This window comes from Corvus kubaryi, unplaced genomic scaffold (genome assembly GCF_017639235.1).
Source record: "Corvus kubaryi isolate FWS band 111438036 unplaced genomic scaffold, C.kubaryi_AGA036_p1.0 37249, whole genome shotgun sequence".
Taxonomy (NCBI): domain Eukaryota; kingdom Metazoa; phylum Chordata; class Aves; order Passeriformes; family Corvidae; genus Corvus; species Corvus kubaryi.
The window spans coordinates 172,571-244,659 of NW_024581072.1; the positions used below are offsets into that span (position 1 = coordinate 172,571).

The following is a 72,089-nucleotide window of genomic DNA, read 5'->3' on the forward strand; positions in this document are numbered from 1 at the left end:
TTGTTGTATAACATCAATGTAAATAAGATTAAAATCAAGGTAATTTCTGCTTTCTGTTTCAAAACTGTGAGATCTCAAACAGTTTCAGTTCACAAGGAGCTAGAAATGCTTTTATGTGTGCTCTTGGGTCAACTTTGACAGAAATTTGGTTGAGATTATTTTTCCCATGTTCTTATTCAAGGAAGATAAAAGAGGTCTTTCAGCTTCCCAGACTCATGATTCGTTCTAAGTATTTTTTAAGCCTCAGTTTTATAAAAAGCTGATGTTGCTCCTGTCTTGTCCCCTAGAGCTCAAAAGCTTTTGTATGGCCATGTGATGCTTCCATTCTTGCACAGAGAACCTGAACCTTTTCTCTGGTGTAACAATGGGAAAAAAGAAAAAAGCAATTATTGTGTTGATTTAATTCTTTCTGATGGCTCTGCATAATTCTATAGGTAAGTGTATTTTAAAAGTAATGCTTGAGTTCAAACTGATCTAGTCCAAGATAAAATATCAGAGACTGTTTAAAGACATTTAAAATGTGTGCATGTGTGTGTATTTGTTGACCCACAGGTAAAAAAATGTCATTAAACAAATGCTGTATCTTCTTATCATCTGGACTAAAAAACTAGAAAACCAGCCTAAAATTTGAGGCTTAGTAAACTCTAATTGTAAAATCCTTCTGCTTTTTGGCAGAAAATCTGTCTTCTTGATGACATGCATTATTGTATCTCTTAGAAGTACAGCTTCTTTCTGGTAAAATTCTTTTGTATGCTCAAAATTAGGTAGCAAGTACCAGTACAAATGGCATATTGATTTAAATAGCCAAACTTCTGCTCCTCGTGCACATTGAAAGGAATGTTAATACACTTGCAATCCAAGGATTCCCAAATCAATTTCATCATGGGTAAGACAGGGGTGTTCGAAGTACTTGGAAGAGTTCAGATTATTTTTTTTTACACACTTTACTGTAGTTTTTATTCAGAGTCAGGCTGTGGAAAAGTTAAGTCACTTCTAAATCAAGTCTCAGAAAATAAAATGCAATGGAAGGCTGAAAAATGCCATTTGTGCATCTTCAAGATATTCCTTAGACTACATCATCTCAGCTATACTGTTTCAGCGTGAAGACCCCAGATATCTTGCAGCAGCAAACAAATTAAAACAAAATTATTCATGACAACTCTAATATTAACTAAACACTTATTCTGACAGTAAAGAAGAAATTTGGGTCATGTGAACACATAGTTAATATTTTGCATTATAATTTTGTAGTATTTTGTAGCCTGATTCATTTGACAGTGAATCCTGGATTGGAGGTGCCCACGCTGTTTGGCTGAAAGAATATTTATGACTGGCATGCAAGGTCAGCTCAGATCTGGCAGGACTCATTATTTCAGGTGCAGTGATGTGGAAATGCTTCATAGCTCTTCCAGAGTTAGTACAATCCAGAAATAGTAGATCTGCCTTTTATGCATCAATCAGATACTGAGACCATTATAAACTGGCTTCATAGAAAAACATACTGTGTTTCTCCACAACTTGTTCTCACAAAAAGGAGTATTTCTTGCTATTTGGTATACTCTTTCTGCTTCTTCAGAAAGCAGTGTGGGTCCATCTCAGATTACCAGTTCTAAGCACTGTGGGTGACAGCTAATTCATTTTTTAGAAGGGTTTAATAGATTAAATAAATGCATAAATGCACAGATGCAGCCTGTGCCAGCACTGCATTTAATCAAATACAAGATCCTTGACTACAGCGCAAAGAACGAGTGACTGGCTCTGTAGGAAACAGGTGACAAATGTTACACGCAGAATAAAACTACAGCTGCATCCAACCTGATTCTTGCAGTGTCTCTTTCATGTCTCCTCACTGTTTCTTCAGATTAGAGAGGGGCTCATTGACAAAGGCATGACAGGAGAATTTAGGAGAAGTAGTATAGAAAAGTCCCATAAGAGAGTTTATACTGAACTGGCTTCTATTTGTAAGTATGTATATATATATATATACAAAAAATATAGATAGATATATAGATATGTATAAAAATATTAATGAAGTATTTTGTAGTATTTACAGGTTATACTTAGTCCAACATAATTTCAGTTGAAAATAAAAAAATCAGGAGTTTTGTGTACCACTGGTAGGCTTACAGTGGGAACATTTTTTAATATTTTCATTTCTAAATCTCTTAAGGACCTGAAAATCTTGTCCATTTGTCTCTATTTACTTATGTCCTTGATTCAGCATAAATGTGGCTGCTTTATTATCCATATGAATATATAATAGCCTTAGAATGAAATTGGACATGCTTAAATGCCAATGCATATGACCAGGAGGCATGACAGTTAATAATACCACACATCTCACCCAATGCAGTGTGCTAAAACATGATTATGTAACCCCCTCTTTTATATTTTTTTTATCTTTATGGTGATTTTCATTCAAAGCAGAGATTACTAATGCTAATAAATTCTTCTCAAGAATTTTGCTCAAATCTTCTTAAAAGTCAGTTTATCATCTCCTTGTTGTCCACTGCCATGGCTATTTTCTGTGCTACAATTAGGTAATTATTTTACAGAAACATTTACTTTTTAAAAAGCCCTGGTTTTTGTCCAATCATAACTTACTATAGTATGTGCTTTTCCTTCTTTCAGCCATTGTTTTCATGCAATGCACCATTCTTTAATGTTCATTTAAAGACTCATCATTTCTATAAAACCAAAAGCTAGAACCAATAATTAGTCATAGGCATGCAGTGCAGGAAGTCATAAAGACCACACTGGCCCAAATCTTCATTTCCATGTAAGCATGTGTTTTGTAAAGCCATCTAGGCTCAGAACACAGCTTTTCTCAACTAATCTACAATCTTAGCCTGCATTGTGCCACACAAAATTTTAAATTTAGACATCATGCCTCCTCATATCGCACTCTTTAATGTGTAAAATGTACATTCTATAACTATTCTTAATCACTGGCGAGGAAAACTATCAACACTTTTATAACAGACATGTCTAATAAGCATGACATATTTCTTGTTTAAAGGTAAAAATAGAGGGGAAAGGTGATAAATGTGGCTATTGCATGCAAAAAAATACAGTATTAAAATAGCTATATTTATATAGACATAAAATAACACAGATATAATTATAATTACTGTGAACTGATAAAGAAAATACCTTCACAGCCCTGATTGTCACTCTTGATTTCATATAGCAAAGAGTATTGCTACTGACATTTCTGTTCAAAGCAGTAAATTAGTATGTAACCGAAAGAGTCATGATTTATAGATTCTTACAATGAGCAGGCAATTCAATTAATTTGTTCGACATCTCCCCCAGTTTACTTCTGTTTAATTGTACTCAGTTTCCCCTAGGGATTGCCACTAGTGTTTTCCACTTAAATTGAGATATAAGTAAGTGAAATTCTTATGGAACACATATACCTGGTATTTAAAATCTATGAAACATCTTCAGGCCTGGTTCTTATATAAAATAGGGGTCTTTGCAACTCCTTGGATAACAGAAGGAGGCCAAAGGATGTGAGATTATGGTCCTTATTTTTTGAAGCTTCTGGTTCAGTTCAGGACATCTCTAGTGAAAGGTGTCTCTGCCTGTGGCAGAGGGTTGAAATGATCTTTAAGGTCACTTCCAATCCAAACCATTCTATGATTCTATGATTCTATGACATTTGCTCTTGTGTCACAACATTGCTTTCAGGCTATTGACTATTGATTTTCTCTAAATGTTGTTTACTGCTATTGTGGTAACATGGAATCACTGCTTCCATCAAAATTAAAATGAAGTAGATAATAAATACATCCCAAAGAGCACATATTTTTGTTCAAACAGTGACTGAATTCAATGAGATGTGCAGAAATTTTATATGCCTTAAGAAAAATTATTCACTTCTGCATTCTTTTTGTAGAGATACAGTCCCATCTTACTGACACTTACTTCTTCTATCATAAAGACCTTTTACTTTTGGCTGTAGGTATGGTCACATGAGAATTTGAACCTCAAATAAAATTGTCAGTGGCATTGTATCTCTTGTTGCTATGCGTTTTACAGAATTTCACATTCAATCAGACAACAAAGCATCAGTTTGACTTCAGCATTCCCTACTACAGAAATGGAGATGGCACTTGAGAAAACACTCAGTTTCAGCCTGTAATTACCTAAAGGATAAGCCACAGTAGTACCCCTTGTGCTCGAGCAGAAATCTAGCAGGGCAAACAGCATCTACAAAAGTTGCACTACACTTGTAGGACAGAAACCAACCTAAAAATTCCCTCTTGGAGAATTAAATAAAAAATAATGCCTCAGTATGGCAGCTTCACTGAAAAAAGTCTTACTTCAACATACCTACTTGTATTTTCTCCAAAACACCTAGTCCCTGTAACAATGAAGACAGAAGGAAGGCAACAGAACAGACACTTTATAACTCCAAATTTGCAAATTTTGGAGAGCTCAATTGCATAATTCATCTTTATAAATGTTACTGATCCTACAGTCAGTATAGTAATTAGATTTGGGAATATTCTATTAAATCATTTTAGCAAATGATCATGACTGCTGAAGGCAGAGGTCTTCAAATTATATTGCAATATATATATAGCAATGAAAACATTGAAACTGCCTCAGATACTCCCAAAAAGTATGCAGTATTACACAGTGAATTGTTGCAGTTATTATACTGCACAACTAGTTGGAAACCATGTACAAATTATTAATTTCTACCGTATATATTCACGTTAGGTAGAAAAATCCACAGATTTACTGAATCTTTCCAGAAAATCCAGATTTACACTTATCAAATGTCTCCAGAAAAAAGGAGGAATTATTTCACTTTACTGATTACTGGCCTTAAATAGAGCTGGCCACACATCACAGGAAAGCTTCAGAATGATAATATGTATGTTAGGATATGCTAATATACAACCTTACATGTGACACATTAAATAAGATACTCCACTGTTGTGGGGCACCTTACCAAAAATCAGTATCACAGAACTCAGCTATTTGTATTAAATCTCATATGAAATGAAAGAAAAAGTAAACTGGACAGCCTAAAGAGTATTTACTTCACTTACTGGAATTCCCCTCTACTGGTGCCATAAGCTGACCCAGGCCAGCTGCCTAGCACCCACACAGCGAGTGCTCAGTTCCCCCTGCCCAGAGGGACTGAGGACAGAACAGGGAGATCAAAAAAAGCCATGTGTCAAGATAAACGTAATTTAAGAGGTGAAGGAAAAAGAGCACAACTACACCAAATAATGCAGAGCTGGTCACTCACTACCTCCCACAAGCACAGTGACAACCAGCAAATCTCAGATTGGTGGCCACCTTGGAAGAAGACCATATCCTTCCACCCTTCTTCATCTGTCCCCAGTTCTGAGTGCCAGTCATGGTAAGGGCTATCCCTCTGCTCAGTTGCAGCCAACTATCCCAGCTCTGTTCCTTCCCAACTTCCTGTGCACCTCTAGCTTACACAATGGGGACAGGGGCAGAGTGAAAAATGGAGAAAGCCTCAACATTGTGCAAGTAGCGGTACAGGAATAGACAAATTATTAGTGTGGTATCAATACTCTTCTAGCCAAAATCAAAGATATACCACCATATTGGCTGCTGTAATGAAAGCTAATTCCTTCCCAGCTAGGTCCAGTACAATTGCTTATGCAGTACTGGTGATTTTTCCACCAATTTGAGACTTCCCCTTAAAAAACAGTTCATAGTCCAATAATGACTTTTCAAAAGCTTTTTCCTGCAGATCTGTTCACACTTGGGTTTTGACAGGAAAACAAAAATACCATGAAAACAGGTGCAAGAATCAGGTTTTCTAAGTTATTATCTTTTTTCTAACATAGTTGCAGTAAGAAATGCACCACCATTACAGCAATTAACAAAAGTCTCATTGAAATGAACCAAAAGCAGAGACCTTTTTAACTGGCATGAAATAGGAGAGATTTGAACTTTGGCAGCTCACCTGAATATCAGGTGGGTGTACAGCTCATTTTCCAATAAGGAAAGAGGGACAGTGTTTTGATTGAAAATAATGCCTGTATCCCTCATTATGGGGAATGCCTGTATCCCCATTTATTATGGGGAAGAAGGAAGTGAATTTTCCTGCTGCAAGCACTGCCCATCACGGGACGCCACACTGTGTCACGCAGCACAGTCACCGCTGAAGGGGACCTGCCCACTCAGGCCTCACCCAAGGCGCTTTGTGCCACTCATCAGTCCTGTATAACCCACACCAGCAACACTTTGTCCCTGAGCAGTCCCGGGAAAAAGATAGTGGCACTTTTAGGCTGTGTAGTATCATCTGCCAATAGGAATTAATTCCATCACACAGGGTGCTGAGGAGGCCTTGAAGAAGGACCTTCCTTCAAGCTAAGTGTCTGGGATACTGGAATCTCCTTCACACCTGGAGTTGCTACAAATGTTTGATCAAAATATGGGAGAATTTTTTTTTTTGTACGAAATGTAACAGCAGTGATACCGTGCTATGGCCGGCCCCCGTGCTGCTCCAAAAGGAAACCGTCTGAATCTTTTTCTCGGCGTAGTACACACAAAGCACCAAAGAACACAGAACTTCAATATTCCAGAATTCACCAGTTCGCAACTGGTGTGTGCACCAATACGCACACACTGGCTTTTCCCTTCCGAGAAGCCCGCAATTGACACACTTCGATTCTCTGTCCCCAGCCTGGTGCTGAGCAACGGCACGTCCATCTTCCAAAGCCAGATGCCCGGGAGGCAACGCCGCCGCTACAAGGAGCCCAAACCAAGGGTCCCAAGGAGACCCGGCACCGCGGGGTCCCGAGGACAGCCCCGTCACGCGGCACCAAGGCACCCACGTCACGCAGTCCGTGCCGCGGGGTGCGGACGGGACGGACGGTCCCTCGCCCGCGGGAGCCGGTGCCTGGCCCTGTCGCCGAGGCCGCCGCCCGAAAGAGGGGTCTGGGGGCACGGCGGCCGCGCCCGCTGAAGAGGAGGGAGCGCTCGCCCACACCGCGCTGAGGAAGTGGCCGCAGCTGCGAGCGAAAACGAGGAAGCGGTGGATCCGGCGGGGCTGAGGGAGGGTTCAGCCCCGCTCCCAGCCGCACCCCGGCACGGCTCGGCGCGGCTCGGCACGCCAAAGCCGCCCGCCCGACGGCTGCCTCCCAGGAGGAGGCGGCGACGCGGAGCCGAGTGACCCGGAGGGAGCGGTGAGTAGCGGCCCCGGGCCGCCAGCACAGGGAGCTCGGGGTGTCGAGGCTGGGCGCCGGCAGAGACGAGCGACGGAGCGCTCAGCAGCAGGTGGGAGGAAGGGTGTAGCGCTTGGAACACAAGAGAGTCCCAAGGAGCGGCGGCAGAGAGGGGCACTCGTGTCGGGGTAGGAGCGGGCCGCTGGAAACGCACCACCAGCCTGAAACCTTCCTGTATTGCAATGCTTCGAGAAATAAATACCACTAGCCCAGCGTCTCAGAAATTTAAATCTAAAACTTAGGTGCGAAAGAAAATTGATTTTTCTTTATCTCGAGACGTTATTTTGGTGGCAGGTTTTAAACAAAGCCGAGTATACACAAAAGTAGGGCTACTGTCTGAATGGTGCATAGCCTGTGAAAGCTTTATGCCTGAAAAAATGTCTTTAAAATGCGGGGTTTCTTACCGAACTTCCCTATTTTGTTTCCAAGAAAACAACCGGTTATTGTATCAGTAGAAGTGCTGAAAGTGACCGATTCGACAAGTCTGGTGCCAGAGAAACTTCTCTTAGTTTTGTGTTCTGCCAGCATTATTCAGTTATCTTTGTTAGCACTATGCTGCATACACTTTATGCTGTAGCTGTCTGGATTAGTTTGAGGTGATGTTATTTTGGACAAGGTTAAACAATATTTTTGTTAGATGAAATGATCTATTAGAAGAGTGGCAAGTGGAGTCCTAGTCTGGCCAAATTACATGATATATTGTAAAACAATTATTTAAAACAACTTTAAAATGAATTTATTCTTCTTTAGGGCATTAACAGTTTATAGGTTTTTTAATGTTCTTTTCCATTGGGTTTCTTCCATGCTCTTTTCATCCACAGAAGCTTAGATCTCCTGAGTCCTTGGGTTGAATTCACAGAGTAATCCATGGACACAGCCATCTGGTACAGATGCATCCGGTTTCAGCATGAAAGCTCTGTATTCGTACAGGCTTGGGGGCCATACGGTGTAGCAGTGTAGATTGAGACAGTCCACTTAGAGGAACTGTGGCTTTTTTTTTTTCCCCCTTCATCCCACTGTTGAGCATTGAGACATAAATAAGGAAGTTTGAATGTTCTTTATATTGTGACAGTTATAAGGGAGAAAGATTATAGTCATAGATATATATATTTGAACTAAAGAGTTTGAATTCAGCTGTGATTCTTAAAAAATGGCTGAAATAGATAAAAGTATATAGTTCTTTCGGCTATAAAATACCATGAGAAATACTGTTGACATGTTCTGGTTTTTCTTCAGTTAAAAAATATTCACACTCTGTCAAAGCAAGGGTGAATTGTGCAGCTTTTCCTTTTGCATATTGTTGCAATTCTGATACAAGAGCAGAATTAGATCCGAAGTCACAGGAAGACAACAAATTTATTTTTAGAAATAGCTACTGGTTTATGTTGAGCACAGAATAACAGTTTAGAAGACTGACAGTGAAATTATAAGCTTGTCTTAAGCACTTTGAAGATACCAATGACCAAAAAAAAAAAAAAATCTAGAGTATTTTCCTTAGTTTCCCATCCTTTCTTCTGGATCTGTTAGGGCAGAAGTATTGGAAGTGGGTGAAATCACTTCTGAAATGCATATTGTGATCAGAAGTCATGGTCTCTCAATAATTTTCTCTTTTTTTTGCAAATTACCCTTTTTTCCTTCCTAATCCTTTTCAAAATGCAATATTTAGGAGAAAACAATGAGTCCGTTGCCATTGCTGGTTTGAATACTGCAACTGTAAGAAATTCTGTTTGCATCTGAATCTACTGAAGATTCTAGGTAGTGTCATCCTTTTTCCAGATTTATAAACTTTTGGATCAGTGCCCCTGTTGTGTACACATTGAACAGACTGCCCCAGAATCTGTCTTCAGTTTCATGTGTTTAGCTCCAGAATTGCACAGCTGAAAAGGGGAACTTGTCAGGGTTTATATCATAATTACAAGGAATACAAGAGTTATCTATGAATGTGAGTAATAGTTACAGAAAAATCGTTCCAAATGTTTTCTAATCTGTTATTTTGTGCTCAACATAAACCACTAGCTACTTCTAAAAACTGCTTCTTTTTTGCTTAAATGTAAACACGTGCTTAAGTGAGATGCTCCACTGGGGCAAGAGTACTTGTACTACTCAAGGTATCTGTTAAAAAGCTGAAGATGCACTTGCAGGTGTTTGTGAGTGTCAGTAGTAAGGTTCAGTCATAAGAATGAAAACTTCTCATCTTGCAAGGATTTACAGTATCATCTTCTTAATTTCGAATTTAAGAAAAAGTGAAATACCACTTCATTTTAGGGAAACAATTTTGTAGTTCAGTTTAACAGTAGTTTTGCTTGCATTTGACAAAAGAAGAAAATTTTGGTGGAGGAGGAGAGGGCAGGTCACCTGATGACTCAGCTGGCATTTCTAGATATGCTTTTACAAAAAAGGTTCTTATTATCTGTGCTACTCTTACAGAAAAACATCATTAATTTCTGCAGTTGGTTTTAAGCCTTTCAGCCACTCTCATGAGAAGAAGAAAGCTTGGGCTATGTAGTATCCTTCCCTAATCTTTTGTACAGTATAGGATAGTACAGTACACAGTTAATAATATTTATTTGAGGTGTGGTAAAATAATTTGATCACAAAGCTCTTGCTTAGTATTTGCATTTTATTTTAAGGTTCCAGCAGTAAGAGTACATAGCTAATACTGTTTACCTTTTAATTTCGTGACCCAGGATAATGTGGAGGCATACAGTTAAGCAGAAGAAAACAATTCCCACTGACTTCTTTATTGCTTGTTGGGGTGATTGGAAAACATCAGCATTGCAAATGCAAGAAGTGTGAAGGAGCCTGTATGCCTCTGAACCAAAAAGAAACAATTCTAGGATTTGCTGTAGGAAATTATAATTAATAAATAAACATCATGTTTGACACAAAAATATCGCCTGCCTCGAAGAAATAAAAGACAGTTTTGTAGTTTGTCTTTACATTCCAAATTTGAAACTAGATTTTCACTTCCTGTGCCTTTACATACAATGATTAGTGATACTTCTTAAGAGTGGCTCTTCTAAAAAGGAAAGAAAAGGTAAATATACTTTTGAGACTCACAGGGATTCTAATGTTATAAAGAGACTTCAGTATATCTGTATTGGGACCAGTGTTATTCAGTATCTTCATTAATGACACAGACAAAGGGATCAAGTGCATGCTCAGGAAATTTTTAGATGACATCGAGCTGAGAGGTGTAGGTGGGACACCCGAAGGATGAGATGCCGTCCAGAGGGACCTGGACAAGCTTGAGAAGTGAGGCCGTGGGAACCTTAGGAGATACAACAAGTCAAGTGCAAGGTGCTACACCCGGGTCAGGGCCAACCCCAGTACCAGCACAGGCTGGGGATGAACAGATGGAGAGCAGCCCTGGGGAGAAGGACTTGGGGGTGCTGGTGGGTGAGAGGCTGGACGTGACCCAGCCATGGGCACTCACAGCCCAGAGAGCCAAACGTGTCCTGGGCTGCATCCAAAGCAGCGTGGGCAGCAGGGGAGGGAGGGGATTCTGCCCCTCTGCTCTGCTCTGCCCTGGTGAGACCCCACCTGGAACGCTGCATCCAGCTCTGGGGTCCCAGCACAGGAAGGACAGGGACCTGTTGGAGTGAGTCCAGAGAAGGTCACCAAGTTGATCAGAGGGATGGAGCACCTCTCCTATGAGCAAAGGCTAAGAGAATTGGGAGTGCTGAGCCTGGAAAAGAGAAAGGTTCAGGATGACCTAATTGCAGCCTTCCAGTACCTGAAAGAAAGATAGAGACTTTTTTTAAGAGCATGTAGTGACAGGACAAGGTAGAATGTCTTAAAACTGAGTAGGTTTCAATTACATTACAGGAAGAAATTCTTTGCTCTGAGGGTGGTGAGGCACTGCAACAGTTTGCCCAGGGAAGCTGTGGATGCCCCGCCCCTGGAAGTGTTCAAGGGCAGGCTGGGGCTGGCCCCCCTCTGAGAAAACCTGGTCTAGTGAAAGTTGTTTCTGCCCATGACAGGGGGGTTGAATCTAGATGATTTTTAAGGTCCCTCCAAACCAAGCTACTCTATGATTCTGTGATAGGCAAAATGCTGCAAGCTTTCCCTTTGTACCAGGTACCAGAGCAGCTAATGAAAAATTAACATGTATTAGAACATAAATAACCGTACATAAATAACAGCATACAGGAGTATGACTACACATAGTTTGTCCAATTTCACTATCACTCAGTGTGTAATTAACTGATGTTGGAATGTATTGGTTTACCAGCAAGAACTATTCCGTCATTTCTCCAGTTTTGTCCTCATTCACTTTGAGATAGTGTTCCTCCAAACAGATATGAACTTCCAGGTGTCTTGAGTGGGCAAACTGTCCTGTAAAAATTACAACAACTTCTCTTCTTTTAAAAATGGAAAGAGGCAGCAGAAGGAATCTTCCAGCACTGACACGGAGCAGAAGTAAGATGTGAGGTGCTAAAAGCTTTGATAAAGCAGGACTTTTGGCATGGTGGTACGTAAGTCCAGCCATGTAAATCCCTGAGACAGTGTCTAGGCTAGGGGTGGAGTTCAAACTGACAGGAAACACAATTGTGATTGGAGGCAACTAGAAAAGACACATTCAGGAAGTGTTAGAGTAGGATATTTACTAAGGAAATAGGCGGTTGTTTAAATATTTTAATAGCACAAATCCTTATCTTAAACAACAGATTCAGCAAAATGAGTAAGGTGTCCCATTAAACGCATCAGCCTCAGCCTATCCCTGCCTTTGTGGATAGATTTTCTTGTATTTTTTCGCCCCTGTTTGTATAAAATAAGTAAATGAGTGGAGGGAAAAAAAAAAGAGGAAGAAACCACGAAATTTCTAAGACCAGAGCCTATAGAACAAGTAGAATCCAGAACATACAGAGAGACAGTATGTGTCTTAGCTAAAGCCAGTGTGACTGAGACCATGTGTGGGATGTTGGATCTAAAATGCTACAATCTGTGTTGCTGCTGACCGCTGAACGTGTAGTTCTGCTTTTAAAAATTCTAGTATCCATTTCAAAGTTGGCTCAGTTCAAAACAATGTCTACAATGTTTTTTACAAAATTGATTTCTTGATTTTTTTTGGTAGGGGTCTGAAAAGTTTATTTCTTAGTCTAGATTCAAAAACAGGTTAGAAATCTGCTATAAAGACAATCATTTCCCCCTAAATTTCTTGCAAAGTGCATTACAGAAAAGCTTCAACTGAAAAAAAAGTCTTCTCAGCATTTTGTTTGCAGAGTACATAGAAAAGGAAGCTGGTACGTGTGTAATATGTAATTGCTTATGGGTAAGTTCCTACTTTGGGAAACTCAGGCCAAATTTGATAATTTGAATGAAGAAGTTCACTTTACGCAAAAAAACCTCAAACCTAAAACTTTGTCAAGATGATAATCTTTGATATCATAGAATCACAGAAAGGTTTGAATTGGAAGGGACCTTAAAGATCATTCAGCTCCAACTGCACTACCACGGGCAAGAACACTTTTTATCAGACCAAGTTGCTCAATATCTGAAATATGGGGAATGTTGAGCAAAGGAAGCAGCATTAATATTGTCAACTTTGACATAAAATGATAGATTTCATTGCTGCATTTCATAGAATTTGTATGAATTCAACAGGGTTTTGCTCAAGAGTTAGCAAAGCAAGCAGGATGTTTAAGTAAAGATTAGTTTTGCAAATCGAGTAATGGGATTAACAGTCTTTTAAATCAGTGGAGCATCTTGATGCTATGAAGTGAAAATGATGACTTACTTAAAATAAATGTTAAGTGGAAGAGCACTGCTCTGAACACTTCTGACACCCCAGAATTGAAGTGGTCATTGAGGGAGGCTTTGAGTAACCTTTCTGTTCTCAGTTATCAGGTGCAGTTGGCCAGAAATCTCATGCTGCCTCAGGTGCCCTGAACAACTGTGTGACAGTCATCATCCAATAAATGTGTCAAAGATCTGGTCTGCAGTTAATTCTATGCAGAGAAGTGCAGGAAAAACATCCCAGTAAGGGATAAGTGAACTCAAACCCACTGGAACATGCTTTCTGAAAAGGATGCAGAGCTGTGTGAAAGCAGTGGTGTGTTGAGGCCATGATGTTGCTAGTGTGAAATCTAGTTGCCTCCAACTCTCAAGGGAGAAGTTTCATCAAAGGGAGGTGGGCTTTTGTTATCATGACATAGCAGCTATCCATAGTGACAATTATCAGTGGACCATTTAGCCGTGTAGCCATTGATGCTGCACAGAGAACATCACACCATGAAACAAGAGGCCTCACTACGAGCTGTTCTTTCCAGCCTGGCAGTTTGTCCTGCAAGATAGGGAAATACTGCCTATTGGCCCAGAACACGCTGAGGCCAGGTGCATCCTCTGTCTGCCCAGAGTGATAAATGGGCCTTGTCAAGAGTATTTATTTGGTCCAGGTGTTACAAATGGGCTTACTTTGCAGGAGGGGAGGAGAGGGCTCATGCCTCTCTTCTCTCTCTGTGTAGTGTTCCTGGAACATTCTATGTTTTATGTCAGAGGAGAGGTTAAGTTTCAGTTTGCTGGCTAAAATGGGTTCCTGCCTGCTAAGAGACTCTTTAATTCTCTCTTTATACCAAAGATAAGTAAGTTTTATCTGTGCTTCTTGTTCTGATGATAAAGGCTGATATGGAGGGAGGTGCAGACTTAGGACTTAGTCTTTTCTGGATTGCTGATGGGCTGATGCACTAATTGTTATGAAGAGTCTCTTTTGCAATGCAGTCTGTCTTTTATGATGTGCATGTCCCCATAAAATCTAGGCAGGAAGAGCTGGTGCAATTGTTGGACGATAGTATTTTTTAAAAGAAACATTCCTTTCCTAACAAAAGGGCTTTTAAATTAAAAATTCTTTACTGTGAGGATTATGAGGCGCTTGAACGGGTTGCCCAGAGAAGTTGTGGATGCCCCATCCCTGACAGAGTTCAAGGCCAGGCTGGATGGGCCTCTGAGCAACTTGGTCTGGTGAAAGGTGTTTCTGCCCATAACAGGGGAGTTGGAACTATGTGGTCTTTAAGGTCCCTTCTAACCTGAACAATGCTATGTTTCTGTAATTCTCATTGTTAGATAGATTTTAGGAAACTGACCCTTAGTGCTGGCAGTCTGGCTGTGTGAGCTAGTAGCACATCTTCCTTTCAAAAAACAAAAGTGCCTGGCCTTTCTTCCATACCTCTGTGGGTGTGAATTCTTTCTGAGTGTAATTGCCAGTAGGAGATGAGCCATTGGTGCTTAGCGTGTCTATAGCAGAACATTTACCTGGTCTGTGCTCCGGGCAGAAGATTTTCGAAAAATAAAGTAACATGGTATGGTTTTATAGACTCCAAAAAATGGCACTGAGAAGGCTTGGCCAGTTTTGTAGAAGCTTGCCTGTTCTAGGAGTATGAAAGGCAAGTTATTTTTGTTTCTGCAATAATTTCTGTACTTTATACATAAAGCAGGATACTGCAGACTGTTTCAGATGACAAAATAACCTTGATCTGAAAGAGGAACCTGCCTAATTTTGCCAGTCTGACTCATGGCACCAGTCCATTGAGGCATCTATTCAGCAAAGATTTTAGCTATTCTAAAGATAGACCAATAAATTTCTGAAAAAGGAATGGAGTATAATGGGGTCCGAGTGTTCTTGGCTTGTTTGCTTAACAATAAGTGAAGGCTAATATTCATGACTGAGATACTGAGATAATTTCTACATCTGTAGCCTCTAGACTTGGGACTAAGTAGAGACAGACCTGCAAAAAAGAAGGGGAGGTCATACCTTAATAATAGCTTTGGAAATGCCAGCCTGCAACCATTAGTGGTTTTAAAAAAGTTAAAAGAAGATACTGGAATGTAAGGTAAAACTATCTTTCAGGTCTGCCAACTAGTAAAACCACAGTGAACTTTATCTGAACTTTTAAATGAAATGTGGCATTTTGATTTAGTCCTGTAAGGCTATAAAACTTTGAGACTGTTGTAATAATGCTGAATTCCTCCTGTGGTTTGTTTTCTTTTGTTTTGTTTTTTGTTTTTTTTTTCTTTATGGTTGAAGCTTTTCTTGCACCTTCTGTTTGATTGTAGAACTTCCTTTTAGAACTCATGACAATTTAACTCTGAGATGTCTTGTTTACCAGCAAATTTGCTAAAAATGTCACAAGGAGGGAAAAACAAAGTTATGGATTCTGGATCCATCCACACTTGGACCCTGATCCTTCTGACTGAAGCCAGCCTTTCTCAGTTCTCATGGTAATGAAAATTCACAGTATAATTGGCCCTGTGCCGAAGACACTTTTTTTGTGTCTGTTTGGAAATTGGACAGATATTCCAGGTTTTGTCTTCCTGGAAAAAGAGGAATATTTTGAATCACCATTGTTGATACAACACTGATAGATCTCCTTTGTCTGGCAACTTCTTTCCGAGTTGTGAAAAACAATAGGCAGTTGTGAACCTTGAAAGAAGATTTTGGAGTTATTTGGGGGCAGGGGGAAATTTAGTGATGGTTAGATGTGTCTTTGTTTTGCTGTGCTGTCACTGTCTTGTCCATAACTGTTTTGTTCATGCTGGCTCTGTAAAAACTCTTCTGCAAAAATGAAAATATATTCCACTTGGAAACATGCTGTGCTGTCATATTTAATGGCACTGTAACTTTGAACCAATATGCAGGCCATTCACTAGGCAGTTCAAGCTCTTTTTAGTAATTTTAGTGATTTCTTTCAGGAAGGGTGATAATTTTTTTTTTTGCTCTTCACATATTTTCACTGACTTTATAAGTTCATTTCACAGCTCCCTCTGTGCAGTCGTAGTAGGGTCTGTGGTATGTGAAGGAGTTTTATTTTTTACTGTAGTTGTGGAAAGGAAATATATATTTGAAACAAAATCGGTAACATGCATATATATGTATATAAGTATACATATATGCAAGGCTTTTGTAACTGCACCCCAGCACAGGTTGGGTTTTTTTGGGTTTTGTTTGTTTTTTATTTTGCCAGCATTGGGAAGAAACAATTATACCTGTACTATTCTGCAGTCACTACAGAGCCACAGCTGATCTTGGCGAAGGTCTGTCTGTGCTCAAAGCAGTTAAAAAGTTTGTTCACATCTTGTTACAGCAGGAAAATGGGAGATTAGACAGGAGTCTGCCTGCAGTATCTTGAATGATTTCCTTCAGAGGTAGCTCATCCCAGTGGTTCCATTATTTATAGGGTAGTTTAATAGGGACTAATCACAGTTGAGTACTTTGTCCAAAAGGGAGCAGGTTTCCCCATACAAGTGATGCCACCCATTTTAAGTCTGAAATTCCTGCTTTGATAAGAGACATGGTTAGCGAGAGGCAGTGTTTGCATGTGTGACAGTGTAAGAATGGAAAAGGAGGTAAGGGAATGACTAATAGAGCATGATGGATGATGTAGGAAAACTAACAGAGCATGATTAAGGATGTAGAAAAAAATGTTCATGTTTTTGTGTAAGTGGTTTTGGTTTTTCTTCTTCTAAAAGAAAAAAGAAAGATTGTTTTGTTTTAGGTTGTTTGGTTGTTTGTTTTTGTTTTTAATATGTGTGAAAATCATAGGGTTTGTACTTCCAGGGAAAGAATTATTGTAACCCATAAACACCTGCCTTTTCTTTTTTCTTTCGCGGTAGCATTCTGAGCTTTTTAAAAGATCAAGGCAGAAAAACCTTATTAGAAGAAAGCTATGACATGTGAAAAGATTACCAAAGTCATGACAGTCCTAAAAGAAAGGTACTGTATAAGAGAGACAATAGATTCCTAGCATCAGTGAGGAAAGCTTTTTTAGTGATGAATGCTCCTCCATGAGCTCAGTAGAGAAGCTTATACAGAAAAGCCCTGAATAGAACAGAAATGCTGTGGTGCTTTTTCTAAGCATCTGTTTGCCTTGTAATAGGGCAGTAATTGTGTTGACAGGTCAAGTAGTTTTTCCTCAGGAAATATTTCAATAGCTAGAGTGCCTGGAGTAGTCTGATGATACCAGGATGTCAGATGCAATTTAGAGTAAATGAGGGCATTTCTGGCATGTTTCAGTGGAGAAAAAAACATCTGTCTATCTGTCCTCAGTATTGATTAAGATGACTCCAGAAAGTAAATCTGTAGGAAAATATTTTTCAAATCACAGTTTTTTGAAGCTAGTAATAATTTTAGGTGTGTTTGTGATATTTCTTTTCATTTCTTTTTATGAATGACTCCTTGATACAGGAGGGGAAATAAATGGTGTTTTCCCTAAACCTAGTAGATGAAATACCAGTGCCACCTGTTTAGTAGGCAATTTTTTACTTATAAATGCTGAGGATTTACGTGAACAAGGGCAAACACTGTTTTCTCTTAAGTTCAGAAAGATGCTACCTAGGCCACTAACTTTCGTAATAATGATAAAACAGGAACCTATTACAGATTGGACTATCCCAAAGCTCACTGATCATATTGTTAGATCCAGGTTTTGAATTCCCCATCAGAAAAATATTGTGGGCCCAAAGCTAACACATTCCCTATTTATCCCAGACAGATTTTAATTAAGCTATGTTTATGGTACAGAATATATCTCAGTGTTTAAAAACCCTAGCTGGAACACTATTGTCATCCTAAAAGCATCACATTAAATCAAAACTATGTGAAAGAAAGAAAATGCTTCTGAAACTGAACTGTAACAAAGTAAAATATGGAACTTGGTGCCCAAGACAAGTATTTTTACTAGATAGACGCGCTAAGGAAAGAGCCCAGTGTTGAAGAGATAGTAAAAATGAAACTTGCTAAGAACTAACACATGCTTCGTGTGTCTGTCATCACTGGCCAGGAGCATAATAGGAAAGTCTTTAGAGATGAAAGAAGGCATGCTTTTGGAGTTCGAAGTACAAGGCAAAAAACAGTGCAGCATAGCTTAGATCGTAGGTGAAAGGTTGCAGAATTCAGAGATAAGTTTTTGATGGCATGAGGAAAACTTTCTATGGAGAAGCTGGAGAAAACACGTGGAGGAGGCCCAAGCATGAGTGATGGAAATGTTGCTGTAGGCTGTAAGCTGATTAGAGACACCGTAGGTGCAGGCTGAGATGCAGTGCCCTAAGCATCAGTACTCAACAAAGGCAGTTCCCTGAGGAAGGTCAGCAACTCAAAGAAATATAAGTGTCACTTTTCCCTTTTAGACAGTACTACACTACATCTCCTTCTGTGTGATGAATGGAACATTGTTTGGACATGTCTGCAAAAGTTGAAAAAATCACCAGTATTACCATTTGAATTACACAGGCTTTTAAATGTTTTTCAGTAGGTCAGAAAGTTCACTCTAGTGTCCTGATCAAACTCTACTTTGTTATAATTACTAGATAAAATTATATTCTGCTTCATTTCCTGCCCTAATGACTTACTTTTAGACACTTGCTGTGTTCTTCCTTTGTTTCTGCATAATTTGCTCATAAAAACTCCTAAGGTCTGGATAGAAATTAAATCTTCATGTTTATGCAGAAGGGTAAAGGAGGCATTTAAAGGTAATCTGATGTTCCAATTAAGACCACCATTCCGCTGCCTACACACATTGGAAGGTGATTTTAAATGTGCAAAAATGAGAATAGAACAGTAATTCAAATCCATTTTCTTCGTTAAACTTCTTCAAATTTGGTTTCTTTAAAAGTGACGCAGTAACAATGGATTTATAATACTTTGATGGTAATTATGTCAAAGTGTACATCGGTTTGGAGTATATCTTTAAGATTCTCCTTAAACTCTGAAACCACTAAAATATTTGATATAGTACATCAAGTCGCCATCAAATGTGTATTTCTAATTCTATGCATGCTGAATTCCTCTTAGCTTTCAGGTGTGTTACATAAGTTGAAAATGTAGAGAAGAACCTTAAAAAAACTTGTGCTGCTTTTCTCAGAGGCACGCATCTTTATTTCAAGAATCCTAATTAAATAGGAACTTAAGAGAAATGCAGATTCATATTATTCTTTTATTATTAATGTTTTTCTGTGTATAACTAGAAAACTGTTGATGTTCTGTGGGTTCTTAAACTATTACCCTGTTCTAGAACTAATTGTTTTAGTAAGCATATTTTCATCATTTGTATCTGTCTAGTGAGTCTTATACATATGTAGGCACACAAAAGACATTTGCTTTAAACCTTACTTCTTTACTTTCATACCCTGCTCACAGAATTCTGCTTTGAAAAACAAGAAGAGATAAAAAAATAACTGTTCAAATAAGGAACATTTTTTGTAACACTGCTTCACCACTACATGGCTTTTGATCTGTCATATTTCAGTCATTTTACCCATGGAGGAGTAAATTAATCAATCATAAATCCCTAAGTCTCCCTCCACATTGCTGTTTGGTCTTTTTAGAAAGATTCATACTCCTATTTGTATTTTTTTTTATTAGAGTGGAGATCAGTACCTCACTAATATTATACTCTTTGGTAGGCAAACTTTCAATACAGCAATTACTCTCCCTTTATCCTTGTCTAAATGTGAGATTAAATAGAATTAAGCTGAGGGTAGTAGTATGGCTAGCACAGGTTTTTTCTAACACCTTCCAGGTGAGTTTTCCTGAGTTTTGCTCATCTGTTTTGAGAGAATGCTTCGCTTCCTACTATGCATGAATCGTGTGAGAAACTAAACGCTCATGGTATGTCTGGAGTACCCTGCTGAGGTGATGAGGAAGCTGCCTGAGGGGAAGTGGGTACCTAATTTTCTTATGTATTTGCGTAATATTTTTTCTTTCATGTAGGATCAGCCTAATATTTGCATGTTTTTGTAGCTTCCTTAAAAGTCAAATTAACGACTAGGGGGAGAGTTGCACTTATGACCCTCTTTTGCTGTTATGCTCAAGCTCCTCTCTTGGGTAGCCAGCCGCACTTCCTTCAGCACTCTTAAGTGTAAAGCCTTAAATTCAGCCCTTAGGGGGCCTAATCTCCGTTTTACAGCTTTATGTTTGTAACTCCACTGGCTGGAAAAACACAGCACTACCTGTGCACCTGGAAAAACTTAGAGGAGGAGAAGACTCTGAATTCAAACATTTTCTTCTGGTCCATTACTGATCCTAGAAGGGTATTACACTCCCAGAAAGAAGGCAAGATTTTGAAATTCAGACCAAAGAGAGCAGCCATCTAAAATTCAGAAAGAAGATTTTAACCATTATATAAAGTTTGTGTGTTTATTTGGCTCTGTTCATGGCCAGATGTTGCATCAGTCTAAACATTTCCTGCCGTTGCTAAACACTGAATATTCTTCACATATAAGAGCGTGGGGTAGAGAAACTTTGCTTGAAATCTACCAGCTGTAACCTGTTTTGCCTGTTGGCAATGTAGGTCATTGTTTGCTGAAACAGTTATAAATAATTCATGAAATCTAAGAGATCATAAGAATCCTGCTGCTGTTCTTTCCATAATTGAGAAATATTCTTCTATTTTAGAAACTTCCTGTATAGCAGGCCCTCTCATTCTGAAGATTTAAGACAGTCCCTCACTAATTCTATCACTGACATTTGATCTAAATTGCAATCAGTGGATTTTTTTTCCCCTTCTCTTTTAAGAACTTTTTCTGGGCAAATCATCCTGAAGCTTCTGTAGGAAATACTGAGATTAATCTGACACAAAACAATACTCTGAGGAGTAGCCTGATCTGAAATACATGGTAGACAAAGCAAATTTAAATTTTGGTAGCCATAAAGGTTTTTGTAGCCAGGGATGATGAGTTTATCCCCTCTAACGCTGTCCCCCACCCCACTTTTATTTTATTAGCTGTTATTTTCATTCTTAAGTTCTTTATCTTTTTTAGATCCTAACATTATTTTAAGTCTGAAACTAGAAGTATGGCAAAAATGAACTTTAATGGAATACATTCATGAAAATAAATTTCTACAGATGAAGAGTGTGGTGGTATTTTTCAGTTTGATATTTGTTCACTACATTACTGAGGTGTTTTGAGCAGGCACTGCAGTGCAGTACCATTCTTGGCATGAGACGCATTATGGTATTATTTTGTCCTTCTCTCCAAGTGGTACAGTGCTGGTGAAGAGCCAGTGTCGATCAGTCATGCATCCAAATTCTTGCCTTACTAAAAACTTAGTAGTAAATAAGTTTTGTTCCATCTTTCCTGAAAGTAGTGTTTAAGACTTGGTGCCTGCCTTCAGGACCACTTTGCTAGAGGTGGGTGATGTATGTTCATCTCCTAACCAGCAGTATATGTGATGCATAGTGGAGTGAAAAAAAATTACATGGGAGCATGTGAGGGAAACAAGCAAGCAGGAGTGAAGGAAACAGGAACTAGAGCATTCAAAACATACATATTTGTAAAGACTTTCAGAGTAATAGAATCAAAGAGTCATAGAAACATTTAAGTTGGAGAAGAACTTTTGAGATCGAGTCCAACTGTAAACCTAACACTTCCCAACCAACTACAAAACCATGTCCCTAACCACCAGTCTGTAGGTCTTTAAATTCCTTCAGGGATGGTAACTTAACCACTTCCCTGGGCAACCTGTTCCAGTACTTGTTAACCTCCTCAGTGAAGAAATATTTGCTGGTATCTGATCTAAACCTCCCCAGTACTACTCGAGGCCTTTTCCTCTCATTGTCTCACACAGGAGGAGACTGACTGCAGCCCTGCCTGGGGTGTCTGGCCCATGCCGCTGTTCCTTGCAGCAGAGTTGTTCTCCCCTGTGCCTTCCTAGGTGCCTGATGCTGTCCTGCCAAGAGAGATATACATGTAGTAGACTCTGGCAAGACGTGAGGAGGGGAAGAGCCTGTATACCCACAACCCTAAGCCCCCATACCATTCCCCAATCACCACCAGGTTAGAGCAGTGTACCTGGAGGAGGCAGCCAGGGAAGAAAGAGGAACGTTCTGGGGGTATTCCCTGCTACCAGTGCACTGGCACTCTTGCACCCACTCTCGCAGGACAGGCTCCTGTGGAACCCACAGCACTGGGCAGGGGAAGGGAAGCACCAGCAGGGGCTGCCCGTGTGCAGTGCCCCGACCTGCTGCTGTCCCCTATGCCAAAGCTGATAGAGCAAGCCGGGCATCCTGATGGTGACCTGCAGGGGCCCTGGACAAACTGTGGGCAGCCAGACCCTGCTGAAAAACATCATGGTCACAGGCTGTCACAGCCCTTCTGTGGTGACATCACAAGGGTGTGAGACACCACCTAGCCAGGAAGGCAGATGATCCAAAAGGGGCAAAAACTCTGCTCCACAGGATGTTTCCACTTGTTGAGCTTCATTAAATTCCTTTCATTTGAATTTTTTAGCCTTTTCAGGTCCCTTTGAATGGCATCACAGCCCTGTGATGTTTTAGCCACTGCTGTGTTTTGTATTATTTGTGAACTTGCTGGGACTGTGCTCTCCCCACTGTCCAGCACCTCAATGAAAATCTTAAATATTGACCCCAATCCTGACCCTGGGTTACAACACTGTTAACTGGCCTCCAAATGGACATTGTACTATCAATTGCAATCCTCTGGTGCTGCATTGGGTTACTGGATAAACCTATTCCATTTGAGGAAAGCTTTGTCTGGTACAGTCAGAAAGGTCATTTTGCATAGTATTTTATGTGGAATCAATGCTTGGTGTTGACTTACTAAGGACCACATTCTGCCCCTTCAGATACGGCTTCCTTTTGCAATTAACAAGTGCAAGTTGTGTTACTAGGTTAGTATGGGAACTTAAACCAGTAACTTTTAGTTGCAGATCACAAGAGTAATAAATAACATGCTGCACAGAGCTCTATTTTGTAGGGTTACAATATCTTTGCAACTTTGGTATCTCCCTTATTTGGGAAGGTGGGAGAAAACCAGAAGATCTGCGCAGCATGTGGTTTGTCATGACTGTGCCCTGTCTAGTTTTCTATACTGTGAGCCTTGTTGATTTGTGTTCCTCTCACTCTTTTCCTCCCCAAACCAAACCTTCCCTTATTCACAGCCGTAGCACAGGTGTTTCTCTACTGTTTTTTGACAAAAGCACAAGTGATAGCAGATCAGCTATGATTCACTGATGGATCATAGATGAACTAAGCAGTAGGCACAAACAGCACTGCCTGCTGCAGGACTGCCAGGGAAGGTGTCAGTCCAAAGTGCTGTGTGCCAAAAGGCCCTACATTAAGACTCCCACTCCTTAGTTACACCTTTGCATTATAGACCCTCCCTTTTTACATAGTTATCCATAAAGTCTTCTGCTCTTTACCTCCATTGCATACTTTGGCCAGCTACAAGATAAATGGGCTGTTAACTCTGTTCCCACACAACCTGAATTGTTTAATGTTGATTCCACAGATTGCTTTCCTAAAACCATGCTTCATTTTATTGTGAAGGGCTCATATTTTAATTCCTATGTGCTTTACAGCAATAGAAGCAGAAACTGATCCTTTTGTCCACTTCTAGCCAAGATGCTGGGAAGTGGGAAAAGCGCTGCTGGGATTTAGACAGACAACGTCTAACAAGATAAAAATAAAAATGCGATCTTCAGTTTAAAATAATTTCTTAAATTGTCAACATATGTATCACCACCAAATGCATTACCAAAATAGCCTCAAGCTATGCCAGGGGAGGTTCAGGTTGGACATCAGGAGGAATTTCCTTGCAGAAAGGGTTGTTAAACATTGGAATGCTTTGCCCAAGGAGGTGACAGAGTCACCATCCCTGGAGGTGTTCAAGAAACAACTGGAGAGAGCACTTAGTGCCATGGTCTTGTAGGCAAGGTAGTGATTGTTTGAAGTCTGGACTCAGTGATCTTAGAGGTCTTTTCCAGCCTAAATCATTCTGTGATTCTGTGAACATACTGCATGTGAACTGCCATCTTACTGGTTTATCCTAATTTTTCTACTGATATTCATGTCTCTGTCTTTGTATTTTCAGATATAGTATTCTAGGTTTGCTACTTGGAAAAGAAAAGCCATGGCTTCCAACACATCAAACCCTGCAAACCATTTGCCATACTTCTTTGGTAATATCACACGTGAAGATGCCGAGGAGTATCTGATGCAGGGAGGAGCAAGTGATGGACTATATTTGCTCCGCCAAAGCCGAAATTACCTGGGGGGCTTTGCCTTATCCTTGGCCCATGGAAGGAAGGTTCACCACTATACAATTGAGAGGGAGCTGAGTGGCTCATATGCTATCACAGGAGGCAAGTCGCACGCCAGTCCTGCTGAACTCATTAACTATCACTCAGAGGAGGCGGATGGCCTCATCTGTCTACTGAGAAAACCTTTCAATCGGCCACCAGGCGTCGAACCCAAAACAGGACCCTTTGAAGATTTGAAAGAGAACCTTATCAGAGAGTATGTCAAGCAAACATGGAATTTGCAGGTAAAACCAGACTGATCTTGCCATAAAGTAGTCTTTGATCTAGGAGAAAAAGAGATTGCAGTGTTTCTTTCCAGATATTGCTGCTGCTAGGTAGTGTTTTTTCACAATGAAATCATAGCGGTTTGAGTTTTAACAGTGAGGGTTTTTTCTCCACAGTACATGCAGTAACTTGGCGACAAGTCTAGTTTTCCTGAAATTTAAATCTTTAGAATTTCTACCATGTCTTGGGCTAGCATAATCTTATCTACCTCTGCACTAACATATGTCATCGGATTTGGACCAAAAATTAATACATGTAATGAACAAGATCAGAAATGGTTTGTTTCATTGCTTTTAATTCTGATTTTTTATAGATTCATATGCAGGCAGGCATGGTGACGTGATGACTTGTTTTACATCTTACTCTTTTAGCTGGTCTTGTTTCTGTGCTGCTAATTTAGATTATGTCCAAAACAGAACTTGTTCCCGAAGCAGGCCAGTTTCTGCATAGCAGAGCACTGCCTATACACCTTCAGTGCTGCACGGGTCAAGCAGGAATTTTCCATACGGAGGACAAGAGGTTGGATTTTTTCCTGAGAATGACTATGAAGAAGCCAGTCTTAACATGGAAACACGAGTATAGGAGGTTGCAAAAGGAGTATTGTTTCACCTTGAGATGCCATGAGTTACCTTTATGAACTCATGAAGTTAACACAAGATTTTTAATCTCATTTGCTGCTAGCAAATAACCCTATGAATTCTGCACTGTAAAGTATATGGAGCCATCCCCAAACTGGGAAAGCCTGAAACTTACACAACATTTCTATAACTGCTGATGTTCGCAGTATCTTTTCTGGTGAGTCTGAGCTCAATCTAGAGGGAAGCTGATGAACTTTAGTTAAAAACTGGTGAAATTAGTGAGGAATGCCCTCAGATTCTGGGCCGAATTTAGAAGTGGTAGGTTGAAGACAGGGTTAGAAGTGTCTAAGTTAATATTACTCTAAATAATTCACACTAAAATGGGGACTGTTCTGTCTGGGAAAATTTGTATTGGTGTCTTCGACATAGACGTGCTGCAACAGTGCAAAGCATGTTTGTTTATTTTAGTACATTGCCATAGGATATGTAATTTGGAGGTATGTTTGAAATCTCAGACTGATACTAACTCTATTTAGCTATGTCTCATTAGCATAATAATATGACTTTATTTTAAGTTTAAATAGTGATATATCAGTATTTTTATTTACTGGTTAATTTTCCTTCTTTTTCTTAGACATAAAGGGAGAACCCTCATTTTGTGATGTTTAGATTACCAAATATTAGTTTCTGGTTTAAAATCTTTTCAGCTACTGGGCCTTTTCTTCACTTGCAACAAGTATGTGCAGATTTTGGATGTCCCAAAAGCAGTCCCAAAAGACTCTGCTTTTATTGCAGAAGATAGTTTGACTGTTTCACCATCTTTTTACTGCTGTCTAGGGGCATGCTCTTGAACAAGCCATCATTAGTCAGAAGCCTCAGCTGGAGAAGCTGATTGCCACTACAGCCCATGAGAAGATGCCATGGTTCCATGGGAGGATCTCTCGGGAGGAGTCAGAACACCGTATCCTCATTGGGTCAAGAAACAATGGAAAATTTCTGTGAGTGCATTCTTCTGTGATATTGCTGTTTGCCTCCAGTGTTACTGTACAGTTCTCTTGAATAAATCTTAAATGAGCTTATGCCCTGAAACGTGGTTCATACACAGCGAGGGTACCCAGTTCAGCATAATTTACATGACGTGATGCTTCCTGCCCTAAGCAAGTCCCTCACTTAACTAAAGATGGAAAACTATAACAAAAGCATGAAACACCTGCAGGGGTGTCCACCAGGGCCTTCTGGAACCAGTTGTGACCAGCCCAGGGCAGCCACTGGCCTTTGCAGCCTCACTGTCAAAGCCTGACGACCTGCACCCAGTACAGAGATTTATTAAACTGGTACAATTATATATAAACTGCCTGTGTTAGCAGCTGTTGGGATCTGTCCCCAGTTCTCCCAGGGACAGTGGTGGTAATTTGTTTTCTAGTTAAGCAACAGAATGAATTGCTTCTACCTCGACAGCACTATTTTATGTCTATTGCTTACGCTCTGCATTTACCCAGCCTGATGATCTTTTGTTTTCTGAGCACAAATGTATCATTAGGATAGTGACTGACAGCTGTCATCTTGTGAGGACCAGACCCAAAGTCTTCTAACAAAAAAGAGGTTTTTTTGGAAAATCCTTATTTGAAAAGTATCAGTGTTTTAACAGAGCCATCTTTTGTCATTCCCACCCCCCACCCAGAAAGCATTGATATAATGATAGAAAATTAAGCTTAAAAGTCATGGCCAAGTAAGGATCACTTAGAGCTATGTAATTTCTGAGGGAAATTTCATCACCTACCTATGTAGTCTTCTTTAGCACTCAGCCTTCTTTGGTTGTTTTAGAGCCAGTCCAAAGTGAAACCCCACAAGCGAAGTGCAGGAAGGACGTGCTTCTTCAGTACCAACTCTTTCACTTTCCTGATTTTCCATAATTGTGCCATACTAATTGCTGTTGTGTGTGCAACCCTTGGAAATTTCCATGTTTCAGTCTTAGTTGACAGGAACCAATAATTCCTTTAAATGTTTCCTGTAGAGTGAATTCCTATGAGGTCTTAACCACAAATGCTTTGACTGTAGTGACATCTCATTTCTTGAACTCTCTTTCCTTCCCTCAGTCCTTGAACCTTTTGTGTTTCGTAGCCACTCTCACCCAAGTTGCCCCACATGCCTATTTTCAGCCTCATATTCCCGATTGGCGGGGATCACATCCAGAGGTTCATTTACCCAGTTGCTTTTTCTGCCATGTGTAGCAAAAACATGTAATAAACTCATTACATTACATTACAAACTCATACTTCTAATAAAAAAACTGTTATAAAAGTTACAAAGATTTGTGGAGCCATAGATGTCTTCCTATTGCATAGGGTTTAGAGGATTTGGTGGACGTAGTTGCTGTTACAGATTACCAGCCCAGCATTACCACATAACCCATCTTTTTTCTTGCCCTGTGATTTTGCTAGTTTCTTTTCCTACTTTTTAAACATAAGGTCTGGTGGATACATAATTGAGACAAAAAAGCAATCCTTTCTTTTAATGATGCTTTTGTACCAAAAAATACATTGCTTTTTTGCTTTCTGTTTTAACACCTTTCCAAATCAAATTTTTGTATCAGCTGCATCATGATCATGTATTAAAACTGGCAGCTTTTCCAGTTTGCCTCAGGTACACATTGGTTTCTCTGTGGCCAAAGTACTTCTCTTTGGGGTGAGGGGGGGAAGGGCAGACGTGGGGGAAGGGGGGGAGGGGTGGAAAGGAAACTAGTTTTTCTTCAAAGAAAAAGATCCATTACCTAACATTTCTTAGCAACAGGGATAGGTTTTGGAGTAAGGGAGTGAAATTTTTTAGGAGACTTGACATTTTTAGCCTCTATTATAAACATTGGTCTCTTTTTATTCTTCTATGAGAGTTCCTACTGCTTTGACTGGAAATATTTTCCCAGCATTTTCCCGTGTTCCCTAAAGATGGCCTAGGAGGCATTTCTGCTACTGTTTGCAGTGACGTGCTCAGTGAGTTGTGGGGGAGCATTCAGACATTCTCCCATGGGACTGGTTATGTCAATGGATCCGTATTTTATTTAGTTTTGATGGAACTCAGGTGGCTGCTTCCATATCAGGTAGAGAAACCCATTGAGGAGAAAATGCTGATTTTAAGGCTCTGTTTAAACCATGAGAAGTGCCACTAGAGCTTAAATAATATGAGCTGCTAGTGTGTTGAGCTTGGTTCCCTCTTATTAAGGACAAGACTGTCTACTTCTGCATCTGTAGGATGCTTTCTGATGTATTAATTTCTCTTGTATAGACTTCCTATCTGGCCATTTTAGACCATAGTAACCACTCAGCTGCCATTTGCTCTTATGGTCTCAGGGAAGACACAGAGAAAACTTCATCTACCCCATAGTTCAGTAGCCAGTGCAGCAAGAGAAATAACGTGTTGTTCGTTTGTGTTGTAATCAGTTATTTTACCTTCCTGAGCCATTCTAATGCTCAGACCCATAGACTTAGATGCTCATCGCAAATAACAAAAGAACGGTCTAATTCAGAGAGGTTTATTGTTCTCTGCAGTGGTTTGCCTAACATGGGCTGGCTCGGCAGGCGTTGAGAAATAAACCACTCATTTCTGGCTAACCAAAGCAGTAGCGGCAAAACTGCTGAATGTGAGAGCAGTGCATTGTTTCACATTTCAGGCACAGACACTGCATAGTTTTACTTACCCAGCAGCTGTGCTTGTCAGAATATTCCGTACGTCTGTGAATTGAAGGCTTTGAATTTGTGACTGTGAATGTAGGTTCTCAGGGACTGTTTTCTTACACTAGTTGTGATACTCAAGCCCAGAAGCTGACTGAAAGGTAAAACTTTAGAACATTCAAGGTCTAAGATCTGTTTGCTTGCTGAGGTAGCAATTGGAATCTGGGAACAAACTGAGAAGCTAGATTTTCAAAGAGATCAGGTACTCTGAGGTTATTTAACAAATCCACAAGCAGTGCTTGAATATGACAAAAACCATATTGTTTATTATGGAGAAAATAATAAATGTTAGAGGGCTAGAATATTTCTGTATATTTTTAACAAGGGTCTCCAAAACTTCATTACAGCAGGAATCTTCTATCCATCTGACCTACCTACCTTGAAACAAAATCCAGTACAAAAGTCTTTGTAATAATACAAGTAACATCTAGATTTCTTTAGCACTACTTTGCAGCAGTACAAGATTGTCAAATCTAGAATTTTTAATATATTAAATATGGAAATAGTAGAAAAGCTTCCTGACTGCAATTCAAAATACCATGAATAGCATCATAAAGATAACGCTACAATGCATCCAAGGAAAAATTCTGAGCTAACTGTGGGTGTTTTACTAGGGAATTTTCAAAGATCTTTTTAAAGTTTTTGTCATGGTTTAAAAGTCAGTGAAGTATATATGTGTATGTTAGAGAGTTTGTTTTCAAACACAAGCACAGAAACCATGTCATGAAGTGGGAAGTAGTGCCTAGCTCTTCTGTGAAGAATGTTTGTGTAAGATTGGCCCTCTAGGCACAAACTTTGGAGAAAAAAAAAATAGCAGTGGAACAGAAGTAAAATATCTCTAAAATTATCTGAAAAGAAACTGAAAATAGAGAATTTTGTGCCTGAAGCCCCACTTAACTTCACTGTTTTACATTCTGTATTGGATGATGGTTCTTCACCAGATTTTTGGGGTTTATTACATTTTTCCTCGTAGAGAACATTGATCATAGATCAAACTATTAATATTGGTAATAATTTTACTAATTTTGTAATAGTATTTTTGTTGATAATGCATCGTTAAATATTTATAATATCATTGATATTATCTATGTGAGTTCATGCATGCATGTGTGGAACAGTTGAAAAATAAATTATGACTTCTTGAGCAAAAGAGTTAGTTTTCTCTGTAGTTTCACATAGGAAACAACTCTGGTATGTGGTAAGGGTTGGCATATCTTGATTTATCACCAGTAATGACCACTTAAGTTAAACAAACATGTGATCTTGCGTATGTGTTAAAAACCAGAAGTTCTGAAGTTGGTGGAGAATAAAGAATATTCAGAAATACTGTTTTACATTCAATATTAGGGAAATTGTGAGTGAAGACATTGCAGCTTAGCAGTTTAGTCTATGTAACTTCTTACATGTCTTCATAGCTGTATGTAGGTCACATAAAATATGAACTGTTGTGTAAAGGAAAGTAGGAAACTATTTTGGTGTCATATGAGTGTCTTCAGTATGTAATGAGAATATTAAAGAGAACAAATCTAGTTTAGACCATTATAATGAGTTACAGTAATACTCATCATGGCATTCCATGGCAACTAGAAACTAAACTGTCTTTTGTATGTCACAATAGTTACTATGAGTAACAGTATTTCAAAATAATGTTTGAAGTGCAATTGTCGGTAAGAGTTTTCTTGTCTTTTGTCTGACCAAAAATTTCTGTTCCTGGTATATTTAGCAGTCTATATTTACACTAAGATTACTGCCTTCTTCTAGGAGTTTGCTGCTACTGGACTGCATCCTGAGCTAGGTCATTCTTCTGACCTTGTAGAGAATTCTTTAAATAATTCTATTAGTATTATTTATCCATAAAAGGCACTGGACATTGTTGACACCATAGAAGATGAAAACAATCCTATTAAATGTGACCTTAATTCAGGGATATTAGTTAATGATGAAGTTCCTCTTCAAAGTGCCAAGCAGTTGCTAGGCTTAGATGATCATAAGAATTTTTCAAGATAAATGATAATATAAAGACAATGAACAGTGTTTCTGGAGGTGCTGTCTTCCTCTCCACAGCAGCCTGGATGATGCCTGTGACTCTGGGAGAGCTGTTTACTGACCTTCAGTTAGGTATGTGTTGGGTGCCACTGGCAGACCAGTGTGGCAGGGCTGTGGCTCCTCAAGGCAGGCTCTGCACTGGGTGCTTCAGCAGCAGAGTGGGTCTGATGTGTGAAGAAAAGCTGTGGTCCCTAACTGAGACAGCTGTACTAAGAAGATCCCTACTGCAGGTGCGGTTTTGCTGCAGAGCTGTTTGTTAGGGGTTTGGCGGAGCATGGTGTATTTTGCTGCCAGGGTGAAGTCAACTAAATAGACTAATGTGATGCAATCCTTCCCACAAAAAGTATTTTGTATCTGTGCAGCAGACTCACCAGGAGATGAATTTTTAGGTTCCACTGTAGATAGCCATAGTGTGAAGCTGGGATATCTCCTAAATTCTGTAGTGTTCTGGCATTTCTGAAACAGCTTTAATGTGTTACTGAACAGGGGAGAAGAAATGATGCAAATGAAGATGGCAGTCAATCCGTTTTGCTCTTTATATGATTCTTTTACTGATGGCACCAAGTTCATTTCTTGTTACCCTCAAACTTGGAACATATGCATTGTGCAGCAGATCTTTGAAGTGATAATGAGTAGCCATGTTGTTAATAGCATTATCTGAGAGATGGTCGTGAGGGCAGACAAGCTGGGGCTCGATCAGCAGTGGGCAATGTCAATATCTCTGGCATCAACAAAGCTGTTATTGCTGAGAAGGCAAATCAATGCCGACAATAAAATTTAGCATGCCTTTGGTTTCAGGAACAAGAATTATTTAACACCATTCCTAAAGTAAGCATTTTGCTGGTTTATTTTCTTCATAATTCTCCACTGCTGCAACTTCTATTTTTTTCTACACAGTCAATGAGGCATATTGTAATAGCAATTTATTTCTTTGACCCTCAGGGATATTCTTCTTTAGAAAGAGAGGGATCATTTGGGTTTTCAGGTGGAAACAAAAAAAATTGGGACATTGTTCTTTTTGCTTCCAAATGAAAATACCAGAGGAGGGAATGGATAGCTATTTGCACTGTCTGCAATGATGCTCCAAATTGTTGTTGGTTGCCATGTATGTGGTACTCCCAAAACCATAAAAAGTACTCAAACACAAATTGCATGAACTATAAAATCAATACCTAAACATTCTTTGCATTGCATCGGTTAACAGTTTGAATTTCTACATCCCTGATTCTGCTGCTTTAAAAATGTTTGTCATAAAAAATCTAGAAACTTTGGCACTTCTCTAATATACATATGTATTCAAATCTGTTTTCAATGAAGTTCTTCATATGTCTGATTATTCTCAGTGGATGAAATCACGATGTTGTTTATTTACAGGTGTTTATTATTTTTATGTTTTTCTGCTGTACATTTGTGATTCTCTGCAATAGCATGAGATGGAAGACAGGGTGATACCTCAGTGCCAGCTTTGGCTTCCTTCCTTGCTAAAATGCTTTTTAAAATTTTTTTTAATAGCTTTGTTAAAATGAAGACCTTCTTTGTTAGCAGTCTTTATCGAAGAACAAAAAAAACTGTTTTTCATTTCAGAGCACTTTAAAGCAGAGAGTGCATTTGGCATTTTGAAATTATTTCTCAACATTCTGAAAATTGTTATTTTCAATAGACGGAAAGTTCCATATATGAAGAGAGCTCCCAGATCTGATGTGAAGGCCCTGGGTAATACAGGCAGCACCATCAAAAAGATGTGAAACTTCTATTTCCATTCAAAGAGATGTCAATTTACAACCTTTTAGTTTGAATAACATTTTCCTTTGACTCTATTTTTTACAGCAACTGTTGACATCAAACTGGATACTGTTACCCAGCTGCAGTTCCGGCGGCTTAGCCTAACCTAGGCAGTCATTACCACAGTCTAAAAACCAAAAAAAAATTGTGAAACATGGCTTGGGGCAATCCATGTCATCCAGTAAGGGTTCTATTTGCCAAAACTAAGACTTAGGCTGTCAATTCAATGCACTCAATACTTGTGCTCTTCAGACATGTTTGGAAAGATGGTAGTATCTCCTGGTTTTGCGTTTTGTAGGGATCCACGTTGTGCTGGAGTTGACTGACTGCAGTTTAAAACCCACCTGCTCCATAACTCTAAGAGAACAAGGCTCTCTCTGGACCCTGATTAATCATGAGTGTTAGAACGGAGGTGTTTTTAGGATGTGCAGTGATAGAGCTGTCTGACAGAAGCTGACATGTCTCTGAACTGCAGATGGCTCCAGAGTTGTGTAGCTGTTGGGTTAGGGAAAGGAAAAGCTCTGAAATGCAACTACAGCCTTGTAAACCTGAACTCTGCTGAAATCCTGCACTGAAGAGTGATAGAGCTGTTTGGATGGTTGCATATTTCTTTAGAAATCAGGATTCTTTCCTCCCATGGGTGCCTGTGCTCTCAAGAGATGCTTCTTGTGAGAGTAACGACTCTTGCAAATGAGAACCAGTTTCAGTAGAACAAATTGTATTGGAGCCACCATTTCCTCATGTGAAACATGAAGGGTATTTGTTACTGAGAAACAATCCATTGCATTTTTATAATCCTATTTGTGCTTTATTCTGAACAGAAGTTGATTGCAATGAAACGCCATGTGTTTGTGTTTTAGAAACAATTAGTTCTATTCTGAAAATATTTCTCTAAGCTTTATTTGCTTAGAACAAATCAGAAGAGGACAAAGTAAAAGTCGTTCTTCATTTTAGCATTTAGTTGCTCTTCACTGGTCACTCAGCACAGGAAATCAGCATGCTAAGAAAACACCTACATGTCATGAAGAAACCACAATGTGTTTCAATTTGCTTTAGAGACTTAGGCAAGTTACTTTGGTTTCAGAAAATAAAAACTGACCCTACTTCCCTTTCCTTTTAGCCAGTGTCTTGTTCACATCTTAGGCAACAATAATCACTCTACTTGAAAGAAATAGGTGCATGAGTAATTCAGACAAAACACAGTTTTACTTCAGCCTTGAGGGAGTCAGCTGAGGAGAATAGTTCAATACTTGGCTCTGCAATCTTCTGAGATATTATAGCAAGTACCAGTGTTGCACCAGCAAAGCTTCTTAACACCTTAGGGAGCATTACTGCTGTATTTCTTTTCAAGGCCGTTCAGAAATTCAATGGAGAGTAAATAGATTTCTGTGCACACCAGAACAAGAAATGTTTTAATGTTCCAGAATCTAGGCTTTTCATAAAAAAAAAAAAAAAAAAAAAGCCAGAGAATTTTATTCTAATTCTATTGCTGTCTCACTGTCAGCTGTAATTGAGCAGGGGAACTCGCCTGAAAGAAAATGCCTTCTTTCTGAACTCAGAAATGTTGCACCAACTATGATGGAGCTAGTAACAAATTCCTATCCACTCTGGGTCCAGTCATCAGAATACGCTGGTGTCAGTGTCAGCTAGCCCTGAGTACACGTAAAACAACTTTGTCATTCTTCATAGGCATCCCAGAGGGCACTCACTGATCTTCTGGAAGAAGGAGATCATCCTGGCTACCTATGAGTGTTAGACAAAGTTTTTATGTTACGTTTGATGATCTCTCCATGGTGAAGTTTCATATGAATTTTATGTGAAATCTGCAGCAAAACTTTAATGTCTTTACTGAAATTATAAGAATTAATGATTACAGAAATATTTTCTTTAAATTCTCAGCCATACAACAAGCTATTTCACACAATAATGTTGCCTTTATTTGATTTTCACATGACATTCTTTTAATATTTTATCTTCTGTTCTGTTCTTCTATCTCTTTATTTCAAGATAAAAGATACAAGAGAGGTAAGCCCATACTGCAGAAGCTTTCAAATGCATATTTGCCCAGAGAGTGCTTTGTGCAGTGCACAGTGTTCTGTAGCTGCCTAACAGAGTGCCTTACATCACTGATTTTTTGTTTTCATCTGTTGCCTTTTTGGAAGAAAAAAAGAGAAACTTTAGGCAATTTATCTGAAAATTAATTACACTAATAAATAAAGGAAAGACTTAACAAAATGTGTTCAGAAGTTGCAGTGCTGACTTTGTTTCATTTTTAATTCTGAAGTTTTAAGGAAAGGGTGATTTAAGAAGAATGCTCATTCCTAGTAAAGTGTAACCCTGAAAATCTCTCTTATTCCTACAGCATCCGAGAAAGGGACAGCAGTGGTTCCTATGCCCTGTGCCTACTGAATGATGGAAAAGTACTGCACTATCGTATTGACAGAGATAAGACCGGAAAGCTCTCCATACCGGATGGAAAAAGATTTGACACCCTGTGGCAGGTCTGTTAAATTTATATCACGTGGATATCTGTCATCACGTTTCCATATAACTGACCAGGGCAGCTTTGTTTTGCTTTATCTTGTGACAATTGTCTTTGGCTAAAATGAACACATTTTGGCAGGTTATTTGTCATATGTTTCCAATGTGTGGTTTCTATACACGAAGAAAATATATGTTAATGTAGAAAGCTGTGTGATTGTACAGTGTAATCATTTTTAAATGTGATGTTGTAGCCCAGCTGAGTTCAAAACTGTGATTAATTATTCAGTTAGCTGAACATTCTCTTGAATGAAAGTCCGTTTACATTTGCAAGTAACCATATTCAATCATGCATATGCTTGGTTTAGTCTTTTGCTACTGTCCTTTATGACAGCAACCAGCAGAATTCGAAGAAGCAAAAAGGGGATGGTTTAAGATGCTGTACACATAATGCAGTCTTTAGCTTTGAAATTCTCTACCTTCAAGTCTGCAAAAGCATGGCTTGCTGAGGCTTACCACCAAAATATGCCTGAACCCTGGTAAAGGTTAGGCAGTTAAGAAGTCCATAGCTGACTATGCCATAGTTGATACTAAAACTGAATACTGGTGAAATGATTGTGTAAATTGAAAATACTAAGGGAATTGAAACCCCTGCAGAATTCTCTTACGTCCTCTTGCTTAAAAATCTATTAAAACAAGTAAAGTGAGTCACAAATCTAAAATAGGAATCTTTGCTTGCAAAGAATGCTAAGATTATTTACAAATGCTAAGATTAATTCTTAGCATTTTTGTAAATGTCCTATGTATTTCTTTCCTGGTGTCACTGGAAATTTAAAAGCAGCTTTGCTATCTTACAATTTTTGTGAATGTCTGCAACTCTTACACTCACAGACCTTCTCCTTTATACCCAAATGGAAAACCTGTAAAAAATGACCTGGCGAGGACAATCCAGGAGCTCAAATGGCCACAACTACTTGTGCTATACATTTATTAACTGTGCAAATCCTATTGCAATTCTGAGGTCCAAATAAAGCATTGCATATTAGGATCATTCTTGCACTGTAATTATGCCCAAAAATTAAAAAAAAAAAAAGAGTGAAAACTCAAAGATATCAAAATAAATTATTTGCACAGAGCTAAAAAGCTATTTAGTACCAGAACCAGGGGGGTAGTACTGACCCTTACTAATTCAATTCCTGAATCATGTTCCACATTTATCCACAAGGTTACTTCAGAAACATGCATCCCTGCTAAAAAAACGTAAAGTAAAGAACATGTGCAGTAAAGATCTGCTGTATGCCAAGGTCATTTGTTGTAATATGTATCGACTGTTGTACATATGCACACAGTTTCAAAGAGACAATATATTTAGTGATACCACCCTTATATTTTCATACCTTTTACTCTCATTATTTCTTTTTTTTTCCTCCCCTCTCATTCTACTAGTTAGTTGAGCATTATTCATACAAACCAGATGGATTATTAAGGGTTCTTACCATTCCTTGTCCACAACATGGCTCAGAAAATGGTGAGTTATTCCTATTATTTTTATATGTATAAAAAGACATGAAATTTATGATAAATATCTGTGCAGTTTTTCCACTTGCCCTGTAAGTAGGTGCAGATTTTTCACTTTTCAAATGAGTTTATATCTGCCGGACTGCGCATGATGGAGGCAGATCCTGTAGCTTAAGGCTACCAAATCAAATTACTGCTGGGTCTAAATTATTGTCAGATCAGAAATGTGCTTTGCTGCTCAGAGTGGCAGTGCGTATTACGTGGACCACACACATGAATAAGGTGGTCTTCCCAGCACTACTGCAGTGGTCCTTACTCCAAGCTGAAGCAGGCACAGGAGCAATGGTGCTACAGGAGTTCAGGGAGGGTGCAGTGAGTCATGCACCCAGGAGGTGAGTTCCCGTGTTGGGGGGAGTAGGGCAGGACAAGGCATTGAGTGCACGCGACGCTGAAAGTGGGGGTCAGAGGGGCATTCTGTGATAACTTGTGGGAAAGGAGGAGAAGAGGTGGGGAAAATGTTGTGAGGTTCAGTGTGCTTTTATCCTGTTTCTTCTTTAATGTCATGTCACACTGAGGAGACATTGTCCTCCATCTTGCCCTGACTGAAAAGGGAAAAGAGATGCCTCTGATTGTTCTGTGTCCAACTTGTGCTCTTCCAGAAGTGGTTTTCTCTCTCTAAGGCCACCTTCTGTCATTCTAGCTGGATATCAGTGCCATGGTGAGAGGATATAGAATAATAGAATAGAATCATAGAACCATTTATGTTGGAAAATACACTCAAGTTCATCAAGTCCAACCCTGAAGTTTTTACTTTTTCCACTCCTTTGAATCACTGCATGCTTTTTCCACCATTCTTTTTCTGCTCCTTCAAATCATTTAGGATCTGCACATACTTTGGTCTCTGTAGCCAGAAGTACCAGAGTCTGCTGTGTATAAGAGACAAAAGCAAAGAAGGTAGTCCAGGAGAAACACTGTAATGTGATTTAAAAACTAGACAGTTGATCCCCTCTGTAAAATTCTGTGTTCTTACACAAATTTCTCACCTTGCTCAGTATCATTTTACATTTGGTTCTTTCACAGATAATCTTGGTTTTAATACTCATCCTTCTTCTGGAACACTTCCTAAGGTAAGTGTAGGTGGTGGGATAGCAATAGCACTCATTTGGGAAGGCTTACAGTCACATACTGCTCTGGGAGTCCAAGTTCTTGGATATTATTTCATCTGTGAGTTTGTTTTTCTAGTGTTGTAAACAGTGAGCTGAAAAGAAAATTAACATATTCTGGTATGGTATTGCTTTCATCAGTGTTTTGTATGTGCTCATCATAATTTAATTTTGTTAACTTCTTTTACACATAAAATGTATGTGAAAAAACCAGTATTTTACATAGGCAGAATGCCTCCTTGATGGTTGTATTTATAGTGATTGTGTCAACACCAGGAGGAGAGATACCACATTGCTTACATTGTTCACTTTGAGAATCCACTGACTGAAGCAGACATGGAAGTTCAATTTATTTTCGTATTTGGTGTGTGCAGTTAACATCAGACTTTGCACAAGGGTTTCATTTCTTGTGCACTGCATTAGGGGTGATTCTTTCACAAACTCCATGAAGAGTGAGCAAGTTCACCTGCTATTATAATTACCTAAGTTCTTGAAGTCCATTGACTAGAGGAGCCACCTGAAGTGTGATACATCCACAGAATCATATAATACTGTCTTGTTCAATGTAGTTGATTTCATCTGAAATAGGGAGTTAATTTTAATCATTTCCCTGGAATGTAATCATCTAGGTCATTATCTTGATGCAGTCCCACACTATAGAAAAAAAATTGTTGTTCTGATGGTCAATTACCTTTATTTCAGTACTATTGACTCCTAGCAGGCCTGTGATCAGCCATTCTCATACTTTCATTTCTGAAAATCAGGTATCTTTTTCAATCATTGGAAATTAAGCAACCAAAATCAGTCCCTTTTTTTGTTGAAAATATTATAAAATTTATTATTTTATATTAAATATATATAATAGTAATTATTTATTATATTTATTATGAATAATTAATAAAACAAAATAAATAGTTAAAATATATAAATGCTGCCTTGAGGTTCGGATCTGTGCCATTTGCAAGCATGTCCATGAAGTTTAAGCACACAAGACCACATGAATATATATCTCCTGGTATACATGCAGTTGCAGCGATAGGAAAGCACACTCAGTGTGGGAATACTGTGTACATTTCATAATATTCACGAAAAATTCACTAAGTGTAAATTTAACTACTACTGCTTAAGACTTGTCATGATAACTAGAAGGAAAGTCACCAAAGCTAAGAGTGAGAGTGCATATTTTGCAAATAGTATGCTAAAATATTGTTAATATTTCTAGGTCCTTGCACATTAATACCTTTGTGCAAAAGCAGTAACTCATGAAGATTTTAATATGCCTGAAATACAATTTTTCAGATTACACAGAAACAAACAAAAAAAAAAACCCAGCCTGAAGAGAATGAATACAACCACAAACATATGTAATACAAATACAATCTTATGTGGAGGATGTGCAATCTGTCTTTATATTATTTACACCATGATAATTAGCATTTCAGAGTTTCTGACATTTCTAGTATACTGCACATTTGTTTAATTTATTAAAAGGTTTGCCAAAATATGTAAATTGGAATAGTGAATTTTTGAACTATCAAAATAATTGTGATGAATTAGAGAAACATCCTGGAAAACAAAAGGGTGAAGCTCAGTAGAAGTCAGTGCAAGATATTGCACTTCTAATAGTCAGATGTAAATCACAGAATGGTGAGCAGAGACAGTTTTTCAGCAGATGTGATGCCTGCAGTGAATCAGAATAGGAACAAGGATGAGCAACCACCATGCTGGTAGAGGAAGGGGAAACATCAATGTGTTTCCAGCTTGTTCAACACTGGCAAGGCCTCGACTGAAAGATTTTCACCAGTTTTTGACACTGCACTGAAGAATGATGTCCAGCAGGAGACAATCCCAAGCAAGGCAACAGGAATGACCATGCCTTGTGAGAAAGGATTGATTATAATAAAGAAGCAAAAGAGGGACAGTAGAGGAACAAAATGGCCAAGCAACGATCTAATACTGGTGTTCCCATCCAGACCAGTTTTTCAGTATTTTTTTCATTTTTATATATATTACAGTCTAAACTACAGTGGTGCTATTCCAAAGTCTTAGTGGGATAGCATGCCCAAATCTGAAGTTGTTTTGAAGTTAAGAAGGTGCACAAAAGGTAAAAAGACCTGCTTGGTGATATGCAAGGCAGACTGTCCAAATAATTTATCTGTAAACTCTTGGTGTGTAAGGACTTGGAGTAAAATTTATATCAGGAACGTTAATCTACATCAGATTTGTCTAGTATTCACTATTATTCCATGAACAAACTTGGAGTAACAAAGTGCTTAGGTTTATTGGAATATGGACCATCTCCTTTTTAGTGATACTAATACACTTCCTCTGCAAAAGAAAGGACTCTATGATAAAAGTCTGTATTGAAGCTAATTTTCCCATGCAGAATATGGAGACTTACTTGTTCTTGCTTCTCCCAGAACATGCATGGACTGGGACTTTTCTCACATTTCACCATAGGCTCCATAACCAGGTTTAAGGTGATTTTGACCCCTTTCATTTTACAAATTACTTTTTTCTCGCTGCAGTCAATTTCATCCCAGTATGTATTTAAACCTGCAGAGGAGCTTTTGAAATGAGTCTTCAGTTCAGTTCTCCAGCTCCTAAGCTGTCCTCTTAACCTTTCTCAGTATTTTATTTGTTTAGGTCACAGTTTTTCAGGTAATAATAATAGACCTAAATTTTATGAGTACAGCCTAACTGTAAGTAGTACTGTCCCTATGCCTGATGAAGTATTCATCTTAGCATGCATCTGTAGGTCTAATACAAACGTGTGAGTTAAGCAGTATTAACATCAAGGCACTACAGGTGGTTGCTTACTCAAGTGCTGGGAGATACTCTTGTTGGAAAAGTATAATGAGAACCATCCATGCTCAGCTTGTGCAAAGGAGCACTTGACCTCTTAGAGAATGTATCTGTTGCAAAACTGTAGCTAAGTATTTATTTATTCCCAATATGGAAAGAAAATTTCATGAAGTAAAAGAAAACAGCTGACTCGGTAACCTTTTCCAGTATGCAATAACTGAATTTTTATGTATCACAGCTATGAAGAATGTCAAGCATCAAAAAGGTTTGTGTTCTTCTGGCAGCAACAGGGACCGCATGGCTATCCTTGGTGTTTTGAAAGAAAAGACACCTTTTAAATGTGAAATCAAACATTTTCTTTTAGAAGAAAACTAGGAAATACACCAATCCTATAAATTAAAAAAGCTATCTTTTCAGAAAATAAGAAGTCCAAATGGACTACTAAAATGTTCAGAACATCAGAGTGAGTTCAAAGGCTGTTTAAAGTGACTGATAATGTGGTTCAGTTTATTGTTTCTGCCTCAGCATTAGTCTAAATGTTTGAACAATAAGTACTCCATCTACATAGTTTTAAATAGTCAGGTATGATCTCTCAGTGACCCCTAGAAATGCTGATTTGTCACATTTAACATAACTAGTGTATTCTTGTAAAATATATTCACATATCTTTTAAAGGTATATTTACACAGAACATAAGTCCACATGTAAAATGTAGCACCTGTTCTTTTTTTGTTTGGAATTAGTATTACCTGTGTGCTTTCTGCTTCAATAACCATATTGTCTGTTGTATGACCAAGGTGTGCTTCAAATTTTGCTCAATACATTAGTCATACTTCCAGACATGAAAGTTTTCCACTCATCTACATTGCTAAATATGTTTGGGGGTAGGAGAAGGGGGCTAAAGTTCAGTGACAGAGGAAGGAGAAATATACAACATACTCTATAAATAAAGATCTGGAGAAAGGGCAATGTGTTTGAATTTAAAAGCTGCTTTAAGGTATGTTCAGGATGGTTTGACAGTAATACAGATGAAAATTTAGTACTAAGATTTCCTGTACTACATTTGTTTGATGCATCATGTGTGTACTTGCAGGCACACGCAACAGAAGAGTTGAGAGTGTTTTTTTCTTGTATTTTTGTTTTGTGAAAAACCTTTAGCTATGTTCATGACACATTTACTATTCCTCTTTGACATTGTGGTTTCTAGAGTTGGGCAGGAGGTGGAATTATCTCAAGACTCAAATCGTACACCTTTCCAAAGGCTGGCAGCAAAAAGGTGCCTCATATACTTTTTTTCGGTTAAAAATACTTACATGACTAATTTCACTCTGTTCTCCTCCTCTTTTCACTTGCTGTCTTGACTACTAACAATTAGATTGTGAAGATTTTGTAAGCTTTCTGCATCTATCCTAATTCCCTGCATAATTATGGGCTTGATTTTATAACTGAAGCAATGGGTTTGGAGGAGTTTTAAAAGTAGAGGGACTCTTCTTACATAATTCTGGCCACCAATATACATGAAATGTAAGTGATAAATTATTTTTCAAAACCATTCAGTTATAGCAGAACAAAATTACATTTCTACTCTCCTTCCTAATCAGAAAATTGTCTTGCTTTCACAATTATGTTATTAATGAGCACATTTAGGGTACAATAAAAACAACAAAATACATACTTACATAACCTATGTGCACAAACCTTGTTATACATTCACTTACATTTGGGCAAGTGTAAGATGTCAAAAGACCAAACAGAATGGGAAAATTGGTAAGGTGCCAGGGGGCTGAGGGGACCCCAGCCCTGTCCTGGTGAAAATGCTCTTGCATGGCCAGAAAATGGTGCTGTCCAGTAATTGATGTAGTTCTGAAACCTGTAGCTATGAGTTTGTTTGCATGCTGAGAATAACATGTATGGCCCTATTCGATCCATGAGTCTCTCTTTATGTTTATTGATTTATTTCCAGTTGCTCTTCAACTAAAATGAGCAGTCATGAAAAGCCCTAGAGGTATGCTACTGTTAGGAGTGAAAAGCTGTGTTTTGATATATACTGTATTTGATAATCCTGATAAATAACAAATACTCTTTTCCTACAGCTTCAGTTCACTTTTATGCTGAAGTACCAACAGCTGTTGTCAGCTGTGTATCCCTGGAGGACCCACATCTCTTTTTCATTGTGTGTTTATCACATACAAACACAGATGCAGTCTCATGATCTGCCCTAAACCACCTGAAATACAATGCCAAACTATCACACATTCTGGGTTGATTCAGAAAAATGAGTGTAGGGTCTGAACTCTGTAGACATGTTTTTGGTCACACTGCTTTCTGTTAACCTGGTAAAACCTGTGTCTTGCTCTGGTCACTTTCTGCTGTTAAATACCTATTTCCTGCCTTCTGGGCAACATACACAGAGTAGAGACTGAAGCATATTGCCAGAGAAAAAACAGTCATTTAAGGAAGTAGTTTAGGAAACCTGATTTGATCACCACTTACGTGTACTTAACCCTTAATACTCAGACCCACATCATACTGCCAGATTTTAGACTCTAGACAAAAGTCCTGCTCTGAACAATTCTAAGACTGACCATTTGTTAACCTTAACAAGCAGAGTTTACTTTAGACCTGGTTAATTACACAATCACTTCTACTATGTCAAAAGCTTTCAGACAGTAAACCAGAAAAATTCTACTTATTTTAATTGTTATGTTATATTTACTCATTCCTGGGATTTTTTGGTTTTTTTATTTCCCAAATGCACTATTTGTATTAAATTTTAGGATCCAGATCGAAACTTATCAGTCTGTTTTACCAGTGCAAAAGTGTTAATTTAGACAATTTAAAGGAAATCCTGCCACCTAGTGGCAACGGGGATGCCTTTGCCAAAGCTCATTGAGGTTATGGCTAATGAGATGCTTGTCATGCAGTACTCCACTATTAAATTTTAATAAAATAAGATTACTTTATGGTATGCATTTTTTCAATTCAGAATTATTAACCTGAAAGAATATTGCACTTGCCGTATAAGTCAGTCTTCTTGATGAACACAATCTTCATGAGAATATTACTATACTATTTACTATAAAATTATAATCTGTACAGTAAAAGTCAGATTTAGAGTAGTTGGAGCCATTTCATTCATCTGTCACGTTTTTAACAGGCTCCTCTAGAGAACTCTTTTCTTGTATTCCTTTTCACTGGTTGAATAAATCCACGATCATTTTGCCCATTCTCGGTTTCTTGTAAGAATACAAGAAGTAATCATTTATCCTATACCTTAGATGTATTAAAAAAAAGATCCTTTTATCCAAAAAATATATACAAAATTAAACTTGCTGTTTTAAAAGTGTAGGGCAGAAGGGAATCTGCATTTAAATGACAGTTAAATAAAAAGGAAATTTTATTTTACTATCACTCAGATCACTGTATATGCAAGGATGCATATCTCCTGCCCCATTTTTAGTCAGTCTTCTTGACTTTAAGAGAAAAAAATTCCAATTCCTGGTAGAAAATCCAATTCAAAGTTATGCAAGGTGGGTACATGCTGTGAGTACATGACTGGCAGGACTAAAGAAAAACGTCTGAGGTTTTCTGAGTGCTGCACAATTTTCCCAAGTTGCTAATAGGAGCTGAAAAGGTGCCTGTGAAGTATTAAATTGTAGTTCAGCCAGAAATCGTAGAATCACAGAATGGTAAGGCTTGTAAGGGACCTTAGGGAACATCTAGTCCCAGCCTCCTCTGTCATGAGCAGGGGCCCCTTCCACTAGACCAGGTTGTTCAAGGCCTTATCCAATCTCTCCTTGAACACTTCCAGGGATGTGGCATCTACAGCCTCCCTTGGCAACCTCACCACCTTCATAGTAAAGAATTCCTTCCTATTATCTAAACTGAATTTTCCCTCTTTCAGTTTGTACCGATTACTCCTTGTCATATCACTACAATTCCCAATGAAGAGTCCCCCTCCAGCTTCCCTGTAGGCCCCCTTCAGATCCTGGAATGTTGCTGCGGGGTCTCCACACAACCTTCTCTTCTCTGTGAACAGCCGCAACTTCCTCAGCCTGTCTTGGTAGGGTAGATGGTCCAGTCCCTTTATCAACTTTGTGGCCTCCTCTGGACTTGCTTCGTCAATTCCATGTCCTTCCCATGGTAGGGGCACCAGACTTGGATGCAGTACTCCAGGTCGGGTCTCACCATAGTGGAGTTAAGGGGCAGAATCTCCTCCCTCACTTTGCTGGTCAAGCGGCTTTGGATGTGAACTTTTTCATAACCCCCAAGTCCTTTTCTCAGGGCTGCTCTCAATCACGTCTCTGCCCAGCCTGTAGATGTGTTTGGGATCACCCTGACTCAGGTGCAGGACTTTGCACTTGGACTTGCTGAAGGTCATGAATTTCACACAGGCCCACCTCTCAAGCCTGTCCAGGTCCCTCTGGATGCCATCCCTTCCCTCCAGTGTGACTGCATCACACAGCTTAGTGCCATCAATGAACTTGCTGCACTCAATCCCACTGTCCGTGTCACCCACAAAGATGCTGAGTAGCATCGGCCCCGTCCCTGCAGGACACCACTCATCACTGGTCTCCACATGGACATTGAGTCCTTGACCACCACTTTTCACGTGTGATTATCCAGCCAATTCTTTATCCACCAAGTGGTTCATCCATCAAACCCACCTCTCTCCAGTTTAGGGACGAGGATGTCATACAGAACAGTGTCAAGCACTTTGCATAAAACCAAATAGACAGTGTCGGCTGCTCTGCCCCATTCACCAGTGCTGTAGCCCTGTCATAGAAGGTCACCAAATTTGTTGGATATGATTTCCCCTTAGGAAAGTCATGTTGGCTGTTACCAAACACCCCTTTTTTCTCCATGTGACTTAGCATAGTTTTCAGGACCATCTGCTTCCTGACCTTGTCTGGTACAAAGGAAAGACTCATTGCTCTGTAGTTCCCCCGGTCTTCTGCTTTCCCCGTTTTAAAAATGGGAGTCATATTTCCCTTTATCCAGTCATCAGAGACTTGACCTCACTGCCACAATTTTTCAAAAATGACAGTGGCTTAACAACTTTGTCTGACAGCTCCCTCAGTACCCTCAAATGAATCTCATTGGTCCCATGGGCATGTACACATTCAGTTTCCTTAGATGACCACAGACCTGATCCTCTCCTTAGGACTTAAGTGTTCATTGTTAACTTAAGTCCATTCAGTGGACTTAGGGTGTTCATTCTCCCTGTCCCTGCATTTTCCTTTCTCAGCTTGGGCAATGTGGCTACAGAACTTGCCATTGAATACTGAGGCATGGAAGTCTTGAGAACCTCAGGCTTCTCTTTGTCCAGGGTAGCCAGGTCTCCCATTTCCTTCCAGACAGGAAAAAAAGAGTATTAATGAAAAAGACATTACTAAGCTATTGAATCCATCTGCAACAATTAGAAATAACACTCCACATATATTAACCAACTTAAGTAATGATAAACAAGACACTGTGATTCTTCTTAAACATGAGCAGCTCCCTGAGAAAGAGAACCCACTTTGTTGTATTTGGTGTCACTGTGTGATTTCCAATTCACAGCTGCAGAGCTTTATTTACAAGCATGGAATTGATGTACTTATTTTTTTAATGCAGTTGCTGAGCAAGAGCATCCAATCCTTTCTGATTTTTTTGTTGTTGCTGTTCTTGAATTGCAACGAGCAGAAATGTCTGGTGTCAAATTTAAGGACTCATCTCGGTCTTGGCCAGAGCTATGTTTTTACCAGCCGTTCTTCACTAGTGAATGGATTCCTGAGGTGTTCAAATTTGGTGTATGTTAATTACATTTGGCCAGTTAAAAGTTGACTTCCAGTCTTAATGGGGGTTTGGGGTTAGTGAATTGCCTGTGTAAAATAGTGACACAGGTCTTGGAAAGCTGCCAGGGTGAATCAGTCTAGAAAAACAGAACTAGAGCTGAGGATCTTGGTTTATACCTTCATTTGCCTCCCTTGTTCTCAAGAATGATAGATCAGACAGTTTGTTCCTTGATGTATCCCAGAACTCTCCAGAGTTTTGTGATTTGCTTTGACAGCAAATGGCCCTTTAACACTGTTCCAAATACTAAGCAATTCAAGTCAGAAACATTACCCTTACTGTGCCTGATTTCACTGTGCTCATCCCACTAGGCCAGAATATTGCTGAAAACTGGCTTCCTACACATGGTTTGCAGTAAAATCTGTGTAGTGAAACCTTTTCTATTTCAGCCAACTGGGCATATACCATCATGATTTCAAGGTCTGTAGTTCCCAGGTCAGGTGTTTCCCCTACTAAATGCAGTTTCCAAATGATAAAACTTCTATTGCATCCAATAGTTCACTACAGGAAACTTCACAGAATGGTTTATGTTGGAAAGGACCTTAAAGATCATTTTGTTACATTCCTTTTGCTATGGGCAAGGACACCTTCCACCAGAGCTTTGTTTCTCTTTACTTGAAAAGAAGCTAATGTGCAGAAATAGGTTCTGTAATTCCCGTGTTCCCAACAGCTCACAAACAGAAGCGACCAGATTAGTAGTTTCCCTCATCTATGTACTTCATTGTGCCGTACCCAGGTGAAGAGTTCCAGAACCAACATAGGATGAGACGGTTTGTGTACTCCATATTATTTCTCTGACAAGAGTAAAGGCAGAAGAATTGTATTTGAACCAGATGCTTAATTAACTGGGTAATCTTCTCCCTCCTTAGAGCAGATGTCCTAATATCTGGTCCATTATGTTTGTCCCTGATGGTTACACAAGCCTATTAAAGTAGTAACTTTTTACTCCAGTTTCTTCCACTTCTTTAAAATAGAGTCCCTCTGTAATATCCACAAGAGAAACAGGAAATTGTTTTTTGTTTTCATTTTTGCTAGCAATTTCTCTGTTGCCTAGGTAGGGGGAGAGATAACTTGAAGAAGGAGGAAGGATAAATTAAAGAGAAATCCTTCTGACTATTTGTGTTACATGGCAAATTTGAAAAGAGGATGTAAATTTAATATCTGCAGAATAAGATTTGTGCATGACCCACTACAGTTAATTCTCTCTTATCTAATGGTCTGAAATATTTGTCATATCTTTCTACGCTTTTAGCCTGCTCTAACAATAGCCTCCAGAATGAAATAACCTCTTCTGGTTCCCTTTCCTTCTGATTCTTACGTATGGGTGTCTTGCAATCATTATGCCAAAATCCTTGGGGAAAAAAAGTGCTTTTGACTTACCTATTCATTGTTAAACAGAAAAACTTTATTTGTGTGCTACAGCTTCAGTCAACTATTAGCCACCCACAAGAAGAAGCACCTTTTAATCCTTATGTGCTGCAAAGGAACAGAGGTATTACAGGAGCAGAAAGAGGTAGGCAGAGTAATATATAGCATTAATGCAATTTTCTTCTTTATGGCAGAGATCTCTCTCAATCCATATTTCTTTTTTCTTGCATATATTTCACATTCTGTTACATATTGGTGTAGCCGCTATCATAACTCAGTCCTGGTAGCTGAAAATGTCAGATTTCACCATCTATAACAAAAATCTTTTAGCAGAAACCCTTTTTCCATTTTGAAGTGGAATATTATTATTTCTTTGACTCTAAAAACTATATCCTTGCGCATCATAAAAAGAATTGTTGCATCCACAGTGCCAAGCATAATGCAATTAAAGCAAGGTGCCTAAGAATGAAGTACATGTAAGGCAGCATTCTGAGTGAAGAATTATGTGAGGTAACTAATGGGAAGTACTAAGGAGAAGGGCCAACTTCTAACCCTCCTGTCAAGGAATATCCTGGTTTCACCCTGCACAGATATTCAGTAGTTACAGCATGTCACCAGGGGGAGGCCACTGTCTTTTGGTGTGTTCTAAAATGCTTATAATGGGCTATATGGACTATATATATGTGGTTTCTTTATAATGCCCTTACAAGTCAAACACACTGATGATCTTGAACATAGAAAAGGTGAATATATTAGCTGTGGCAGCAAAGATGTCTAAAATCATGTCTTATTTTTTCATTGTTTGAACTGCAGGTGATCAGAGAGAAGCCTTACCCATGGATACTGAGGTCTATGAAAGTCCATATGCTGATCCAGATGAAATTAAACCAAAAAATGTCACTCTTGACAGGAAATTGTTAACTTTGGAGGAGGGTGAACTTGGCTCTGGCAACTTTGGTACTGTAAAGAAAGGGTTCTATAGGATGAAAAAGTGAGTGTTGCCTTCTATTTTCATGGAATCTAATATGTAAAAATTCTAGCCTTTACTTTTTGGAGCAGCAGTAATCTTTGCATGTCATTTGGGGTGACAGACCGTAACTAATTTGGGCTAATATTCACCAGTTTCTCTCTTTGTACGTACATGTATGCACTCATTTTAGTCTGTAAAGTGCGAAATGCTGCTTATGACTATATTCTCTCCTGACGGGGATAGTAGAGTGGGAATTCCACTGTGTTCCTCAATAGTTTGCAAAAGTACAAATGCTACACAGTATTTCCCATCTGCACAACATCTCTGTCAGAAAATGTGTAGAGTGCCATGGACAGTTTACCTATAGCAAAGAGAGCTTTGCCTAAAGTAAGTGTGATAAATACCAGTTTTCCTGAAGCTGAAATGTTGATTTTCAAGGAGACAGAACATTTTTTATCATTTTTTACCATGTCATGTCCATAGGAACAGACCCTGTTTGTACTTGATTTCATGCATTTTCATAGTAAAATGTTATCAGTATGCTGTTTATGTGCATGGACTGATTATGTACATACTCCCATCTCTTGAAGTTGGAGGGATTTCTTTAACCAGGGTTTTCAGAAGCAGGAAGGATTTTTATTTTTCCAATATAGGCTGTAGGGATTTGAAGGGCTCTGATCTTGGCTTGTGTATTTTTTAATCTTGTTTCACACTTGAGCTCTGTTGATCTCATCAGTCACTCCTTCAGTTTGCTATATGAATGGGAGGTTGCAGAAGTAGGCTTAGATTCTCAGGATTTCAGAGCACTGCCTTGGGGCCTGGCAACGCTGTGTGTTCCGGTCTCACCCCCAAAACACTCCAGTGCTTAGAAAGCTCTTTATAGTTTTTCTTGCCAGAAGAGCTTTATGCTATTCTTGCCAGAGTGGACAAGAAAATTTTGTCCAGTATACTTTTTTTCAGGCTTCTTAAGGCATTTTTATGACAATCTGTAATTATCTCAGGTTCTTTTCATTCTTGCTCTTTTGCTTAGCTGTCTTCTGAGCATTTGATGGAGAGATGTTCCTGTTATGGCTGGTTTTTTTCTCCTCTGAGTGTCAACTGTGTCTTTTGTCCCAATTTGTACTATGTGAATGGAAACATCTGATGAAGATTGTGTGCATTAGTGCACAGATTTTTTAGCAACTAGTCCCAGAATTTGATTCTTTTTTGCAGGGGTGCCAAGCCCGTGGCTGTAAAAATTCTGAAGAACGAGAGTAATGATCCAGCCATAAAAGATGAATTACTGAGAGAAGCAAATGTAATGCAGCAACTGGATAACCCATATATTGTCCGAATGATAGGGATATGTGAAGCTGAGGCCTGGATGTTGGTAATGGAGATGGCTGAACTTGGGCCATTGAACAAATTTTTGCAAAAAAATAGGTATGTGAACTTTGATTCCATTCCATACGATACAGGTCCTTTCTTTTATTTTTTATTTTTCTTTTTGGACAATTAAAATTGATATGTTGTCACTGTAATAATTAATGATTGTAGTTATTCTTCACTGAAACATGTTTCTGAACTGTCAAATATTTCTGCCAAAATAGTGTATTTTCAATAAATGAGAGAATTTTCACATATCCTTCAATTTCTCCTCTTTTGATGTGATAACACAGCATCTTGCCCAGGACAGGAGCCTAGATTGCCTTTTCTAATTGAAGCTTAGCTAAATGTAAGTGGATCAGGTTCCCAGTGTAATGTGGACAAGTTCAAAGTAGAGATTTGTATTTGAACTCCATGAAAAGTCAGGAAAATGAGCTACTGACCTCTTTAAAATTCAATTGTGATTTTCAGACATGTCACAGAGAAGAATATAACAGAGCTGGTACATCAGGTTTCCATGGGGATGAAATACCTGGAGGAGAATAATTTTGTTCATAGGGATCTGGCTGCAAGAAATGTGCTATTAGTCACCCAACATTATGCCAAAATTAGTGACTTTGGACTTTCTAAAGCTCTTAGTGCTGATGAAAATTATTACAAGGTAAGGTTTTAACCCAACATGGAAGCTGTGTAGTAACATAACTTAATAAAGATATTTTCAGTTGAAATGCAATTGGTTTTGCAAGTTGAAAATCTGAAACATTATGTGTCATTCATTGTTTTATAGCCTGATACTAGATTGTCAAATTCAAAATATGTGATCAACATTTAGAGACATGTAGGGAGGGAAAAGCTCATCCCTCTTTTTACTTGTCTATTTTCATTTACTTTTGGTACGCTTGTCATTAGAAAATTGAAAGTTATTGTGGAAATGAGATACTACCTTACATAAAAGGGGGAAAATGTATTTGTTGCAAAACAGTTCTTGTCATGTCCAAGGAAAATGTAGGCTAGCACTAATACATTGTCTTACAGAACAGAATTAGGGAAGGTTTTTGAGAGAATAGCATTGTTAAATAATAAAGTAACCTAAGCAAAATTTGTTTATCTTGGTTTTAAATTCACTGGACCTCTGTACAGCCAAAATGATTAGAATAATTGCATCATTTAATAAGGTAAAAGGTGGGAGATAAAGGCAGTTACATGTCTATATTTGTTTTCCTGGTATATTCCTCTTGCAATTAAAATTACTTCTTCCTTCTGCCTATGCCCTTTTATCGGCTCTTTGAAACTAATAATCCAGCCCATGAAACACTGCAGAGGAGGAGCAAGCACATGCTCCCTTCTGATGACCTTCCTGTATAGGAATAGTAGTAACTGCTGCCAGAAAAGGCATCTTAAATCACTGCCACCAGCCTAGCCAGAGAAGCTTGTCAAGCCCAGCCTCAGAGCCTTGAAAATTAGTATCAAAAGTCCATTTTCTTTACAACTCCACAGGATGCAGTAGGGTCCTGTCACTAGATCTAGCACTGTGCTCATATAGCTTGACACTTCAGTGGGCATAATGCAGCATTACAGCATAATTCAGGTAAACTGCAGTTTGCCACAAGGCAGTCACTGTGCTTTGAAATAGAGCACCCACTTCAACCACCTGGACATGTCTCTCTTACCCTCTGTGGAGAGCCAAATGGAAAAAACTATTTTTAAAGAGCAACTTTAAATTAAATGTCACTAAGAACATGACTCCAAGTCATCTAGCTAAGCCTTTTTTTTTACCACAGTTTTCATTTCAATGCATTATTTTGAAAGTTGAAGATTAGTAACAATTTGGTAACACTTTTGAAGAAGTTGTTACCCATTCTCTCTAATGCTAACTGCGTAAGAAATGTTATGGTATTTAGTACAAATTTGTGCAGAGCTAAGTTAACATGAATTATGTGCATTCAGGTTGTGTTTACTACTTATTGTTGTATCTAGCCTGATTTTTCCTTTCGGTTATGACATATTTTAGGCACAAAGTCATGGAAAATGGCCAGTCAAATGGTATGCTCCAGAATGCATGAATTTCTACAAATTTTCTAGCAAAAGTGATGTCTGGAGCTTTGGGGTTTTAATGTGGGAAGCTTTCTCTTATGGACAAAAGCCATATAAGGTGAGTGGTTGTATTTGGCCTTGTTTTATCTGTAAAAATTCGGAGCAAATTTGAACCAATATCTTTACCTAACTAAAAGGAGTTGTTGCAACAAATGAGTCAAAGCATAGCCCAAAAATCAATTCCAGGCCTTTGTTTGATTTATGCTGTCATGTGTGCTGTAATCATTTGCAGCTTGGATGACTGACTGTTCTGGTCACCCTGTTCCAGGGAATGAAAGGTGGTGAAGTTGCACAGATGATTGAAAGAGGAGAACGAATGGAACGTCCTGAAGTCTGTCCAACAGAAGTCTATAGTCTAATGAAGTTGTGTTGGACATACAAGTGAGTGTGAGGGGTTGCTCTTTTGATAGAACGTTTTAATCTATATGGTTAATAGCCAGAAGGGGGGTGGGTGGGGGTTATTTCAAAATACATCTTTTCAGCTGGAGTTCAGCTTACAACCATACTCAAGCTAAAGAGTCAATTGGACTTCCAGGTGAAAATTATCTGAGTTACAGCGTGTACTACAAAAAGCCAATTTTGTAGAACAGAGTTTGCTTGTTATATACAGAATACAGGGTATCAAAAAAAAGAACGTCCACAAAAAGGTCAGTCTAATGCATTTTGAAAAGAAAGTTTGAAATTAAGCAAATATTTTTGTTTCATTTGGGATTGTGTTTTGTTTAATTTTCATTTCCAAGGCTTTAGCTTTACTGAAATTTCAAAGTCATATTGCCAAAATGTTTAATCCATTCCTCAATATTTAATTGTTTTGAGCTATTTTTCTCTTCTCTCATAACTGAATATGTTGAAATTGTATCCCACACTGACTTCTTATCAGCAAGAGGTAAACCGTCTTTTCAGGTCATACCCGATATGTCAGAAACATTTTTTTTCTGTTTCATAACCATTTAGAAATTAGAATTATGAACTATAGAAAAAAATAAAGCCTACCTGATTTTTTTAATTAGTATACTGCAAAAATGTATTAAAATGGTTTTATGATTTACTGTTTTAAACTATTTTGCTGGAGTTACTTTTAGCTATAGGAAGTCTCCAGAAAGCACCCAAAGTAGACTGTAAGGTCACTTATTCTTCCAGTTCACCATCTGGAGAATAGACCTGTCCAACAAAGGTCTACATTAAGAAGCTGTAGTACTTCATTTTTAGGTACCTTGCTTCTTTGTTAGCTTTATTAAACCTAATACTCTAGAACAAATGTGCAACTAAAAAGTAATTCCTGCCTTTTGGGTTGACTAAAAGAATGCTCTAACAGTTCTCCAGTGAAAGGGATCAGGTTATTATTAACAAACATATCATAAAGCATGCTGATTTTTATATTTTGTACTCAAATATCTTTATTATTGGAAAGAAAATAAATTTTAAAAAGAAGGTTCAGGTCAGGTCAGGCAGAGTAACTATCTCAATATGTAAAATTGTAAGGGCTTGTTGTCAGTTTAATTCTGTTCTCCAAATAAAGATACAATTGCAGATATACAAGAAAGATGGTACAGTCATATAGTGTGTGGGTAGACTCCTCTCAGGGGTTCTAACTACTCTGTGTGATGGTACTACCCATTATAAGGCAGAATATTGCATGGCAAATAGTCTTTTCTCCAGACTATTAATAAAGTAAATGAAGTAGAAAATTAAATTGAGCTGATTTACCATGTGTTTCTTCTATTACCTTTACCAATCCCAAAGTAACAGGTATGATAGTAAATCCACTGACTGGATGCTCTGCAGTAGTATTTGCCACTTGGTATTAATTTTGTAGCATGATTTTGGTAGTCTGAAAATACTGTGAGCATCTTTAAATGAGCTATCACTGAGGTAGAGTCCCAAGGGCAATAAGGCCCATGCACCTTGACATCTCTCTCCTTCCTGTGCAGTGACATTTGTCATCTTTCCACAGTGTTGACGACCGACCAGGATTTGTTGCAGTCGAGATGAGGTTACGTAACTACTATTATGACATCTCCCACTAACAGCATGGAGAACAGCAGCTTCCTCATCTCCAGCCAGCACCCTCTGAGAAGCAGCTCATTTTCCAAAACCAAGCAATCTTGATTTTTGTACTTCCATTTTCGACCTGCAAAGTTCAAAGCTGAGCCTTGTGTCTATAAGGTTGCCTTTTCTCACTTTCTGCACAAAATCCAGCCCCAAAAGAGTATTGGAAGTGTAACAGTCTCAAAGTGAGCAGCAAGGATGCTAGAGCAGATGCTTATACTTTCGCTACATTCCATTTCATTTTATTTTCAGCTTTACTAGCATTACATTTTGCAGTTCCTGTAAAACCTACTTAATGACTTTGAGCCCTCTTCCTCTCCTGTATTGGAATGCACATAGGAATTTAGATTCTTCTCTTTAATATTCTTAGCCTTTAAATCTATTGAGTTGTTCCAGCCTTCTCTTTCCTCAAGGAAGAATAGTGTAAAAATTTCTCACTGTGAAGCAAATTCACTGTGCAAGTGTGTCAGTTGCTTTGACTGATGGTGTGTTTGATTTTATCACCAAGCCCCTTTAAACCAAATCACATTCTTCTTAGTAGTAAAGTAGGCAGGGGGGAATCAGGAGTTTTGACTTCCTAACATCATCACATCCTTTAAATATGACCATCTTTTGTTCCTCATCTCATGTGTGGAGCCCAGCTGTTCCTCAGGGAGTTACTTTTTTCCCCCAGTGAAAACTGGGAACTCAGAGGCTTGATCTTGTCTTGGAAGAAAACATATCAGCACCTAAGATGATTCTGTATTTTAGCGTAAACTCCAATAGTGCATTCCTGAAAATACAACTTTGATGGAGCACCGCTTACCTTTCTCTGTGCTTTTTCATCCTTCTCCAGACATACCTTTCCTATGTATCTATTAGGACATACCATAGCTCCTTGTGTTGTGTTTTGAGCAGCAATCATTTCTATCTTTTCTTCAAACCTTTCTTAAAAAGCATCTGTGAGAGTTTCACCACACCTTATCACCTCTAAAGTTAAATTTCACTTGTAGTTCAAATATTTTATAATGGACATATGCATGACAACATTACTTTTGTCTGCTCCAAAATCTTAGTATTTATCCTGTTATCAATCCCTGTGGGCATCTCAGGAAAAGGCATTTGCTTTATCACTCTTCTGTAATGTAGTGTGCATCTGCATTAAATTGGAAGTATAGTAATAGCAATAACAAATAATATAATCAACTTCTGATTCTGTTTTTACCCTTAGGCTTTGCTTGTTCAATGTCATTTTAAATATTATCAATATCAATATTTCTATCACCTACTACTCACAAGAAGCTACTTCATTGTCATTTGCGTATATCTCAGGAATCTACATACATTTTGTCTGCTAGATATAGAGATTTTAGAAGAATATAAAGAATAAGATTTAGAGTTAGATATATTTATTGCATATGGCTGGTTAGAGTATACGTGTTTAATTTTTGTGTGAGCAGGGTATTCTTAGAGATGTAGTGGTATTTTTTTCTCTAGCAATGAAATTGTATGAGCAATTAAACTGAGAAAGTGTGAAATAATTTTCATAAAAGACAGGACTATAAACAAATGTAGAAGCTACTGGGGTTTTTGTCTTTTTACTAAGTTTATGGTCTATTTGTTAAATAATACCTGGTGACTTTCGGTAGTTTAGTCTTGGCCATCCACTGCAAGACACCACAGGCTACTGAAAGATACTGAGTGCAATAGACCGTGTTTCAAATGTGACCAAACATGACTTACCTTGGAGATGATTTATTTTTTGTCTTATTTTTAAGAAACACTTTTCTACAAGACCAGCTTGTGTAGAAGTTAGCCATAGTTATATGTAGGTGTTTTGTCACTTTAGCTATGTTGCAGAGAATTTGTTATCTCTACATGTGCAATTAGTACATTTATGGGGATATTAGTTATAAACAAATTGCACAAATCTCTATGAACCAGCGAGTGACAGTACTCAATTTCCCAGAATGAGAGATACATTACTCGGTATCTCTCATGCTTTTTAAAAGTGATGTCTGATACAACAAACCTGGAGGATTATGTCGCCTTCTCTCTTCTGAGTGAATGTCAACATCACTTTCTGGAGTTACTTGATTATTTTTAACTTCACTATTACATAATAAAAGTTTACAATGAGAATATAAAGTATTGTGAAATAAATGGATTAGGTTTTAACATTTTAATTAAAGATACTTTTACAAAATATGCTGTCAACAAGAATCCTTTCATAATTACGTGCTTTGTAAAAAATCCTGATGCTGTGCAGAGTGTGTATATGTACTGAGTTACTGTGACTTTTCTGGAAGACTGAGTCTTTCCTGTTGACAGTAAAAGGTACCCAACAGGACAGACAAGCCCAATGAAGCCTGAGCTGCTTTTGGAGCAATTCGGGAATAGCAGGAAGTTCCCAAAATATGCGTGTTGTTACTGCATCTAAGTCTTCAAAGTGCTTTACAACAATACTGTTGTTAATTATGGTTAATTATATTATTGTTAGTTAACAATACTGGAAGATTAGAGGTGCCCGGAGTCAGTGTAGTGTATCAGCTAGCTAAGAATTTCTGCCTTACAGATGTCAGCTATGCAGGATTTAAGTCACGTTATATGACATGGAGCCTCCCTCATAGATACAGACAGCTGTTCTAGGTATTCTAAAATAAAAACAGCAGTATCTTATTCTCATTTAGCTTTTTTTGCATACTCAAGTTCTCAGGAAAGCTAAGGCTAGATCAGTGTGAATGTGAATTTGAATAATAAACAAGAAAGGCAGAAAGATAGGCATCTCTTTCAAGCAGGTGCTTGCCTTTGAGGGGATCAGTCAGTGACTGACTGACTCTGTTCTGCTGTGATTGTTTTCCTGCGTAGCAAATCTGGCCTAATTGTTGCACCTTCCCACTTGTGGGACTGCACGAACTGATATGAAGAGACTTTTTGTCTTTTGGCTGTTTGGACCTGGTTGTCTATTTTTAGATTGACTTGTCTCAGAAATGTTACTTGGTGGTGTAGGCCCACAAGTAATTGTCATGACAGAGTTAAGGAGTAGAAAACTGCAGCATGTAGTTAGGGAGGCTGGTGGAGAAGAAGGACCAGGTAAGCAGAAGGACATGCTAAGCGGGCTTTTCACTGGAGGAAAACAGTCTGATTACTCCTTTGGTTAGGACTCAAATTTACTGAGTTTTTTACTGATCACTGAGTTTTTTGAAGCATGAGAAGCCATGTGCCTTTTCCCATAAAGACACACCCAGACATCTTAAGAGCCCTGTCCAGCCTGTCCTTGCTTCTGACTCTGTGCAAAAAGGGGATCTTTAATCAGACAGTGAGAAATATCCATGATTTTCACCCCTGAAGTCGTCACAGTCAGCACTACCAGTTTGCTGAAGAACCCATCTGCAAGTGGTCTGCACGGCCAGGTTGTGCACCAAGGCATCAGTGTGTCCTCGCCCCAGCCCTGCCAGGAGGTGGCAATGCCTGAACACGGTTGGAGTGAAGCACTTGTCTGGCCATTTCTGGCACTCTCCACTCTGCCCCGGCTGTTGTTGTGCCTGTGTGTTATGGAGGACACAGTCTCTTTGCTCCTTGCTGTGAAGCAGTGTTGCATGTGAGGACAAATCATTATTTATTTATATTGTGAATGGTCAGCTGTGGATGATGAACAAAGGCTTCTGAGACTCAGTGTCTATGCAACCGCAGCAGTGAGAGATTGCACACAGAAAAATACAGACCACGCCCCACACATGCCTAGAAGGGAGTGAGGGTGCCATACGGATTGAATAATACAGGGAAACATTAAGCAAGCTATTTTAATTACCAGTCCTGAGTTTAGTGAGGACAGAAGGACTGAAAGGCATGCAGAAGAAGAAGAAAAAAATGCATTCCTGTTAAAAAACAGTCAGAGAGATGTAACATAAATCCTGAGAACAACAATTGTCCAATCACTCAGAGTTCCCTGAAGTCAGACTAGAGATGTGCATCTGTCTCCAAATAGGTATCTTTTTCTTTTCTGTCACATATGTGATAATAGAGACGAAGGCTCACTGGGTTCCTTGGCACATAACTCTGCATGTAGTATAACCACTGCTTCCCTGAAGCAGTAGAGGTGTGCACATTTCTTGATAACAAGAGAAGAGAGGAAACAAGAGGCAGCTGGGGAAAGCATTACACTACTGTCAATTAAAATTCATGACTTCAAATGTAAATAGCCCCTGGATGACCAGTCCAGTGTAAATGTGCAGAGAGCATTAACTCCCCTTGTCTGTCGACCATTGCAAATGCCTTAAAATGTCAGGTTAAGAAACTGTTAGGTCCATGTCTTGCTTAATTGTGTCAAAGTACTTGTGGAGGAATGCCGCTGCCATGCCTCTGCAGCTACACTGCTCACCTAGCGAGCTCCATGTGTCGGAGATCAGCTGAGTGCCGGGCTCCCTGTGCCTCTGCCATGTTAGAAATGCAACACATTTCTGCAACGACAGAAAAAAATAGAAAAGATTTTGCAAAGAACAGTTCAATTACACTGTCTTGTTACATTGCCACCTGCCAGTGGCTGCATTGACATCAACATCTGTTCTTTCTCCTTCCTGCTTTAATAAAGAGTAATTGTGCCGGTTTCAGCAACAGCAAGAGTGCCGAGACTATAATTGCATGACCAAGCAGCAAAACAGGTAGCAGAGAACTTTAATAGCTGTCTCTTGAACAGCTTGAAGATTTTCCTTTAAAAACATTACACACTTAAGCACACATGCACATGTATTTTGTGTAATTCTTTCGTATTTGAGTTCAATAATGACTTGTCCTCACTTTTTACCATACAGCCATTGTAGCTGTATCTTCATGTCTTGTTCTAATTTATGTGCAGATTTCACCAGTGTTACCGAGCGGTTTCTCTCTGACTGGTGTATCAGGTTCCACCTGCAGTAATCTGAGGCTGAGACTAGCTGGCAAGAATTAATAATGTTGGTTTTCAGTGATAGTTCTAGAAGATAACAAGAAAACTGCATGGATACATCAAGAAATGCTTGAGAGATACAAGCTCACTGAGCTTGTCAAAGAGCAGCACTTTGGAGCATTTTTTTCTACTTGAGCAGTTGTAAATTGGCTGTTTGGCTTGGTTTGATGTTTCTTTTCCCAAAAGATACGTATCTAGAGTCAATGTTTCCTTATTTTTCCCTAGTATTGACACACCTTTATACCCATAGTTGGGTATAAAAACCTAGATTATCGATGTCATTTTGTTTTAGCAAGATTTCCTCTGTTGCCAGTAAAGCCCCCAAACTGGGCTGTTTCTGTGCATACAGCTACATTTCTGTTCTAGCAGCTTGCCCAAGCCTCATTCTGACCACTGTGCAAAAACTTGCTTAAAGAGGAGCACCAGCAGACAACCCTCTCCCAAAGCCCTCATGCTCCCTCTGATAATCAGAGGACAATTCAGAGAAGCAATGCACAATAAAGTTCAGCCACCACCATGAGGAAGGTTCCCAACCTCCTCCTCCCAGCGTGTCTGGTTTTCTAGACAATATAGACTCTTTAAGACAGCAAATATACAATGGTACAGATATTTATTATCAGATTACACTGGTGTAACAGGACGCCTACACACACACACCTTGCACTCAGGAGCCACCTCATTTTTTGCAGATGTCTAATGCACTAGAGCAAAAATACTTTTTTTCTCTTTTTTTTCTTTTGTAAATGTGTTGTTGAATCTCTCACTGATACATGCATGTCTTTGGCTATTTTAAAATTTTATATTCACTGGTATTACTGCTTCCCCAAGGGCAGGCAGCAATGAGGTACTATTTTTAAACTCTTCAGTCAGCCATGACTTCCTTTTTGTCTATCCACTCTGTAGCTGCCATAGGGAGTGAGCATGGCATTCCTCATCTTCTTGTGGTTTCTACTTATAAGGAATAAGCAAAAAAAGTAGTGGTTCTTGTTGGTGCTGGAGTACTACACAAGTTAGATTACAGGAAAAAGCACAGACTGAATCACGTCTCAGAAATTCACCCTCCAGTGTCACATTGTACCCAAGTTAATGCAAACCAGAACTCCTGCTATACAAGGACAAGTACAAAGCTCACAGTTTGTTCCCAAAACTCCCACAGCTTTTTCCATGCCAGCTATATAAAACAACAACAAAAAAAACCCAAAACAACAAAGCAAAAAAAACCTAACCAAACATCAAAACCCAACAAGATTTAATAATATGACACATTCTTGTGTTTGTTTGCAGAACTCTATGTGAGCAATTTTATGAGTCATTTAGTTATAAGGAAGCCAAGGCCTGAACAAAGAAATACACTCAATGTTTGCTTGGGTTGAGGACAGTCTCTGTCTTTCTTTCCCCCAAAATGAAAAGGTCCCAGTGTGTTTGAAATGCAGCTAGAAAGAATGAAGACATCAGATGCCACACCAAAACTGGAGTCTGAGACAGTTGTGAGACTGGTGGTACCTACATCTTTTGCTTGAAAACTGCCTTATTTGGTGGTAGTATGCTGCCAGGCCCATGAAGCCAGCATGGCTTCACTGCTTGGCCCCAAGCATCAGCAGGAATCTGCTGATTACGACACATTAACAAGCATTTGTGGAATAAAACCCCAAATACCGCACCCTCTTCACCTAACATAAACATGATACCCTGAAAATGTCATCCAAACTGGGACATGTACTTGAAAGGGAAGGAGCATTTATCACTCTAACCAGTAAATGCAGCCAGTCCTTGCTCCTTCTTACCCAAGGAGCTGACCTGCTGCCAGCATGCTTGTGTCCTGGCTAGGAGATGTTATTGCATACTTTTTGGAGGTCACCAGGAAATGACTAACTTCAAAAGGCAGGGTGGGATTAGAAGGGAAAGGGGACAGACACTACACTCATCACTTGCAAAAAAACCTATGAAACACACTTTCACTCATAAGCTAAGAAATTTAAAGTAGTTGGAAACTGGGTCTGGAACATTCAGGTCACCAATACGGCTCAACTTGCAGCCTAGCAAGTAGTACCATGTTTGTAGAGGCAATGTGATACAGCACAATTTTTAAAAGGCCTTTCATTTTGTAAAAACAATGTCCATGTAAGATTAAATTAATGTGCCTTCTTTGGTTGATTTATTTATTTTCCTTAAGCTGTGCTTAGCAACATGCAACAGTGTATAAATATACCTTACTTCAGAAATATTTTATTCTCACCACTAATTAACAGGCACATACCTTCCAGTCTTGCTCTTGGTTGCAGCAAGCCCACAGCAGCAGGACAAACTTGGTCCAGATCTACCCATTTCAAGGAAGAAAACCTTGCCGATCCTGCTGCATGCTCACTGCTCCTATGCTTCTCTATGGCCTTCTGCATGCCCTTTGGGTTGACCATAACTTGTCAGCAATTCCTCTGCCACAGAGAGAAACTCCTTTGACCCTTGGCAAGTTGTGTGAAGGGCACTGGACAGCAGCCAGCCCTAAGAGACTTCTGTGAGAAAATGGTCCAGACAATGGAGAAACAGCAAAGAACACCTGGTACCACCTTCTGCCTCTACTGAGGAACAGGATCCCAGATCCTGTTCCACTGAGGTGGCAACAGCCCTAGCAAATCTCTGTTTCTGTTGTCATCTGCAAATTTGATGACAAGCAATTTTTCCTATATTTTCGACTCTACAGTAAAATAATGAAAAGGCCTTGGGCCTTGATGAAATGCATCAGATTCCCCCCATAAAGACGGAAAGGAAATGCATCTCCTGTCATCTGTCACTTTGCAGTCACAAAATTCATTTAACCTAGAGGAAAGGGTTTTAAAGACCTTAGAATAATGGCACAGAACTGACAGATCACACAACAAAATTTTTTTAATACATTCCAGATGTATTGCTTCAGCGAATTTAATACAAAGACTAATCTGAATTACTGTTCCTATGGTTGTCACTCTTCAATTCTCTCAGGGCTACATGCCAAAATTTTTCTGCTTTCAACTGCATGGCTTTCAACAAAGTCAGGCCAAGGGAGTACACAATTTGGTCTCAAGTAACTAGTTAAAGTATTTGAAGCTGTTGCCAGACTTTTATGAGCTCAGTTCAAAATGACATTTAGGGAGGTTTGAAGCATCTTAGATAAGAAAGATGCTGAAGAAATAGAGGAGGATCATCTGCAGAAAAAACGAAAAAAACCGAAAATCACTCTCCTACTGAAATAATAGAAATTACATCTATAAACAGAAATGCACACGTTATTCCCCTATTCCCAAAGTAATTGTGCACCATTAACAGAAATTCTCAAATTATGAAAGGATATGCAAAGTTATTTAAATCCTAAACCTTCAGTTGTAGGGAAGTGATTTATTCTGTATCATTAAAATGTTTAGCTGCAAAACAGAGAACAGAATTGAACGTTCTGTTCAAATACTTTTATAAATCCACAGTAAAGTTGGAAGACAGCTCCGATACCATCTTAATGGAATCAGTATTATTTACTTAAGGAAAAGCAGTATTTTGAAAAGATTAAAAAGGACCAAAAAAAAAAAAAAAAAGAAGCTTAGGCTATGGCAATGGTGAAGCAATCCGAACAAACAATCCAAACTACCTCTGCAAAAATAGCAGAAATTCAGAAGAAGAGATTAATGTCTGAAAATCTTTTGTAAGCAAGAGTATTAACTTCTGCTGTTATGAATAAATGAATTCTAAATTATTCTTTGTCTGATGGATTTTATGAACTATTACCATAATCACATAAACTTCCTTTTTTTATATGAAGCTATGTATAGCATAAGACTTCCCTTTCAGTGCCATGATCAGAGAAACTGTTTGAATGAAGACATTAAAGCAGTGAGATTCCAATTAACATATGAAACATTCTAAATCTGTCAAAATGAGCTGCTAGGATTACTGCTAAACCCAGAAAACCCTGAATGATAGAAGATGAAGGTGAATAGAAACTCAGATGTAGAGCTGCACCCATTCCACAAGCCCCTCTCCCCTACCCTGTTTGATCCCAGAGCATGTATTTTGCAGCCAAATTGTCCTTTTCCTGGTCTACAAGTAGATAAAGAACCAAGTTTTATTCAAAATAAGAGTCAAGGAGAATGTGTTACATAGCACAGGTTTGAAAGGCAGTGACCCTAGCTGTCTTGCTGAACGAGCATAATCTGTCTGATGTAGATGTATGTGGAAAGAGGAGAAAAGAGAGCAACATTGATGCCTGGGCTTAAAAGAGAAGTTTTACATAATAGCTGAAAGAACAAGATTCTTGCACTGAAAAATTTGAAGGTTCTTGTCAGAAATTAGCATAAAGCTAAAGAGACCTGACAAACAGCTGTTTCATGCAAAAATGTTTTACGGAATTCCTTTTCAATATCTTCAGTTCTTTACTGCATCTTTTATGTTTGTCAGGCATGCACACACACATATCAGGAAATCTTTTATGGACACATAGATTAAACTGTTGTTCAAAGGAGTAAATTAAGACAAATTTATCAACCCTACACTGAACTGACACTCTTTATGCCTCAATGCATCCCACGCAAACTCTAGGGTCTTGTCCTTTACTTGAAAACAAACACATGGAAAATTGTGTTTCTACACTGTCCTGGGGTCTCTGGTGAGCCACAGACCACTCAGTGAGCCCAGAGAAAAAAATGGAGAAGTTATCCACTCTTAACCCTGTGCTGAACCACTGATCTTACTGAGAATATCCATCTAGTGAAAATAAATATTTACAAAAAAGCAGATTCCTCGTCCATCTGTGAAAATCACCTGTCTCTCTTTTCATAAGCCAAAACCAGATAGTGTTGATTATGTCTTCTTTGACATGTCCAGGAAATATGTGCTGGGGGGGCAGACAGGAAAATGTCCTTCTCCTGGGATTCTTTGTAGGCTAGGTGACATTTTATGGTCATTGCAGTGGGAAATGCCTGGTCCTGGCACAGCAAGGCTCTGTGCTGATGAGAGCAGGAGCCAAGGTGTCCCCAGCAGTGACAGGATGGATGGCAGAGGACAGGCGCCAAAGCCCACAGCACCTGTGCCAGGAGCTATGTGTCAGGGCAAGTTGCCCCTGTGGTTGCTGGCTGCCCTCTTTGCCTTCCTTGGCTGCCCAACACGTGACACTCTGCAGCTACTGAAGCCACTTCGGCCATAGCAAGGCTGAAAAGGAGGAAGGCCTAGTGTGGAGGGAAGGTAATACTGCCCAAAGCAGTATTAGACTGCATGTCTTTCACACTTCTCATTCGTTATTATCTCCTTAAGAGAAACATGTACTCTACCATCTTTATGTGTTTAGAGGGGGCTGAAGCAAAAGTGGAATAACCAATTTTCACTATCCTCCCTTCAGATTCTGAGTACTGAGACATTTTTCATATTTTCTCAGTGTTGCTACTAGTCTAGTAGTCATTCTGCAGGTCTGACAGCTCATGGAGGCACCGAGCAAGATCATGATCAGTGCTTGGTACAGACAAATGGTAAGTATGACCTGTGTCATCACTACCCTTCAGAGCTTCGGGCAGTTCTTTATAGTATACAAATTTTATCCTAGTTTCACTTCAATATGCTCCTTAAGCTGTCTGCAGGAGGAAGTGGATTAAAAAAGGTACATAAACATAGTCATTAACAGAAGGATAATCATAAACAGAAGGATAAGCAAGTTTCAGCCACAAGTCTCTCATCTTCTTGGGTACCTTTTGGATCAATGTGCTGGCTGGAACAGATCTAAGCTGGAGAGATGAAGAAGATTTGCTCCCCAAGCACCATTCCCACATGAGGGCTCTGACACAACCTCCTCTCTTGATTATTGATCTTAACATGTTTCCTTCCTTCACTTTTCTCTGACAGTAATACTAGTGTGAAATCTTCTGATGGTCTAGAGGCATCTCATAATCTTGACCTCTGTGAAGCAGTTCGTTGTTTAGATTGAGTAGTTTTATACAAGTAGTTGGTTTACACTTTATTTCAAGAATCATTGCTAAGCCTAGACAGTGTATTCTGGTCAGAGCATAACACTTAATTTTAGGGACACTGAAGCTGTCATTTGTTATAGGGACATTGGCAGAATACTATCCTCTCTCAAGTTAATTCAGAACATACTGTGGTCTATGGTATCACTTCAAAATGCTGTAGTAGTAAGCAGGTGTGCCACTTTGCTGCACCTCTCCCAAGACTTTAAAAAAATTCTTAGGGAACTGTTTTTACAACACACTAGCTAACTCATTAGGAAATACGGCATTTAATAATAGTATTATTGAAAGTTATTACTAACATATTAAAAAGGTCTTTTTCATATATATTGAAAATGTTGCAGTCATATATCATTTCTATATGATAAGTTGAGTCATATTTATTGCCTGGGTAATATCTACCAATCCCACTGAAGCTATATTAGGAATTAATTTTGCTCATGACGTCTGTGTTCCTATTCTATATTAGCTACATTACATTATCTCCCTCCACAGGCACAATTGCATGTACGTCAACCTTGATTTGATGCAATTATCTAGGAATAAATGATCTTGTTTTGGCTTGTTTCATCAGCTTGAGCCATTTCCACCCTGTTCCCACAAGGTTTTTCTGCCTGCAGAAGTCTCCTGGCAGTTCTTCAGCTCTGATCTAAAAGTCAACCTGAAAAAGTACAAATCCTTTGTGTGTTCTTACTGTACAAACACAGTTGTTGCTGCTTTTTTTCTTTTCTACAGCATGTCACAGCTTTTGCAGGTGGTTTAAGAGAAACATTTTTTAGGATTAATACACTTGCATACAAAACGCAAGGGTATCAATGACACTTCAGGTGCTTGTGAGAAACACACCTTTAGGTATCTATTGCAGCTTTACCTCCAAAATTGCTTCAATCCTTATAGAAAAGTATTTGTAAGCTATCAGTTGTGTGTGGTTGTTCATACATATCCTGGTCTATTGACTAAAAAAAAAAAATGCTAGTAGAGGTTATATTTTTATCATTAGTAGCAAAATTGGCAACCTGCTTCAAAACACCCTGCAGCTAGCAGAGGAAGAGGCTGTGTTTTCTTCACTGTCAAACAATGGTTCAGACTTGAAACCTCTGAGAAGGCAAAGAGCAAAGACAGTTATCTGGGCACCCACCCCTTTAAACTCCTCCGGAGGGAAGCTCTGTGTTGGATAGTATACAGATACACACTTCTGTTGCCTTTCTGAGAGTCTAGTGCTGACAAGAAAAGAGTCTCAGTTTTGACTGAACTAAATTCTGGGCTTATCAGGAGCAGAAATTAATTTGGCAGATAGATCAGACAAATCCATATACTTCATCCCAGGGCAGAGGGTGCTTCAAAGGGCATCATAAGTTGCTGAGAAAGCAACTGGTACTCCTCATTTCTCTGGTTATGGTCTAACAGGTTTTCCCTAAACCTGAACAGTCTAGCACCAAATCAGGCATCCAGCAAATACAGAAACAGCTAAAGAAAGGTATGAACTACCTACAGCGCCCACTGAAATCTGCCTGCTCTTTTTCACTAAGTGCTCCAATGGCCAGCTCTGGTGAGTTGAGCTGCCTTTTTGCTGCATTTGAACAATGCAGAACAGATCCAAGGCCTGTAGGTACTGCTGGACTAAAACTGATCAATATTACTGATATCCTAGCAGTCAGGATCTCACCTAGGACCAGGACCTGGCACCAGCCCTCTGTACCATTCTAACCTGGAAGGAAGCTAGCAAGAACATTTATTTAGTAGTAGGTGTTGCAGCTCCATGGCACAAGACAAATCCCACTCTGATTTTCACATCAGTGCTTGGTGCTGACATCCAGTGGGGTTCCCTGTGCTCTCTGTGCTTCCATGCTCTTGCAGCAGGCTGAGGAATGACAGCCACTCACTCTGTCCTAATTTCATGAAATGGAGAAACTCATCACCACAAGATGCTTTGTGTAACAGAATTATAAAAAGTTTCAGAAAGCCATTAAGGAAATCCAGGGATGGAAGGTCCTTAAAAGAGCTACTGAAGAGAGAGAGGCAACAACCTCCAGCATGGCAAGTCTCTGAGCCTGACTGGTAGCTAGAATGCTAGTAGGAGAATGCTCTAGGAGCATGTGTTTTTTCTGGTCTAAGCTCTATGTCAGAGACAGGACACGTGAGTGGATGAATTTTTCTTCTGAACATATGTGGTTGCTTTTGTACTGTCAGTTTAGTTTTCTTGCTTTCCAGACCTAGTGAGATATTGCAGGAAGAAAATTAGAAGGGCCAAAGCCAACTAGAATTTAATCTGGCTGCAGATGTAAAAGACAATGAGAATTGTTTCTATAAATACATCAGCAACACAAGGAGGGCTAAGGAGAATCTCCATCCTTTATTGGATGCAGGGCAAAAACAGAGAGACTAAGGATGTGGAAAACACTGAGATGCTTAACGCCTTCTTTGCCTCAGTCTTTAATAGAAAAGCCAGTTGTGCTCCAAGTACCCAACCCTCTGAGTTGGAAGAAAGGGATACTCCATAATCCAAAGAGCAGTGGTCAGCAACCTGCTACATGATTTTCATACACAAGTCTGTGGGACCAGATGAAATCCACCAAAAGATAGTGGGGAACCTGGTGAAGCTTTCGCTGGGCCACTGTCAATCACTTACCATTGGTCCTGGTTAACCAAGGAGGTCCCAGTTAACTGGAGATCAGAAAATGTGATGCTCATCTACAAGAAATGCGGGAAGGGGCACCCAGGGAACAATAGGCTTGTCAGCCTGATCTCAGTGTCAGGGAAGGTCATGAAACCAATAATTTTGAGTGCCATCATGCAATAAGTACAGGACAACCAGGTGATGAGACCCAGCCAGGATGGATTTAGGAAAGGCAAATCCTCATTGACCAACATGATCTCCTTCTGTGACAGGCTGACCTATCTAGTGGATGATGGAAAGGCTGTGGGTGTTGTCCACACTGACCTTAGCTAAGCATTTTGCACCATTTCCCAGATACTATCCTGGAGGAACTGGCTTCCCATGACTTGGGCAGGTGGTCTCCTTGGTGAGTCAAGGTGAAGGGATCACCAGGGTGACCTGGGTAAAGGGATCACCCTCAGTAAGTTCTCAGATGACACCAAGCTGGATGGGAGTGTTGATCTGTTGGAGGATGGAAAGCATCTGCAAAAGGATCAGGACAGGTGGGATCAATGGGCCAAGGCCAAGGTTACGAGGTCCAACAAGGCCAAGTTCCAGGTCCTGCACTTGAGTCACAGCAACTCCAGGCAGTGCCACGGACTTCAGGCAGAGTGGCTAGAAAGCCGCCCAGTGGAGAAGTACCCAGGGGTACTGGTCAACAGCAACTGCTCATGAGCCAGCTGCTCCCGGGGGCCAAGAAGGCCAATGGCATCCTGGACTGTGGCAGCAATAGTGTGGCCAGCAGGACCAGGGGCAGCGATGGCCCCCTGTACTTGGCACTGGTGAGGCTGCACCTCAAATCCTCTGTTCTGGATGCCTCATAACAAGAAAGACATTGAGTTGCTGAAGCAGAGAAGGGCAACAGAGGCAGTGAAGGGTCTGGAACACAAGTTCTGTGAGGAGCAGCTGAGCGAGATGAGGTTGTTTAGCCTGGAGAAGAGGAGGCTCAGGGGTGACTTTATTGCTCTCTAAAACTGACTGAAAGGAGGGTGTAGTGAGGCGGGTGTCACTCTCTTCTCCCAGGTGATGAGAAAGGGCAAGAAGAAATGGCCTCTATTTGCACCAGGGGAAGTTTAAATCTTATATTAGTAAAAATGTCTTCAGCAGACAGGTTGTCAAGCAGCGGAACAGGCTGCCCAGGGAAGTGGTTGAGTCACCCTCCCTGGAGGTATTTAAAAGACATGGTACTTAGGAACACGGATTGGTAGGGGACTTGAGAGTGTTAGGTTAATGGTTTTACTCAATAATCTTAAAAGTCTTTTCTGACCTAAATGATTCTACTACTCTATTAACCTATTACTTTTTCCTCCCATTGCTCATACTCTCACTCTTGTCCTATAGTGCTTCTTGTAGAAAATATAAAAATCTGCTGTGGTTAAAGATTCTACTAAAAGAAATAAACAAACAGCTAGCACACCATAAAATACTGCCTCTTGTAGGCTGTGAAGGTTGTAAAAGCTGTGTGCACATGTGGCTGCAACACATTTGAACTTCCCAGGGGGAAGTTCAGTCTGCCTGCAAATCAGGCAACATAGGTTTTGTTACACGCAGAGCCACAGGTGATGCCATCACTTTGCTGATGAGGGTGCCGGGTTATTGCTTCTCTGGGTGTGGTGCCTGGCCCATTTTCACAGCTCATTTTGACAGTACACATCCCATAAAGCCAAGAACAACAAAGACACCAGAGACAGATTTCAGCCAGGTCTGAAACCCCTTAAACAAAGGGGTTTCCTTAAATCCCTTAAACACGGCCTCTTCTGCCTAAGAACATTTTGTTTTCGAAAGCAGCAGTCTTACATGATTTCACTGATTTGAATGAAACTGGGAGAATTTGTGGCATGATTTTTATAGTGAGATTAGCTGAAAAATATGTGTATGTGGTGGTCAGTAATGGTCACCATCTTCAAATTCTGCAAAGCACAGCTCTGCCCCTGGCAAGGCTAGGAAAGGCCACAGGTGGGAAGCACATGACACTGAAAAGAGAAGAATGACCAACAGCAGTCTTAACACTAGAAATGCTCAAGTGTGCAGGCTCCAAATTATCTCATATTCTGCAGTGCAAAACACTGTTCTTCTGCAGGGCCAGATGCCCAGACAGTGTAAATCAGCTTCCCAGTGCTGCCATCACTGGTCTCTGCCAGTTGGCATCAGCTGTGGGTTTGGCTGTAGGTCCTTTCTTTCCTGAAGCCAAATAACACCCTTAAAAGTAGCCAGAAGCCTTAGGCCTTGTTTTTCTTCTCCCATCCCTCCTGGTGGCAAACATAGATGCCAGCAGCCTGCTAGGAAAATGCATGTCAGTTTTCAAAAGCACAACTGTAAAAATTAAGGGAAAACTCATATTTCTTCCCTTTCTCATGCTCACACAGAGGAATCTCGCCATCCCATGGAGGAAGAAGGCTTATTGGACAGAATCCACAGCCCAAGTGGGATATTTCAAAGCACTCAGTGAAGGGGAGCAGTCCAGCCAATGCACAAATATTTCACACAACTATTTTTGTGGTGGGATCTAGTGGCTTGGTATCTGAGAAATCTGCTGGAAACCAAACACCCTTTGTACACAGCTCAGCCAGCCTCATGCTGCTGGTTGCAGAAGCCACAGCTCTGGACTGCTTCTCAGGTTTTGTTAAGGGCACAAAAAACCAACAAACTGGCTTGCTTTATATTGGTATCAATCATGCTAAGTGTTACTATGTCAGGTACACCTTTTAGTAGAACCAAAAACCTGCAACATCACCCATGTCTTCTGCTTCCATCCCCCACATCTCTCTGCTTCCCCAAATCCTATTTTTGAGTGAGGAGACAAAGTGAAAGCATGGTTATGGCAGAACCTTGTGACCTGCAGCCTCTAACTGTAGGGGAGTCCTGATCTGCATTAACAGAAAACACCCTGCCCACACACACACACACATTCACACTCACTTTCTCAAATGCAACCATTCAAGTGCCCATTTCAGGCACTGGTTCCTTCATGTCAACACAATAGAAACACCCAGTAATAGCCTCAATGTATTTTTTTTTCTTTTTCTTCACTTTAACCATTGCATTATTTTCATAGCTGATTCTTAAGGTCAATTTTTTGATGTGAAATCAAATACTTAGGGCCACTGTCTGAAATCCAGGTACCCATACTCTTAAACCAGTATCTGTCAACATCAATGGGTGCTCCAAGCACAAAGGCTGGGCAGTAGATGGTTTTTCACTATACTTTTGATGAGAGAAGGAAAACCTTGTCACAATCTAATTGCTCGGCTTCTTACAGAAATGGCACTTGTTACTTGTGCTTGCAGTGAGATAAAACACACAGATGTTTTGTATTCAGAGGTAATGCTGTTTGAGGCTTTGAGAAGGTAGTAAGATTTGTAAGTACTCCTGAGGCTTTTTGCTTTATCTGTGGCACATATTCAAAATGAAGTCAGCAAAATGAAGTCTCACACACTTCATTATGTGTGTGAGAGCTGCAGCACCCAGGGCTGGCCTAGGCTTACTTAGCCACAGACATATTCCCATATATGTATGTATATGTGCATTATAGAGAGAATAACCTTCCAATTCTACTCTGGACATTTTGTAAAATTCCTCAAGAAAGGGCATCCAATGTGTCCATGCAAAACTATTTTTGGAGAATGTGATTTAGCTTTTCAACATCACAGGGGAGCAGAGTGGTTCCTTTGGCTTCATGACTCAACCACTTGGCTTCAAGTGACATGCTTGAAGGGCAGAGTGAAATATGTTGTTTACCTACCATGAAAAGAAGTAGTCTTCCATTTTTTCACTTGCTCATCTGCCAAGTGAGGATTTGCCTAGTCTGCGAATCAGCCAGGCTGAGGCATGAAGACCACCCAGATGATCCCATGGTTAATACCCTCCCTACAATCCAACCCATATACTTTGTGGCTGAGGAGATCGTTCACTGGTCTCTGAGAAGCTTCTGAGGACCCTCACCTCAAACATACCACATTTTTCCTTGGCAGGACAGTGGCATGAGGTTGGTTTTTCTCTGTTGAACTCCAAATCCAAATCTGCATTCTTTGTTCCAAACTATGGTTTACTGAACTGCAGTTTAACAAGGTCATATGCTATTTCGGATATGTAACAACCAAAATGTAGTTGGAAAATCAAAGAAAATGAAAAACAGCTTGTTACACTCAAATATTCAACAATTATATCTGAGGCCTCCATAATACACAGTTAAGAAAATAGAAGAGGGCAGGCAGA

At 39.3% G+C, this 72,089-nt stretch overlaps 1 protein-coding gene across 3 annotated transcripts; it reads left to right on the forward strand.

Annotated features, from left to right (window-relative positions):
- The first annotated feature begins 7,082 nt into the window (after positions 1–7,082).
- SYK (spleen associated tyrosine kinase) lies at positions 7,083–56,506 on the forward strand. Of its 3 annotated transcripts, none has more exons than XM_042023388.1 (14): positions 7,084–7,184; positions 24,048–24,500; positions 25,956–26,116; positions 35,034–35,172; positions 36,599–36,680; positions 37,751–37,797; positions 41,846–41,914; positions 47,896–47,986; positions 48,655–48,832; positions 50,024–50,233; positions 50,648–50,837; positions 52,188–52,328; positions 52,539–52,651; positions 54,225–56,506. In XM_042023388.1, exons 2-14 carry the CDS (start codon positions 24,087–24,089, stop codon positions 54,295–54,297), a joined length of 1,908 nt encoding a protein of 635 aa, XP_041879322.1. In that variant the 5' UTR covers positions 7,084–7,184; positions 24,048–24,086; the 3' UTR covers positions 54,298–56,506. The 3 variants fall into 3 exon arrangements, with proteins under 3 accessions (XP_041879324.1, XP_041879322.1, XP_041879323.1); XM_042023389.1 differs by lacking the exon at positions 7,084–7,184 and adding an exon at positions 7,202–7,275; XM_042023390.1 differs by lacking the exon at positions 41,846–41,914 and having other exon boundaries at positions 7,083–7,184.
- The last annotated feature ends 15,583 nt before the right edge of the window (positions 56,507–72,089 follow it).

Bases quoted from the DNA above. Each gene is read 5' to 3' on its own strand.
- SYK (XM_042023388.1), top strand. From the start codon at position 24,087: ATGGCTTCCAACACATCAAACCCTGCAAACCATTTGCCATACTTCTTT. The intron at 26,117-35,033 runs GTGAGTGCATTC...TTATTCCTACAG, and splicing joins AGAAACAATGGAAAATTTCT to CATCCGAGAAAGGGACAGCA. The intron at 48,833-50,023 runs GTGAGTGTTGCC...TCTTTTTTGCAG, and splicing joins GGGTTCTATAGGATGAAAAA to GGGTGCCAAGCCCGTGGCTG.